Here is a 70061-nt window from a genome sequence, read left to right as displayed (position 1 = left end):
GGCTGAGAAGATTTCCCAGAAACCCCAGGGAGAAGAGGCACTGCCAAGCCCAGAGAAACTGTCAACAGACAAAGGAGAGAAACGGTGCAGGCTAAGGAGAGGGAAAGAGACCAGGAAACGTGGTTTGCAAGGAACTGAGCTACTGTCAGCCTTCAGATCCTGTGGTTAAAAGGCCACAGAGCGAAAGAAACATGGACACACACAGATGGACACGCACAGTCCTGCACTTAGAACGGAAGAATCCCATGCACCGCTACAGACTAGGGACCAAATGGCTCAGCAGCAGTTCTGAGAAAAGGACCTAGGGGTTACAGTGGACGAGAAGCTGGATATGAGTCAACAGTGTGCCCTTGTAGCCAAGAAGGCCAATGGCATTTTGGGATGTATAAGTAGGGGCATTGCCAGCAGATCGAGGGACGTGATCGTTCCCCTCTACTCGACATTGGTGAGGCCTCATCTGGAGTACTGTGTCCAGTTTTGGGCCCCACACTACAAGAAGGATGTGGAGAAATTGGAAAGAGTCCAGCGGAGGGCAACAAAAATTATTAGGGGACTGGAACACATGACTTATGAGGAGAGGCTGAGGGAACTGGGATTGTTTAGTCTGCAGAAGAGAAGAATGAGGGGGGATTTGATAGCTGCTTTCAACTACCTGAAAGGGGGTTCCAAAGAGGATGGATCTAGACTATTCTCAGTGGTAGCTGATGACAGAACAAGGAGTAATGGTTTCAAGTTGCAGTGGGGGAGGTTTAGGTTGGATATTAGGAAAAACTTTCTCACTAGGAGGGTGGTGAAACACTGGAATGGGTTACCTAGGGAGGTGGTCGAATCTCCTTCCTTAGATATTTTTAAGGTCAGGCTTAAATGATGATTTAGTTGGGATTGGTCCTGCTTTGAGCAGGGGGTTGGACTAGATGACCTCCAGAGGTCCCTTCCAACCCTGATATTCTATGATTCTATGGATGGACAGGCAGACAAAGATGGATAAATCGGTGGATAGCAGGGGTGCTGAAAGCCAGCTAAGGAAACTGTAAAGCAGTGGTCCCCAAACTTTTTACCTCATGCCCCCCCTTGCCCCTCTCCATGCCCCTCCTACCCCCCAGAGCTGTGGTTCTGGGAGGGGGTGACATGGACAGGGGGTAAGGGGGCTGAGGCTGGGGCCACAGCTGGGGGCAGGCATGGGGCCAACAGCCGGGACCCAGGGTGTGGGGCCAGGAGCCAGGGCCAGGAGCAGAGCCTCAGGCACAGGCTGAGGGTGCTGGAGCACCCCCCAAACCCCTAATTCCCACGCCTATGGTGGATAGATAGACAAATAGGACCACTGAGAGAGGGACAGATAGGGGCAATGAGTGGGAAGTATGTATGGGGCTAGACAGACAGATAGGTGCAGTAAGAGAGAGAGAGGTATGCCATGGGGACAGACAGACAGACTGGCACTAACCTATTCACCACATCCCCGCCCTGGGCTCCACCGTGCCACATGGTGATGTGAGCCTGAGCAAGTCTAGCTCTTCCCCGCTCCCCACCCTGGTATAATTCCATGAGCTCAGTCACAGAAAGAACCTGATCCCTGGCAGAGCAGGTGTCCCAGGCTTCCCCGCTGCCGGGGGTGTTTTACCGGGTGTAACTGGCAAGAACCCATCTGAGCAGAGCTGCAAAAGTAGGCCACCGTCCTTGTCCCCTGCGTCTCTCGCTCTGGCCTTGTGTTTGCTAGGAAAAAAGGGCCGGGCCGGCTAACACATGGTCAACACTTGGCATGGAAGCGTCCTGTGGCTCTGTGCAGTGACTAGCATCTAAGGCTGCTGCCAGAGCCAGGTGTATATGAACAGCTTCTTTGAAAGCACGGAGGCTACTCCCCTGCTTTGTCAGAGGCTTTTGTGGGGCTTGATTGCTTCGGATGAGTCACTAAAGGGACTGGAAGGCACATCTACAAACTAAGCCACTTGTGTTTGCCCATTGTGCCTGGCTGGATGTCATCAAAGACTGAGGCTGATAGGGGATATCCCAGCACAATGACCCTGCAGAACAATCTCATCTGCAAGACCTCGAGGGTCCTTTGATCTGGGAAACACATGCAAATAAGCTAACTGAAGCCAGATCCTCACCTGCCCTGTCAGCTTGCTGGATCTCGGAGATGGAAGCTGGGTGTGCAGCGGGAAGGGGCTTGAATACAAGAAAGATACCTGCATAGATGCCATGCCTTTCATCGGAGGAGCTCAGCACACGTCGGGTGCTTATTGTCAGCCCTATTTTACGTGCCAGTTCAATCATTTGACCCCGATCGCTACGGCCAGGGCTACCCTCGCACAGGCGAGCTTGGCGTAGTGAGATTGGTACAACGACGCTGGCAAGCCCGCCTAGGGGGGACGCAGCAAAAGTATAGCACCGACATAGTTTAGACAAGTTCCTGAGCAAAATAAGCTACCCCGGCCAAAGCACTTTTATGCCAGGATAACAGCGTCGATGCAGATATGGATAGGTCATAAAAAGTCACATTACTTTGGACTTCGTTAGCAGCTGTTTTTGTGGCTACACCCCGTGTGCTTTATTCTGCCTTCCCATCCACAGTGTAAATCAGGGTCGATGGAGATGTATCCATCAAAAACTGGGGTGAATAAAAGGAGAATCAGCCCCAATATTTCCATATATTATTGACTGCTCCAGCACCAAATCATTTTTAAAACTAAAAACAATCTGCACTTATTGTAGGTCCTACAGTAACAGAGCAGTGCCACTCATTGATTAAAACTTCCACACCCAGCTTCTTTTTATAAGTGCAGTAATATGTAATTACTGCACTATAATAAGTGCAGTAATATGCTGCAACAGTTGTAATCTCTCATTTGCTCAACTCCCATCTGTTTGTAGAACTTCCACCACTCTGCTTTCTGTCCACCGAAGGCTTTCATCCCTCCTCGCCCTTTTCTTTTTAATGATGTTTAATCAGGATCGGATCACACAAACACCTTCCTCGCCTCCCCATCCACCCTTTTCCCTTTCACCCAATCCAAGAATCAATATTTATCCATGCAGGCAGAAATCTAAACCCATTGTCATGAATGGTGACAGCCAACGGCCTGGTAAACTTACCCGGCCTCTCACTTCCTTCTGCCCCACACAGGCTGTGTTTGAACATGTTGTATTTACACTGGCCAAGATTTGCTCAGGGACAGAAAAGCTCTTTCAAACGCCTCTGGCCAATATACAACTTCACGCTTGTGCAGCAGGTATTTTTTAGCTCCTTCAGCTAGCTCTTCTTTAGAATCATAGGGTGGGAAGGGACTTCAAGAGGTCATCTAGTCCATCCCCCTACACTGAGGCAGGATGAAGTCCATCTAGACGAGCCCTGACAGGTGTTCATCTAACCTGTTCTTAAAAACCTCCAGTGGCGGAGATTCCACAACCTTGCCAGGTCACACGTTCCAGTGTTTGACTCTCCTTTCCTACTATCCAACCAGATTAAGCCAATTCCTTCTTGTCCTACCTTATGTGGACCAGGAGAACAGCTGGCCATCGTCTTCTTGCAACCATCCTTCATGCACATTAAGGAAAATACCGAATCATGGGCCAATATCGTATTTCCTATGGGGCCGATCCTACAGTCCTAATTCCCGCTGCAGGCAAGGGGGACTTTGTCCCAGCAAAGACTGCATGGTTTAGACCTCATCACGCTGGACCATGACTGTCACTATAGCCCAGAACAGCTGGGTCTGTGTTTAAGGCATTAGGCAAGAAATCAGAAGATCTGATCACAAGAGCTGCAGTGATTACCAAGTGCATGACTTGACGAAAATGGAGGAGAAGGCTTACGTCCAGAACAGAGCGGGGGTATTCAGACCTGTCTGAGTTAGCGGCCAAAGAAAGATTAGTTTAAGAACATAAGAACGGCCATACTGGGTCACACCAATGGCCTAGTTAGCCCAGTGTCCTGTCTTCCAACAGTGGCCAGATGCTTCAGAAGGAATGAACAGAACAGGGCAAATATCAAGTGATCCATCCCCTGTCGTCCAGCCCCAGCTTCTGGCAGTCAGAGATTTAGGAACACCCAGAGCATGGGGTTTTCTCCCTGACCATCTTGGCTAACAGCCATTAATGGACCTCTCCTCCATGAATTTATCTCATTCTTTTTTTAACCCAGTTATACTTTTGGGCTTCACAACATCCCCTGGCAATGCGTTCCACAGGTTGACTGTGCGCTGTGTGAAGAAATACTTCTTTCTGTTAGTTTTAAATCTGCTGCCTGTTAATTCCATTAGGCGACCCCTGGTTCTTGCATTATGTGAAGAGGTGAATAATCCCCAGTCCCTTTCTCCACACCATTCATGATTTTATAGATCTCTCTCATATCCCCCCCTTAGTCGTCTCTTTTCTAAGGTGAACAGTCCCAGTCTTTGTAATCTCTCCTCACATAAAAGCTGTTCCAAATCCTTAATCATGTTTGTTGCCCTTCTCTGCACCTTTTCCAATTCTAATATACCTTATTTGAGATGGAGCAACCAGAACTGCACGCAGTATTCAAAGTGTGGCCGTACCATGGATTTATATAGTGGCATCACATTATTTTATCGAGGTAGATCGCAATTATATGAATCTGAAGAAATTTGGACCCTGTTTCTTGGTTCATTTGGAAAAAGTATGCTGTGATAGCTCAGATAATGTCAGACTTCCACTCCATCTGACCTTACTGCTTTTTCCCGCCCTCTTCCCACCCCTTGATCTCTCCTTCCCTCTTTTGCCTATTTGGGCATGTCTTCTTTTTTTTTTACCCCCATCTTAACATGTTATGCTGGTGTAATATTGTTTGATTTTGTTTTGTCCAGTCTTGCAGCTTTGACAAGTTGTAAATCTGCATGATTGCATAATTTGATTGGCTCTCCTGTGAAATGTGTGGCATTTGGTCACGTATACAAGCTGAAAGTCGCTTACATTTTTGTACTTTGTAGTGTTTCTCTCTTTATGAAAATTAATAAAAAATTAAGAAAAGAAAACATCTGCATTCTATTCCTGGCTCTGAGCCTGGATAAGTCATTTATAACTATATTTTTCCAAGCACCCGAAGGTCCCATTGACATGGAGTAGATGTACACGTGCCTCAGTTTCCCCATCTGTAAGATGGGGGTAAAGATCCTGACCTCCTTGGTAAAGCTTTGAGATCTACTGATGAAAAGCGCTATAGAAAAGCTAAGGATTATTGTTATTCATAATGTGCTAAGTAGTATTGTTCCCACATAAAATAGTGCAAATGTGAGCTCACACGCTTGTGCAAAAATGCATGTGCTCAGACCCAGCTGCACATTAGTGGGCTTTGATGCCCAGCATTGCATTGTTAGGATTTAGCTGGATCTGTTACCTTTTACGTAAATTTCTTATTTAAGACAGATCAAGGTCTGCCATGCGGTAGCGCAAGGTTTTTGTAATACAGACTCCGTGTGACGGGATCCACTCGCTGCGAGGTCGCCTCCTCCTGGCTGCTCTGGGGATTAGCTCCTTCCATGGGTCCAACGCCACTCATGTACATATCCTGCCACCTCTCTCTCTCTCTCTCTCTGCAATTCAGGGTGCTCTCTTCATGACTCAGCCCTTTAGCCAGGTCACTGCATAGCCCTCCCCTTCTGGGGTAATAAAGTCCCTCCGGACCAGCTGTCCAGTTGGCATCTCCGATGCTCCTATGCCACTCACTGGTAGGGAAACCCAGCACCATCCTCTACACTGGGTTCCAGCCAAGGACCCTGTAACAAGCAGCCAAGGTCTACACAGTCCTACCCCTTGCTGTTGTTTCCCTGGACTTCTTCCTAAGCTTCCTTTCCCCCACAGCTCCTCTGGTATTGACACTTCTTCCAGGGCTAGAAGCCCAGGGCTTATTCTCCCTCTTGGGTTTTCCCATTTTTAATATAGGGGTGCTGAAAGCCAGCCCCCTTACCCCTATCCATCCCACCCCACCCCAGAGCTGAGGCCAGGACCACAGGCGCACGGGTTCGGCAGGCGGGACCCCGGGCATGCGGGGCCAAAATCCAGGACCAGTGGAGCTGGAACATTTTTAATATGGGGGTGCTAAAAGCCAGTCCCCTTAAAGAACTGAGGTCGGGACCCCAGGCACACAGGGCCGGTAGCTGGGACCCTGGGTGCACGGGGCCAGCAGCCAGGACCCTAGGGACGGGGCTGGCAGCCGGGAGCTCAGGGGTGCTGCAGCACCCCCGGCACCCCTAATTCCCACACCTATGGCTTTCCACTCCCCGTCTCTCTGCTCCCAGAGAGTGACTGCAGGCTCACTCCCGGCAGCCCTTTGCTGCTGCAACTTCTTGGCAGCCTCTTCCTGCCCAGCTGGGCTTCTTGTTCAATCAGGCCCGTTTCTCCTTCCAGGTGCAGCCAGGCACCCAACTGGCCCCTCAGCCAATTAACCCCTTCAGGGCCGGTGTGGGGTATGCACCCCATCACACTCTGAAAACCAGATTTCATTAAGTATGTAGGTTTTTATCGGTGTTAGGGGAAAGGAACCGTGGTAGAAAAGGGTGTCAAAAGCAGCATCCCCCTCGCCCGGATGTTCAGCACATTCCTGATGTGGGGAAGATCAGCTGAGTCCATCCTATGTTGTAACAAAGTGGTTGGGGATTTTTCAGCCTCCCATGTTTTTCAGTGGAAAATGCCGAGTTGTCAAACTGGAAACCGTTTGTGGGAAAAGATCACTTTGGATGAATTTCTTGTTTTGAAAAAACCGGGAACAGGAGATGGGGGTGGGGAGTTTCGAATATGGCAACGTTCCGCAATGTTCAAGATTTTGACGTTTTGTTCTGATTCCCTCTCCCGTGCAAAGCTGCAGTGTTACAACCTGGACCTACCAGAAGAAGCTTCTCTGAGGTATCCTACGGACAGCGCCATGTTGATCTAAATTTCCAGGGAAGTGATTAAATACTCCAGTGATGGAAGCAGTAGGTCACTCTACCATGGGCCAGATCCTCAGCTAATGTCAATCAGCAAAGCTCTATTAACTTTACAGCTGCACTGATTCGCACCAGCCAAGGATGTGGCCCGTAGTAACCAGCACCCTTTGCCTCACTCAGTGGATCCCGTTTGCACCAGCGGGGTAACTGTATTCAGCACCAGCTTAGGAAGAGCTCTGGTTGCCACTCTTCATTTTCCTAGCCCAGACCCAGTCTCAGACCTGAACCCCATCAAACCCTCAAGGACCCACCCACGTGCTTCCAGAGAGGTCTGCTTTTAATGGTACCCAAATGATGCTCCATCCTCCTGGCACATCAGCTCATAGAAAGCTGAGGCTCTCCGAGGGCAACGTGTTTATTTATTGAAACAAAGCGAATGCAAAGCAGGCAGGGAGCGTGAATGGATCAAACTGCAGCTTGGACAGAGAATAGGTACCCATCAGCCTCCCCTAGCTCACGTTTAGCTTTGCCCTTACATACCTGAAGCCGGATTTCAAAGGACGCCAGGGTTCAGAGACGACCCCTACCCACCAATAGTGGGGAGGCCGAGTGAGGGCAGAGGCTTCAGCAGATGTTACTGAGCATGCTCAGTCCACGTGAGCATGCTCAGTACAAGCCAAGCAGCAAATCTGGCAGGGCATGTGACCCCCCGTGTTCCTTCCAGGCATCACCTCTGCCATGGTTTGTACCACAAACACTGTGCAGGAGGGTGAAAAAACCTTTACTAAGCACCATCCCGTTAAACCACTCTAATTCCCTCCGTTTCGTTTCCAACGCAATTTCATTTAATTTTCTGTCAAAGACCCAGCTTCTGCTAGAAAATTAGGATGACCGGATAGCAAGTGTAAAAAATCGGGACGGAGGTGGGGGGCAATAGGTGCCTATATAAGAAAAAGCCCCCAAAATCGGGACTGTCCCTGTAAAATCAGGACATCTGGTCACCCTATAGGAAATCCATTTTTGCTGATTCCTTAGCTTCTCGTGACATGACTCTTTTGTATTGTGGTAGGCATCAGGAGACAGAGAATGCCGGCAGAAGATCTCAAGAGTTTATTACAACGTCAGAAGTTCTAAGTAGAGAACTTCATGCAACTTAAAGCATCAAACAGGCCAAGAAGAAGATGATGGACACGTTTAGGATCTGCTTGAAGGACAAAATCAACACAACTTCCGCTTCAAGCGAGAACATGGACACCAGTTGGGAAAAGAGGGCGACCTAGAGAAACATTACGTGGAGCGCTAGAGAAAGAAGCAAAAGTCACGAGCATGGCATTCCGAAGCCTGAACAGGCCAGCACAAGCCTGAAATAAACGGTGGAAACTTATGGACACCCGAGGGCGTGGGAGGGATCCTGACCAAGATGAGAGCCATGATTTTGAAACACCTGGGGTGGGCGCTATTGCTTCCATGGGCTTTGGATCCAGCTCTGTGTGATTGTCTCCTCGAATACTCGGGGGGTGTCTTCACCACAGTCAGCCTGGGTGATCGGCACCCAAGACGGACCACCCGAGTTAACCTAGCCTGGGTGTGAGCAGCCACACTGCAAAGCCCTACCCCCGCGGGTGCTGCGCTCACCCGTCTGTGTCACTGGGACGCTTGGGGGCACATCCCATGAATCTTTGAGTTGCAGTAAGCTGAGCTGCTCTACGATTCTTTCCCCGCGAATCGGGGGAGAGCTTGACTCTCCTCCTGGGCAGGCACTCCGTTGGGGGATCGTGGGAAGGCATTGGAGGACCAGCAGCCTTTGAGTGATTTAGCCTGTGTCCTCACTGCGTAATGGATAGGTTCCCAGCCCAAGTGAAAGGGGAACCCGGGTTCCATTCCAGCCCCCAGCCGGGCCAGTTCGAAAGCACCACTCAAGTCTTTGTGTGTGGACAGGAGGGGGGCCAGAGGCTACCCCTGGGTAAGAAACAAGGTTAACTCTGCAGTGAACTTAGATCCTCAGCTACTTGTAAGCTTCCTTGTTCAAGAAGCTAAGTCCCACCCGAGAGAGGAACTTCGCAAACTGGAAAAGCCGGGGCTGGAATCTTTCTCGGGGCCGCACAAATTCTGACCAGGAAAAACCAGTCTTGGGGCAAGCACCGGATTCCTGCAGAACAAATGCTCTGCCTGACAACAGCCCCCAGCTGCCCCTGGCCTCCCCCACTCATTCCAGCCCCACCTTGCTCTGCAGCACTTTATCCTCTGCACAGAGCTCTCTGCCCTGCTCCTCTTGTACCTCGTGTCCCTGCCGACCCGATCTTGGTGGGGAACCGAAGGCCAAGGGGCAGTCTGACAATCAACAGCCTCGCTCCGTGGCTGGCTGGGCTGGCCTGGCTGAAGGTGATCATCAGAGGCCAACCTGCCCTAATGGGTGGAACTGGAGAGAAAAGGTCAGGCGTGAGGAGGGACCTATGTGGCACCAAGGGCTCAGGAACGCAAGCCCCGGCCAGGCTCCAGAGCCCAGGGAAGGCCATGCCGGCCTCTCGGCTTGCTCAGTAAAGATCTCTCTCCTCCAGCTCTGCCGACCAGCTTCATCGCTTCTTGCTAATGGAACTCCTCATGTGCCAGCAGCGCGTACCAAGGTGCAAACAGTGCCAGCTCTTGTTTCCGTGGTGCCTTAAGCAAAGCCCAGCTGGCACCCATATGGCCAGTCTACACACGTGCAAGCAGGCTAGTCTCTCCCGAGGCCTCCAGCTGGGGTAACAAAGCCACCAGGGGAGTTTCAGGCAGTGGGAGAATTTCGAGCCCCTGGTAGGGGCTGGGTGATGTGGTAGGAAGTCAGTTAGGATTAGAGATGGCTCTAAGCTCCTTTGAAACACAGGGGGAGTTGGGGTCCTGCATTTCCTCCTATGGAGCTGGGGAACGATTCCTCTCTGCAGCCTTGGAGCAATTTCCAGAGCTCCCCGGCTTGACTCTTCCCCTGATTTCCAGCCCAAGGCGACCTCAGATGGTGCGATGCGGAGGCATGATTGTGGGAGCGGGGGCTCTTCTCTGAAACCAACGCTGCCGCCCCACCCTTTTCCTGGGAACGCGGCAATGCCTCCCGATCGCACTGCACTTCCAGGGGAAAACGCCCTGTCAAAGAGGCCAGAGATAAAGCACAACGATGCCTGTGCCCCTTGGACCTCAGGGACTAAGTGCGGGTTCCCTCGCCTTAACGCAGGAGGCTCCAGCGCCCAGCTGCTGTGGTGGGTGAAGTCCCGGGGGAGTGTCTTCGCTTGATCTAGGTTCTTGGGAACGGAAACATGCCACTGCCAGCCACGGCTGCTGAACAGCACGCCCCACCCACCCACGTCTGCTGCTGCTTTCCACCCCTGCAGGGCAAGGGAGTCCATGAGGCAGGAGGAGAGCCACACAGGGGCAGTATCATTCCTTGGACATTTTAACCGGCACGCACTCACACCACTGCCAGCAATGAAAGAACTGAGACTCTGACCAGCTTTGGCAGCTGAAGGTGCCGTCTACACTACAGCCGCAACCGTCTCGAGGGAGCTGGTTGCAGCGGCAGAGACTTCTGAAGCAGTGGGAAACAGATGCAAGCCGGGTGGGGCTGCTTTGAAACCCAGCCCGTCCGGGTTCCTTAAAACGCTGGTGGGTCCCGTCTACATTGCAAGGCACAACTGTGTCCCAGTCCAGATGTCAGCTGAAGTCTGGGCAAATCCAGACGTGAACGGAGTGGGCAGAATGCTACTGGATGATGGGGCCATGGAGCAGCTGTGGTGGCCTCCGCTCCAAAGACCTGGTCACCCAGCCTTCTGCTCTCGCCCAGTGAAACGGAAAAGCCGTGCCTTTAAAACTGGTTATTAGCAGCAATCCACCGCCTTCACCTGTGGAAGCCGTAGGAGCAATAGGCAATTTGACCGAGTGCACTGGGGCCTGGGTTGGGATCCAGGAGACCAAGGCTCTGTCCCCTACTCGGCCACCTGGCTGCGTGACCTCAGGAAGTCATTTCCCCTCTCTGTCCCTCAGTTGTTCCACCCATCCTCTGTGTCCTATCTGTTGGGAGGCAAATTCTGCCAGGCAGATGTCGTAAAATGGTCAGGATAGGGTTAACTGGGTTACCCAGCATATTATGGGATGGCGCCCTGCTCCACCCCTGCTTTACTTTGTGTTTAAGTCAGTGGGAGTTCCTGCCTCCCCGCCCATCCCCAGCCATGCAGAGGCAACGCGTGGGGGGGCATGCAGGGTCACGTGCCCCCCCCCCCGATTTGCTACTTTGCTTGTGCTGAGCATGCTCAGTAACACTGACCTCACGCTGCCCCCCCACTCCACTATCGGCAGGCTCAGGTCAGTTCTGCTGCCATGCACTCTAGTGTGAGGCCATTAAATAAGGGAGACCCGTCCCAGCCCGCAGCCCTGTGAATACACGTGTTTGCATTGCTCAGAACAGTCCCTTTGCCGAAGCAGAAAGTGTCTCTATTTGTACAGCCCCTTGCACCACACAGTCCCAATGGTGGCTGGTGGCTTTAGGTGCTACTGTAATACAAGGAACAATGCCAAGTTCATAGGGGGGTCTTATACTGTGCTCATCACCCTAATATCTGAGCTCCTTCCAGCTGTGCTTTAAGCAGAGTGACGAACATCTGTCTCATGTTTGTGCCCTGGCCGGGGGGGTGAGGGGGCAGGATGAGTGGAAGCAGTGGAGTGTCTTCTTGTGGAACACACACACACACACATCACTCTGCGCTTGTGTTACAGAAGGCAAGTCAAAGGAACCTGCCTTCCACTTGGAGCAGAAGGTGCGGCGATTTGGGAAGGTCCTTACTTCCTGGCGGAGCTCATGCCACAGCCTGGGCTGGCCGCAGAGAAAGCTCTGTCTCCTATTTAGTAGAAAAAACGAGGAGTACTTGTGGCACCCCAGAGACTAACAAATTTAACAAAATTCTCCTATTTACTGCAATTCAAAGTAGGGTCAGGCATTCACAGGGAAAATGCAAATGTCCTCCCATTGCAATAGCTAAGCTAGATCAGCAAGGCAGTGTGGTAAGGTAGCACTGGGTCGAGACTTGGGACATCTGGGGTCTAATCCTACCAGGGGCTCCTGTATGACTATAGACCAGTCACTTCCCCTCGCTGTGCCTCAGTTTCACCTCCTGCCATTTGTCTGTTTAGCATGTGAGATCTTCAGGGCAAAGTCTGTCTCTCACTCTGTGCCTGGGCCCAGCGGGATGGGGCCTTGATCTCAGTCAGGGCGGGTTGTTGTTACTGTCATTCTGACAGTAAACATTTATAAGGCTCATAAACGTTCATGATCCGGGGCATGGTCCAAGGCCTGGGGCTAGGAACAGATTTCCCCTCGAGATGACCGACGCTTTTTTTGCACCTTCCTCTGGCCACTCTGGGGGAAGGCGACTCCACTGGATTAGCCCCTGTTCTGAAGAGAGTTACGGAAAAGCAAAAATGGGAGAGTGAGAAAGAACAGCATGATGAAGAAAAGCAATGTCAATCTATCTCTCCATCCCCATACACATCTATCTATATCTCTCTATCATCTGTCTATCCGTGTATCATAGGGTTTTATCCTGCTGCCCATCACCGTAGTACATGGGTGCCTTAAAATCAATAGCAATAGTCAAGTGGATAGTTTGGCTCTTCTCCCTTTCGGGGGGGGTGGTCCAAACTTTGCTTGAAGAAGAGTTTTTTTCATTTATTTATTGGGGGGGAGCTTAGGGGGGCTTTAGGGGCAGAGGAGGGTGTGGTATTGTAAGTGTCATTCTTGGGGAGCGAAAGCTTTTTCGGAGGGTTCAATGCTTCCTACAGATTCTGGCTTTGCCTGATCTCTGGATTTCATTCCGTAGATGGATCCCCTCAACCAGGAATGTTTTGTTCCCAGCTCCCACCCACACAGACCAAAGATCAAAGGAAACTCAACAGAGATGCTTCTGAAACAGCTACTGTCTACAGTGAAGAAGCAGAAGTAGCTAAATCTTGGGCAGGGCAGAAGGAGCCACGCAAGAATGGAGATCAGAAGGATCGGGGCTGATTCAATGAGCAGGTGCTATGTTCAAAGCATGGGGGTGAAGCTGTATCTACAGACCACAGGACCACACTCCCAGTGTCTATGCTGCAGAAATCCCTTGCTGCCTCTGGCTCGGGCCTTGAATACACCAGAGTAAATCTGTAGTTCCCCTGGGATCGCTCTGGATTTGCACCAGTGTAACGGAGATCGGGGACTGGACTCTGCCTTGAGTTTTTGGGAGCAAAAGCGGCCAGCAGTGGTGTTTTCACTACACATCCACTGGAGGCTGCGTTTCTGGGAGAGAATAGAGCATCTTGGACCCATGCTATCCCCTCCTTGCTGCTTCTCACTTATTGCAACCTGTTTGGTAGCCTTGGGATGAGCTATTTAGCAGCTGGGTGGTAGCTGTCGAGGGTGGCTGCTCAGAGAGTGGGATTCATCTCTGGGCAATGTTAGAATGTCATCAAAATCCTTCAATTATTTGGCATGTCACAACCAGTAAGTGATGAATTCTCACAGCCTACCCTGAGAGGGAGGGGACTGTTATCATGACAACTAGGTGGGAAATGGTTTTCCCATCCCATGATAGTTTCTGAGATTTTTTTAAATGTTTCCCATCCCCAGTCAGGATGAAAAGTGGAAAATATCCGTAATTTTTGAGAACTGAAGATCAGAAGACAAAAAATCCAGTTGAAAACAAATGAAATGTTTTGATAACTTTGAAACAGTTCGTTTGGATTTTGACCCTTTTTTTTATAATTAAGACAGTTAGCTTAACTTTTGAAGTGAGAAGTCATTTCAGACCGGAAAAGTGGGATTTTTATCATATTTTCACCATTTCAAAAGGGTTTTTTTCCCCGTAAAACATCTTTTGAGTTGAGAAGTTCACTGAAAAAGACCCATTCCTACAAAAGGGTTCGGTTTCAATGAACCTGTATTTTTCAACGAAAAAACATTTCATTGAAAAATTCCTGACCAGGTCTAATTATCATCCTCTTCGTCAGAGGGAGAAACAGATGCACCGAGAGGTTAAGTAACTTCCCAAGGTCCTGCTGCCTTCAGTTGCAGAGCCAGGAATAGAGCCCAAAAGTCCTGATTCCCACCGGCCTGTCTAACCACTAGACAATACTCTCTTTGGTAAAACTGGGATTCGAACCCAGGAGAGCTGACTTGCCGCTCCACCCCTGAAGCTCTACTCCCAGAGCCAGGCATAGAGCCTGACTCTCAGCACCCCACCTTTTCTAGCCACTAGTCCCCAGACCAGGATCCTGATTCATCGCTCTATGACTGAACCAAATAGGCTTTGCGTGCCCAGGAAATGAGCCAGGATCCGTTCAATCACTTCTATGGAATTGTAGCCATAAACCGGAGCTATCCTCGCACATTCACTGGGCCTCGACTGCAGATTAGACACAGCCCCGCCTGTGTGGCATAATAAATTTGCATCCACATGCAAAACGCTTGTAGCTATATGCATTTGCACAGGTGCCCCAGAGGCTTTGCCATTTGAAAGCCGTGCGGTAACAAGCCCTGGCCCGGAGCCTGCCAACTGAGGGGAGGCTACCATGTTGGACGGCTACCATACCCTGTCATACAGACTTCCACCTCCCCAGCCTTTCTCCGCCTGATCCGGCACAAGCCAGGCAGGATGCAAACAGCCCCACCCTGGGTGGCCCCTGGGCTTAGCCAGCACATCTGTCCCAGCTGCAATGCTAGGCAGGGTTAGTTTTCCATCACACCTTGTTCAGAGAGCACCAGAAGCCCACTCGCCCCTCCGGCCTGGCTGCATTATGCTCAGCAGCAGCAAATTAGCCTGGGGAGATGAAATATACGTTAAAGTCAACAACTCCTCCCAGAATAAGGAGAATGGGGGGGAGAGGTGTCTCGTTCGGCTCACGTGACAGATGGCTGCCTGGAGCTGTAACCCAAGATGTCCCAGCGCCAGAGAGAGAGTGGGCTGTAAGCACCAGCCCTTATGCAGAAGCAAGCTCCTGCTTTCTATTCTAGAGGGGTCCCGGGTTCAGTCCCAGGTGTTAGCTGGCAGATAATCAGCTGGTTAAAGATTCAGGCTGTTAAAGGGACTGGCAGAGTTCAGGGGGGTGGAACAGGAGAAGCACCAGAGAGGTCAGTTTAATACGACTGGCAATGGAAGCAGGTGGCATGGGGGCGAATGGGGTCAGCATAGGCTGTGGGGGGCCTAAAAGTGGGGGGCCACCGGCATGTGAACCATGGCCCCGCCTCCACTCTGCCTGTTCCCCTGAGGCCCCGCCCCTGCTCGCTCCTCTCCGCCCCCCCCCGGTCGCTCGCCCTTAAGGCAGGTAAAAAGTGAAGGGGCCACGGCCCCCCGGGCTGTGGCTGCCATCCTGGGTAGGTTTGAAGCTTTTTCTGCTGCCAGAGGGTCTGGCGCTGCCCTCAGACAAGCCTGAGGTGACAGCAGGCACCAGCTGGGCCTGAAATTAAGTTAATGAATTAGAGAGAACAGGAGCCTGCAGGGAGAGGATGGGACGGGGCACGGTGCTCGGGTGCTGTGGTGATGGGCTGTGATAAAAACCTCCAGCCAGAGCACGTGGTTGGATGGATAGATGGTGGGCTGGGTGGGAGAGAGGCTGGTCACATGGTCAAGGCACTGGGCTGGGCCTCTGGAGGTCTAGGTCCAACTCCCACCTCTGCAACTGCCTCCCTGCATGAGCCTGGGCAAGTCACTGAATCTCTTGAGGTGGAATTTGCAACAAGACCAAAGTGATCGAGGAGCAGAGGTCCCTGTGATTGTGCTCCTAAATCACTTAGGAGCTTTTGAAACCCCCACCATTTCCACTTCAGTCCTGCAACCCGACAATAATTTCTCTTCCTTTCTCCCACCCTTTGTCTGTCTTGACTGTTTCGATCGTAAGCTCTTTGAAGCCAGGACTGTCTCTTCCTGATATGGACCAGGCCCCATTGTGCCAGGCGCTGTACATTTGGTAGGTGTTTTACAGTAGCACTTCGGAGCCCCAGTCATGGCCCATGACCTCGTTGTGCCAGGCACTGTACAAACACAGAACAAAAAGACAGTCCATGCCCCAAAAACCTTTCAATCCCATCTGGGCAGCACCCAGCACGATGGGGCTCTGAACTCAGGCCTTGCCGTGTCAGAAGAGCCAATCCTATTCTCCACGGACTAGGCCGATTCCGTCCCATGCATAGGCTCCTCACCCAGGACACAGGGCAATTCACAGCAGTGTTGTGTAGTCAGCAGCATGTTTCATGACTGTCTAGAAATGGCTGGAAAATGCATGTCGGGAAGGGGGCAATTCCGTGCGAAATTTTCAACGTAACTGGAAAAAAAACAAACCACCCCCCACATCACTTTTCGGCAGAAAAATTCGGACTTGTCAAAAAGGAACGCCCGAAATTTCAGCGGAAAATGAACATTTTCACCCGAAAATTGTTTTTTTTGCTGACAAAATCACTGAAAATGTTCCCAGGAAAGTAACCGCCTTCCACAAAAACTTTCGCTTTGTCGAAAACCCAGTTTTCCATTGAGAAGACGTTTCGATGGAAACTTTTCCATCTGCTTGGCGGCCGTCGGGAGACCCTGCGAGACAGGGGTAGGCAGCGCAGGTTGCGTGGACCAGAGAGGCTGCACAGATCAGCCTGGGAGCTAGAGGTCCAAAGGCCACCCCAGGGTCTCTGTGTGCATCCGAGAGCCTCCCTGAAGAACCCCCTTTCTACTCATAACTTCCATGCCCTGTCTCTTCTCCGCCATGCAATGCAAACACTGCAGCCTGCGTCTGACTGTCCATCCCAATGAGAACTGCAGGAGCTGAGTCCTGGGGCTTCCAGGGCGGAGAATTTGCTCTCAGGGCAGATCCCCTCAGTGATAATCCTCTGGAATGTGCCATTCCTTCAGGCCGCAATGAGAGAACGCAGAGCTTCAAAGCAGCTCATTCATCAGCCAGCGGCAGGCCAGCCAGTTGGGCAAGGCTGGGAGAGGCTGATGGGTTTCAGGCAGAGTCTCTCAGGCCATGGGGCACTGCTCGGTACAAAGGCAGGCAGGGTTTGCCTGTGTGCAATCAGACGACGGCCGTGCCAGGGACACACAGATTGCTTCGAATGGCCGGCCTGTCAGAGCACACAGAGCCCTGATCGCCTAAGGACTGTCCTGGGTTGGACCGTAGCACCTGGAGCCCCCAGACCCTATGTGCCAGGCGCTGCACAGCTGTGGAGTGAGACAGTCTCTGCCCCACAGAGCTCACAGTCTCATAGCGTAGATAATGGCAGGAGGGGAAGTGACTTACTGAAGGTTGCTCAGCACATCAAAGGAAGAGTTAGGGTTACAAGCCAGCTCTTCTGAGTCGCCCGCCAGGGCCCTACTCACTAGTCAACACTACCATGTGAGCGTCCCGCGGCTGCTGCAGCTGAGAAATGCTCCAGTTATCCCTGCAAATCACAGAAATGCAGGGTGGGACCTCGAGAAGTATTATCTGTATGGCAGAAGCACCCAGTGACTCCAGCCAACCACCAGCCGTACCCCCTTGTGCCAGGCCCCCTTTTACAGCTGGCTCCTGGATGGTTGCCTTTAATTCTGAGCACTCCTGAGTGCAACGGCTTGGTGCAAAAGAGAGGGGCTGGACCCGGGAAATTCTGGGCAACTCGGTGCCAGGGGATACGGACAAACTGGAGGGGGCTCAAAGAGATGCAGTGAAGGAAAACTGCTAAGGGAGGATTCACGTCAAAGATCAAGAGCTAAATCTGTCTAGTTTGGCTAAGAGACTGGCCCCTAGGAGACAGGAGAGCAGGCTGCAAATATGTGAGGAGTGTAAACAGAAGATGGGTGTGGGATTAGCGATGTATCCAAGCCTGTTCCATACCTAACGAGTCTTTATTGCTCTGTTTCGCATGACTAGACACCGCACCAAATTGCAAAGCCCCTATAGCCCAGCGGGTCTCAACCTTTCCAGACTACTGTACCCCTTTCAGGAGTCTGATTTGTCTTGCGAGCCCCCAAGTTTCATCTCACTTAAAAACGACTTCTTACAAAATCAGACATAAAACTGCAAAAGTGTCCCAGCCCCCCTAGTACTGACAAACGGCGTCTTTTCTCCTTTATACCATCTAATTAGAAAATAAATCGACTGGAATGTAAATCTCGTACTTACATTTCAGCGTATAGTATATAGAGCAATACAAAAAAGTCATTGTAATTGTAGGTTTCAGAGTAGCAGCCGTGTTAGTCTGTGTTTGCAAAAAGAAAAGGAGGACTTGTGGCACCTTGGAGACTAACAAATTTATTTGAGCATAAGCTTTCGTGAGCTACAGCTCACTTCATCGGATGCATGCAGTGGAAAATACAATGGGGAGATTTATATACACAGAGAACATGAAACAATGGGTGTTACCATATACATTGTAACGAGAGTGAGCACTTAAGATGAGCTATTACCAGCAGGGAGGGGGGCGGGGGGGGAAGGACCTTTTGTAGTGATAATCAAGGTGGGCCATTTCCAGCAGCTGACAAGAACCTCTGAGGAACAGTGGGGGGTGGAGGGGGGGAAATAAACATGGAGAAATAGTTTTACTTTGTGTAATGACCCATCCACTCCCAGTCTCTATTCAAGTCTAAATTAATTGTATCCAGTTTGCAAATTAATTCAGCAGTCTCTCCTTGGAGTCTGTTTTCGAAGTTTTTTTGTTGAAGAATTGGCACTTTTAGGTCTGTAATCAAGTGACCAGAGAGATTGAAGTGTTCTCCAACTGGTTTTTGAATGTTGAATGGTTTCAGAGTAGCAGCCGTGTTAGTCTGTATTCGCAAAAAGAACAGGAGGACTTGTGGCACCTTAGAGACTAACCAATTTATTTGAGCATAAACTTTCATGAGCTACAGCTCACTTCATCAGATGCATTCAGTGGAAAATACAGTGAGGAGATTTATATACACACACAGACCATGAAAAAATGGGTGTTTATCATGCACACTGTAAGGAGAGTGATCACTTAAGATGAGCTATTACCAGCAGCAGAGTGGTGGGGGGGCGGGGCGGGGGGGAGAGAAAGAAAACCCTTGGTAGTGATTCTACTTCTTTGTAGTGTAGTAGACCCTTCCCCGCCCCACCCCCACACTCTCCTGCTCCTAATAGCACATCTTAAGTGATCACTCTCCTTACAGTGTGCATGACAAACACCCGTTGTTTCATGTTCTCTGTGTATATAAATCTCCCCACTTTATTTTCCACTCCATCCGATGAAGTGAGCTGTAGCTCACGAAAGCTCATGCTCAAATAAATTGGTTAGTCTCTAAGGTGCCACAAGTCCTCCTGTTCTTTTTGTTATAATTCTTGACGTCTGATTTGTGTCCATTTATTCTTTTGCGTAGAGACTGTCCGGTTTGACCAATGTACATGGCAGAGGGGCATTGTTGGCACATGATGGCATAGATCACATTGGTAGATGTGCAGGTGAACGAGCCTCTGATAGTGTGGTGATTAGGCCCTATGATGGTGTCCCCTGAATAGATATGTGGACACAGTTGGCAACAGGCTTTGTTGCAAGGATAGGTTCCTGGGTTAGTGGTTCTGTGGTGTGGTGTGTGGTTGCTGGTGAGTATTTGCTTCAGGTTGGGATTGTAGTTTGTACTGACTTTGCCAGTGCTTTTTGTGTCACCTGTTGTAAAACGAGGCAAATATCTAGAGGAGTTGTTGTACCCCCGGAAGACCCCTGCATACCCTCAGGGGTACCCTCGTTGAGAACCACCGGGGCACGGGCGGGGCTGGATCCTGGGTTTCGGGTCATCCCATCTACAGGGGCAAAAAATCGGTGACATTCAGAAGTGAGCCGGCGTTTAAATTTCCGAACCCCACCGCTCCGCAAATGGAGCCGGGGGTGGGCCGGCGGGCTTGGTTCGGTCTACGGCAGGTATTTCTGTGGGCAACAAGCAAGCTAGATGATGATCCTGTGGTTTGGAGAATAGGGGGACCGGCCTGCGCTGGAGGAAGATGTGACAGGAGAGGAGATGTAAGGCTGCAGAGTGTGTGTGCGTGTTGCACAGGCGGGCCCACACCTCGCCCTAGCCCTGATAAGCCAGGAATGTGGCAGGGCTGAGAAGGGTAAAAGTTCTCCCTCTGCTATTAGATGGCGATCTTTATTGCTTGATTTAGGCTGGCTGGCTGGATGGAAACTGTTGTGTGTGCACAAGTCTCCCTCTTTGCTTGCACCAGGCTACAGCTCTCAGGTCAGGCCCCGTTGCCCCCGGCTCCGCTGCGCTGGCCTGGTGTCGCAACAGCTACACCCTTTGAATCCACAAGCTGAATCGCTGGCAGGCTCTGCTCAGCTACCCCTCTGCAAGGGCAGTGGAGTCTAGCAGTTAGAGCATGGGGGTGGCCCCAGGAGGGGAGGGTGGACTCCTGGGTTCTAGCCATGGCTCTGGCAGGGAGTGGGGTCTAGTGGTTAGAGGAGGCGGCTGGGAGTCAGGATTCCTGGGTTCTATCTGCAGCTCGGGGGGGCGGGGGCGGGTCTCGTCATTCAAGCAGGGGAAGTGGCAGTCAAGATTCCTGAATTCTATTCTCAGCTCTGGGAAGGAAGTGGTGTTTAGCGGTTAGAGCAGATTGCAGCTGGGAGTCGGGACTCCTGGGGTCTATTCCCAGCTGGGAGGAGCAATTCCCTACAGTGGGTGGCTCTTTGGATCTTACTATCCAACTCGCTGCTCTTCCTGCCTGGACATAAGAGCAAGGGCTTGGCCCAGGGTCCTCGGCCAGCATTTCCCGCAGCCTGCTGGTTTCCTTGTCTGTGTGAGCTCCTCGCTCCACCCCAGAGGAGGCTGCATTTCAGAGGCACAGTGGGGAGCACTTCCTGAATACATACACAAGCAAATCCTGGTTTGAGTTAAGTCCATGTCAATCTGGAGTCACTCCACTGACATCCCAGAGCAGAATTTAACCCACAACCTGTCTCCTGAGAAATGAGCAGAGCTGGGCTTTGCTGTACTGGCTCTGTGCAGAGATTTTAATGGGCTTGCTCAGCTTTCATTCTACCTGTAGCATGCTGGGATTAGCAAGCAAGGAGATCGAGGACAGCACACTTGAAGCAGCATGCACAAAGCACTGGGCTAGCATGCACTGCAGACAGAAATATGCCTCCACACTGGGATAATGAGTATACAAAATCCAGGAAAGTGTGTATAAAAATCAGGGCTTGCATGCCCAGAAATCTGGGTTTGCGTGCACAGAAATTGGGGTTTGCGGGTGGTGAAATCCGGACTTGCATGCATGGAGAACCATGTGAAGCATGAACGACGGACTGGATTAGCAAGCGTAGAGAACCCTGTTTGCATGCAATGTTAGCACATATTTGCATGCCGGGTTAGCATGCAGAGAGAACCACATTTGCATGCCGGGTTAGCATGCAGACAGGACCACATTTGCACGCCGGGTTAGCAAGCAGAGATCCCAGCTAAGCGAGCATGGAGATACTTGTTAGGGAGTGATTGCAGCCTGCTCTTTGCTGGCGCACCCCATCTACTTTGCCCCTACGCCCCACTCGGCTGGGGGCTGCTATGATCCCCCTGTCTCTGCACCTTCGGAATTTGGTGCAAGGGGACTCCGCTCAGCACCAGATCAGCCCTCCACCCGGGGGGTGCTGGGAAGCTAGAAGGAGGGGGCAAGCACTGTGGCAGCTAGAAGGAGGGGGCAAGCGCCGGATGCACTGATTGCAAAAGGCAAGCGAGGTTACCAAATGGCTCTCAACCCCCCCCCCCCCCCCCCGCCCCAGGAACTACGAGGGCAGGCTTCCCGGGCCAAGAGCCAGCGCAGGGGAGAAAGGCAGGTGGCTGCTGTGGCCAGCAATGGGCAACTCCATCCGTGCCACTTTCCCCTTTGCACTGACCAGACGCCTGGCCCCAGAATCACAGGCCCAAATCTCTTGCTTGACCCCCCCCCCCCCCCCCCCGCACCCCGCTGGCTTGACGACAGGCTTCGGCCCAGAGAGAGCCGGAACGGAAAGGCCCCAGCTCCCCCATGGCTGGCCAGATCTCTCCGCTAACTCTGCCCAGAACTCCCCCGTCCAGCCTCCTCAGCCAGGCACAGCTCAAGAACAGGCGTGGGTGGCTCTGGGTGGTATCCGGTTCCATGGAGCCGGGGCTGGGCCCTTGGCAAGGGTTCAAGTGACCCGGCTGTGCAAACAAAGGCCAGGACCAGGCCTTCGCCTAGCCCCACCTTCCTGGAGCAGAGGGAAGCTGGTAGAGGTGGGGGTGGCTAAGCCCTACCCGGCCCCTCCTCTGTTCCTGGCTATAAATTCCAGCCTGCATCCAGTCCAGCCCTGCACAGACGAAGACCTTACTAACTGCTGCAAACTCTTCTCTCTGTCCGTCCCCACCAGCACCATGAGTTTCTCCAGATCCACCTCCTACTCCAGCAGCCTGAGAAGTCCGAGCATCATGGGCAGGAGGTACGCCCCAAACACCAGTGCTGCCAGCGTCTACGCCGGGGCCGGGGGCTCTGGCTCGAGGATCTCCGTGGCCAGGACCACCAGCCTGGGCTCCAGCTTCCCGGGCAGCAGCTCTGGAGGCAGTTACGGCATCTCCCTGTCGGGCTCCGGGGTGGTGCAGAACGAGAAGGAAACCATGCAGGATCTGAACGATCGCCTGGCCTCCTACCTGGAGAGGGTGCGCAGCCTGGAAACCGACAACCACAAGCTGGAGCTCCAGATCCGGGAGTTCATGGACAAGAAGGGCCCCAGGTCCCAGGACTGGAGCCGCTACTTCCAGATCATCGAGGACCTGAGGAACCAGGTGAGATGCTCCCTGCTCCTGCCTCCCCCGCCTAGCCTTGGCCACCTGGATCACGCTCAGATCTGCAGCCCCCAAACCCACTGTATCAGGGAGGAGGTGGCACATGCAGGACCCCCCCCCCCGCCCAATTCTAGCACCACCTCTGCCTGGGACCAAGCAGGAACCCAATGAGAGAGGGGAGGATCATGCACCTGTCGGCATCCCCATATCTGGGATCAGCCCTCTGTCCCCCCCGCCTCCCCCCCCCCGAGGGGCAGGGCGTAGCGTGGGTTTGCTACCCTTGCAGGGGACCGTGCAGCAAGGGAAAGCCTAGGAACAAGCCTGCCCCCCTCTGGGGAGCGTTGCAGGGTTACTGACTTGCACCCATGTCCCAAGTGCAGCCCCATGCATTCACCCACCTGGGCTCCCCCCAAGCCTCCAGGAGGTCCCTCGGCCATCAGCTCGCTGTGGTGCTGCGTCTGGGCATGCCGGGTCCGGCTGGGCTGTAGGCCAAGGTGAGGAGCCCAACCCAGCCCCCTGTGCGGACTCAGCCAGGGTGAGGCCCAGAGAGGGCAGGCACTGTTGCTGCAGCCTGGGGCTCATGCCCCCCCTCCCCCCCGAGTTACTCATTAACCTCCCCTGCACAGTGGCCTGACCTTCAGCCAAGGCGCAAAAGCAGGGTGTGGCAGGCCGAAATCCCAGCTTTCCCCTGCTGCTCCAGCTACAGCCCCTTGGGGCAGCAGGGGGGTTAATTCCCCCCCACTCGGCGGGGTGCTGAGGGGGTCTCGGTCCCTCCCTCAAAGCAGATGATTATTCTACTAGCCGCCCCATTGCGCCAGGCGCTGCACACCCACCGGGGGGAAAGCAGCCCCTGCCCTGACACACGCTCCCCTTCTAAATAGGCAGAGGGGAAACTGAGGCACAGAGCAGCAAAGTGACTTGCCCGAGGTCAGTGGTAGAGCGAGGGCCTGACCCCAGGTCTCACAAGTCCTGGTTCAGCGCTCTAGCCACTAGGCCACGCTGCCGCTGTTAGGGCTGGTTTACTCTCCTTAATGTTTGTTGCGTGCCTGTTTCCTGAACCAGCCCCCCAGGGCGATCTCAGGGCCATTTGCTTGTTTGCTCCGAGCATCCTGCCTTGACTGAAAACTCTCTCCCCGTGCAGGGTGGGATGGGTCAGGGTAAAACGGGCGCAGTGGGGTGTAGCTGGGGTGGGCGGGGAACAAAGTGGATGTTTGTTCTCTCTCTGGGCTGAGTCACCGTTGCAAACGGAACAAAGACACAGTGAGACTGGTTGGAAAGCTGCGGTGGGAACAGGTGTGCAGGGCAACAGGAGAAAGCCCCATCTGGAAGTGGGCAGAGCACTGGACTGGAAATGTGGGCTCTATTCCCAGTTCTCCCACTGGCTGGTTGGGTGACCTTGGGCAAGTCACGTCACTGCACCATGCCTCAGTTTCCCCATCTCTGAGACGGGGATCTCACAGATTTTCAAAGTGCTCGGCACCCCCCGCGCCAGTGCTGGGTTTTCAGCAAGAGCTTAGTACTTGGGGAGCAGGCCTAGAAAACTGGCTGTTATTTAGGGGAGTAGCCTGAGCTGAGCTCACGGCGAAATCCAGCCACCGTGGCCTGCTTTTCGGAGGGGCTGAGCAAACATGGAGGCTTCTGTTGGCACTGTGGATTGCTCTCAAACCAGTCTCCAGTCGGGCTCCCCAAAAGTGGGGTACCCCAAATTTTAGGCCACTTTGGGCCTAACTGTTGCCCAAGGTCACCGAGCGACGGGACTGGGAATGGGAGCCAGGACGCCTGGGTTTTATTCACCGGTAGGATCGCCTGTAGGACCCAGGCGTCCTGGCTCTCCTGTGCTAGTCACCTGTAGTAATTCGGGGGTTAGTCCCATTTTTAGGGCTCAGATCTCAGGGTGACGGGCCCCCGCGAATAGACCGGGCGGTGTCTCTTTAAGTGCCTTCGTCTCCCGTTGCTGTGGGAACCGCACCTGCCTTGCACCTGTGCTGAGCTAGACAAACAATGCCGTGGGTTGGCAGGAGCCCAGGGGATTCAGGTTCCCGGCGGAGGCTGGCACAGGAGAGCGATTCCCGGATCAGTGGCTGGGGGGGCGTCCTTTGGCTCTTGTGGGGCATCGCCGGGCCGCGGGGGCCACGCCAAGGGAGGTGGGACCCTGCTGCCATCCCGGGGGCATGCACACCCCGCTGGGAGAGCTCAGAACTCAGCCCCTTGTCCGTGCCCCCCCTACCCAGCCAGCCCCAGCGCTGCTCTCTGCACCCACTGACCCGCCCGCCATGCATCTTCCCCCTGCCCAGATCTTCGAGAGCGCCGTGGGAAATGCCCGCATCGTCCTGCAGATTGACAACGCCCGCCTGGCCGCCGATGACTTCCGGGTCAAGTGAGCGTCCCACCGAGCAGTCACTGTCCTCTCGCCCTGACCCCCGTTGCCCTGGCCGGGGTGGAGATTCCCTGGTGGGGTGGGAAGCCAGGAGGGAGGGGCACGACCCAGAGGGGAAGCTCCCCCGCCCAGGGTATATGGGAGGGGTGCAGCAGCTCTGCTGAGCTGGCTGCACCCCGGATGTTGAGGGGACTCTGGCACGCGGAGGGTGGAGAGGTCTGGCACTCAGGCTGCTCCCCCCGCCCCCAAGCACACAGACTCATGGTGCAGGAGTCTCAACCCCCAAACATACACCCCCGCCCTACTCACACACGTGGCGGGGGGGCCGTGTCCCTCAAATGCACCCCCTGCAGCACCCAACAAATGGGGGAGGGGCTCTTCCCCCCCCAAATGCACTCCCCCAAATGGTGGAGGGGCTCTGCCCCCCAAATGCACCCCCTGCAGCACCCCACACATGGGGGAGGGGCTGTTCCCCCCCAAGTGCACTCCCACAAATGGTGGAGGGGCTCTGCCCCCCAAATGCACCCCCTGCAGAACCCCACACATGGGGGAGGGGCTCTGCCCCCCCAAATGCCCCCTCTTCACCCCCACAGATGGCAGAGGGGCTCCATCCCCCCTGCAGAGCTGGAGCTCCGTCCCCAAGCACTGAGCCCCTCCTGCTCCTCCCCCCGCCACCCGGCGCAGGTTCGAGTCAGAGCTGGCCATCCGCCAGTCGGTGGAGAGCGACATCAACGGGCTGCGGAAGGTCCTCGACGACACCAACATGAGCCGGCTGCAGCTGGAGGGCGAAATTGAGTCCCTCAGGGAGGAGCTGATCTTCATGAAGAAGAACCACCAGGATGTAAGCTGGGGAGGGGGGACTGTGCCCACATGGGGCAGGACTATCCGGCGTGGCTCACCATTGGGGGGTGGGAGGTAGCCCCCAGAAGGGCCCAGGATGGGGTGGGGTGGGGGTTCCTTCTCCCAAAGAGTGGACGTCTCATGGGTCTGGGATTGTCCCCGCAGGAGGTGGACAGCTTGCAGGCCCAGATCGCCAACTCGGGGCTGACGGTGGAAGTGGATGCCGCTCAGCCTCAGGACCTGGGCAAGGTCATGGCGGAGATCCGGGCTCAGTATGACACGCTGGCGCAGAAGAACATGGCGGACCTGGACCAGCAATGGAACCAGATGGTGAGCTGGGGGGAGGGGTTACGGCCTGTCCCCGGGGGGGGTCCCCCACTTCCTGCCACTCTCAAGAACTAGGCCACTTAAGTAGACTTCTTTGGGCACGTTCAGGACGAGTTCATGCTGCCAAGCCCAGAATCAGGGGCGGTTCTGATCTGGGGCTCTGGTTTGGCCCATGATGGAGACAGGGCTGCTGGAGCTCCATCCCCTGGGGTGTCGGGGTCTGGGAGGTGTGGACCAGGCTAGCTCTGGCTGGCAAGGAAGAGACTCCCTCCCCCACCCTCAAGTAACTGGCCTGCCCCATCCCTGCTCCCTGTCCCCCTCCAGATCACCCAGAGCACCGCGGAGATCACCGAGAACACAAAGGAGATCGAGGTGGCCCGCAGCAGTGTCTCCGAGCTGCGCCGCACCTGCCAGACGCTGGAGATCGAGCTGGAGTCCCTGCGCAACCTGGTACGCTTCTCCTCCTGGGCCAGAGCTGGGGTCCCCCTGCTCCCCCCCACCGCCAGGGCCGGGGTCCCCCTGCTCCACCCCACCCCCCCCACTGCAGCTGGGCTCCTCCTTCACTCCCCCATCCCGAGCGCCGCTTTCCCCCTCCCCAGCACCAGGTCGGGTTCTCCCTGTCCCACTCCTCCCGCAGTACCACAGCTGGGCTCTCCCGCATCACGTCCAGGGTCTCCTGCACCCCATTGAGCCTCTCCCCAACCGTGCGCAGGGAGGGAGCTTTCTCCTTGTCCTCCCCCAGAGCCCTGATCCATCCCTGGCGCTCAGGCTGGCAACCACATTAGAGGTGGACAGCATCCCAGTGTGCCAGGGATACCCTCCGTGGGCGGCGAGGGAGCTAAGGTTGGCCCTGCCGGGGATACCCTCCGTGGGCGGCGGGGGAGCTAAGGTTGGCCCTGCCGGGGATACCCTCCGTGGGCGGCGGGGGAGCTAACGTTGGCCCTGCCGGGGATACCCTCCGTGGGCGGCGGGGGAGCTAACGTTGGCCTATCACCCTCAGCCAGGTCACATCCTGGTTTCTCCTTGTCCAATGCTGCCCCCCAAAGGGGAGGAACTAGTGCCTCTGGGGCATGGCATCCTCCCCAGAGGTATGGCTGGTGCCCACTGAGGCTTGGCATTGACCTCTCCTCCCCTTGCAGAAAGCCAGCCTGGAAGCAAACCTGCGGGACGTGGAGCAGCACTACGTCGTGCAGATGGAGCATCTGAATGGGCAGCTCCTGCGGGCCGAGGCGGAGCTGGCTCAGGTACGCAACGACATCCAGCGCCAGTCTGAGGACTACCAGGCCCTGCTGAACATCAAGGACAAGCTGGAGGCAGAAATCGCTACCTACAGGCAGCTGTTGGAGGGCGGAGAGGAGTTCAAGTGAGTGCCTCGGGTCGGGGCGTCGGCTCCTCCCACAGCCCTGCTTCTTTCCAACTCCAATAGGGAGGATTTAACCCTGGGGCCCCTGGACTTCGTCGTTTGTTCTGCTAGGGAAACCTGGCTCCAAGATAACCCATCTTGCCCCCCACTCCCTGTTATAGTAATTCCTAGCTGGGTTAGCTGAGGGTCCGGGAAGCTACTGTGATTTGACCCAGGCCAGAGAGGGTCAGTAATGCACCCAATATCCTTCCCAGTGTTTGGCCCCATTTGCTGGGTCACGGGGCCCCTGAGGTTCCCCCAGGGATGGGAAGGGGCAGTCAGGCCCAGATCCCCACCAGAAATGGGCTCTGTCCCTCTGAGGGGCAGTGCGGGACCAACCACACATATGGGGCTGTCTCCCAGAGGAGCCTCATCACTAGACCCCCACGTTCCCTGGATTCGTGGCCCTGGCAGGGAGCCGGTGGCGGGGAAAGTGGGTGCCCATTGAGTGGGGGCAGGGAGGAGCTAATGCTTACCCGGGCATAATGCCACCCCGGGCTACTGATCCCGCGTGGGCTGCTCCCTGATGACCTCCCTCCCAAGGGGTGTGCGGCCCAGCCCTCAGGTCTCCATCTCTGGGAAAGGCCCTTGAGTGTTCACGCTCCCTCTCTCCCACTCTGCAGCCTTCGCGACGCTCTGGTGGACAGCAGCAGTGTCACGCAGACCACGCACCAGGTCGTCACCACGACCAAGAAGTTGGTGGACGGCAAAGTGGTGTCGGAGACCAGCGAGTCCCAAGTGATCAAGAACTGAGAAGACGCAGCCCGTGGTCCCTGCTCCCTTCCCTTAGCATCTGGCGTTGCAGTGCCCTGAGAGGGCCGCAGGCAACCTGCTTTGCCTCCCTCCGCCCACTTGCTTGGTCAGCGGAGCTCAATAAAATACGCAGTTGGCCTCAGATCGGGCTGCTTCTCTTGGGCTTCTGGGGGGGGCCTTTGGGGGAGGGGTGGGGGATCCTGGCTGAGCCCTGAGTTCCCTGCTAATGCGGGTGTAAAGTGGCCCCCTGCCCAAGGTGCTCAGAGCGCTTTCCATGCTGCCGCATGGCACCCTGGTCATGTAGGGTCATAGCCCTATGTCTCCGATATACAGATGGGAAAACCGAGGCACGTGGCAGATAAAACTGACTTGCCCAAAGTCACAGAGCCAGTCACTGGCAGAGCTGGGATAGATGTCCAGTCCCTGGTCTAACCACTCCCCCAAACTTTCCCTAGCAAGGAGGAGGACCCAGGAGTCCTGAATCCCAGCCACTCCCCATCCCTGTTCTAATCATCAGACTGCACTCCCCACCCAGAACCCAGGAGTCCTGATTCCCAGCCCCCACCCCGCCCACTCTAATTATTAGACAGCACTCCCTCCCAGGGCCAGGGAGAGAACCCAGGAGTCCTGACTCCACCCCTCCTCCCCCAACCATTAGACTGCACTTCCCTCCCAGAGTCAGGAATAGAACCCAGGAGTCCTGATTCCCAGCCCCACCCCGCCCTAACCATTAGACCACATTCCTTCCCAGAGCCAGAGATAGAATCCAGAAGTCCTGACTCCCACTCCCACCGCCCCACCCCCCTAATCACTAGCCTGCACTCCCCTTAGTCAGGAAAAGAACCCAGAAGTCCTGATTCCCAGCAACACCCTCCCTCCCCCCACTCTAACCATTAGACCGCATTCCCTCCCATAGTCAGGAATAGGACCTAGGGGGTCCTGATCCCCAATCTCGTGCTTTAACTAGCCTCCCCAATTGTAAGCTGTCACCCTTCCATTTCCCTCCTTTGGGGTTCCCGTCCTGCCTCCCTCCCCCGATCGCACAGACCCCGGCTGTGTCTCTCTGAATGGCCCATTGCCGTGGTGGGGCTCGGTCCGCAGAGGGGCTCATGGATTTAACTCCTCTTCCGCTAGTCCTGGGGCCATCCCAGGATGCCTTATTCCATGGAGGGGGGCTGCCCACATCCAGCCCCCTAATGGCGCCGTGGCGCTAAACTCAATAACCCCACTCCCCAGGCCTGTTGCAACTGGAGCGAACAAGTCGGGGCCCCAGGCATCCTACACTTCACCCTTAGCGCTAGATTGGGGGGCGGAGCTGTTCTGCCCAGTGCAGTAGTCCATGGCTCTCCAAGGCTGGGCTGGCTAGTAAGTGGCCCCAGTAGCCTTCCATAAGGCAGAGCGCTGGTCGTATCCCTTCTGCTCTCTAAAGGCAGCTGGACCTAAAAAGACCCTCAGATTCCTGCCAGGAATCTGAGGGTCTTTCTAGGGCTTTCCCCTGACCTGTCTCCTTCAACTATCAGCCTCTTCCCCCGAAAGGGGATTGAATCGGTCACACCCATTTTGGCTCCTTAGATCCACGGTGTCATGGCCACAGATGGGTCCCTGGGTTGCAGGGCCCCTGGGTGCTATGGGGGCACAGTCAGGGCAGTGGCAGAATGATGGACCCCCCAGGCAGGCTGGCGGATGGGTGCCAGCCATGGAAGGAATCCCAAAATTTAGCACTTGGGGATGTAGAAGGGGTGGGGTGTTCTTCCAAGCTCCGCCCACGACATAAGCTCTGCCCACAACTTAAGCTCCGCCCATTCCTATTGCCTAGTATGAGACGCTGCTCAGATGATGTTCAGTCCTGGCCTCTCCCACTAGGGGGCGCTGTAGGGAGCAGGGCAGGAGTGCTGGCCCTGGCGGTGAGCTCCCAGCTACTCCAGCCCCAGCCTCTCCCAGTGTAAAGTAGGCACAAGTGTCAGCTACTCCCTTTCCCGCTCCTAATGAGCAGAGTTGGGCAGACCCCAGCCTCGGGAGCAGGGAGGAGCAGCTGATTACTGAGGACGGTTCAGAGGGAAGGGAATTTGGCAGGTGCTGCTCCACTCCCTTCTGCTGGGGCCAAGCAACCCCGCTGCTCTCAGCCACATCCATGTAAACACCAAGGAACCCCGCTGATTTCGGTGCCGTTCCTCCCAATTTGCCCCGCTAAGGGTAACCGGTAGGAGCCGGCGCTCCAGGTAACCTTGTGGTAACCCTTGCAGCAGCTCCCGCCCCTGCAGGTTGGGGCCCAGGCTTCCCACTCGCAGGGAGAGGAGCCGGGTTTGCATCCAGCACCCGTCTGCACTGAAACCAGATCAACTGATTAGAGCAACCAGAACCCCACATCCTTAAACGCCCACTGATTTCAATGGGAGTCAGGCACCTCAGTACCTCTGAGGACCTGGGCCTTTGTCCTCTCTGGGCATGCGCTTCAAACCGGGGGCTTTGGAGTAGCAGTGGCGTAGGTGTGGCTGTGTGTGTGTGTGTGTGTGTGCAGACTCAGGGGGTGTGGGGGTGTATTTGTGTGTGTTCAGCCTCAGGGGGGGTGTGGGTGTGTCCGTGGGTGGGTGTGCAGGCTAAGGGGTGTGCGCGTGTATTTGTGTGCGTGCACAGGCTGGGCTGGGCATTGCCTGTGTGTGTTCAGCCTCGGGGTGTGGGTGTGCGGGTGTGTGCGCACACGCAGGTTTTTGTCATCGCTTCTTGGGCCGTGAAATTGACGTTCACCAGCATTTACCGATCAAAACCAAATCCTTCCAAGCCACCGTAGGTAGGCGCATTTCTGTGGCCTTCTGGTGCTACAGTGGAGGGAGGGAGGGGCAGGTCAGTACTAGACAGGTAGACATGGGGGGCATGGACGTTGCAGACTCACATGTATGTGGTGGGGGTGCAACCGTTTGTGTTAGGGCACCTTATTTCTCTCCACTACCCTTGCAGCCTCTTGTGCTGCCGGTCATCGCACGCCGTGCCCAGAGCTGCTCCATCCCAGCCAGATGCCCCATCTCTCATGCCAGCCAGACCTTGCCTGTTCCCCTAGCCCTCGATCACCCTGTTTCCCTCTGGCTCAGCTGGAGCAGCCAAGGTCTCTGGTGGAGCTCAGATAACTCACTGGCCCTGGGATGGCAGCTAGAATAGCTCTGGCTGGGCAGAGCTGATAGATGGGTACAACACCCTCGAAGACAAATATTTGTTTCTGGGGAGAGACAGCCTTTTCCTGTGGGAACTTGTGCTAAGAAGGGGCCCTGTGGGCTAATGATCTTGTGCCAACCAGGGCAAACAGGGAATTCTCACTGATACCGCCCCCCTGTGCTTGGGAACCAGGGTGTTTGCAGAGAGGCGACCTAGGCTTCCCCTCCTGCTAGGCACAGCAGGGCCAAGTCTCGTGCTAGCTGGTGCTTCAAAGCCCCAGCTTCTGGAGTCCCGGCGTGCAGAGACATTGGAAACGGGACTCTCGCAGGCTCAAAACACAGATGGACAAGAAAAAGATCACAGGATGATTTTTTTAATGGCACGACTGTTGAGCCAATCATGATTTTGGGGGGGAGTTGACTCATGATTTGTGATCCCATGGAACCCCTCCAAGTGGGAGGCAGCATCTAGTGATTAGAGCACAGGGTTGGGCACCAGGACACCGGGGTTCTGGTCCTGGCCCTCGGCAAGGAGCAGGCAGGGGCACCTGCCTAGGGGAGAATTCCCTATTTAGCCAAGGAGCAGATGGTAGAGGCAGGAAGCTCTGATAGATCCTTCCACCTGTGTGGGGTTCAGACCCTGGATCCCCCGCTCTGGGGTCAGAGAGTGCTGGACGAGTCAGTTATCCAGAACTCCCCACCATGCCCGACGGCTGCCTGAGTCATTCTCAAGGACACCCACTTCCCACGCTGCTCTGGCATGACTCACCAGCAGGGACCCTGCTCCACCACTGAAACGGAGGACTTTGCTCACCCATTCTGTCAGGACAGGGTGAGGGGGGCTGCCTGCCCCAAACGGGGTGCCTAGCTACAGCAGGATATGCAAAGCCCTGGCAGACTCTCCCCAAATACAGACTGTGAAAGGAGAGGCGCACCCGTGCAAACCCAGAGACCATGCAACTGGCTTGGCAGGGGAGAGCTCAGGAGCTGTGCGGGTGAGTGTGTGTTTGCGTGTGTGTTTGTGTGTGTGACGGCACAAGGGTGAGTCACTGCTGAGATAACCTTGATCAGTAACTCCGTTGCCTTGGGGAAAACATACAAACAAAAGCCCCTTGTGTTACCACCTTATCTCCAGACACTAAACCCTTTGATGCAGTTAGCCTGGGCCGCTTGACATGAGGATCAGACACCCCACACAGAAATAAGAGGAAGGCAAGTGGAGAAATGCATTCACCCCAGCCAGGGAGCCCTGCGCAACCTCCTCTGGGCTTGTCTAGTGCAGACTGTGCCCTGCAGGGACCCGCAGCGTTGGGAGCTTCCCCGCAGCAGTGCCCAGGTGGGACTCCAGTGCCGGAGCTTCCCCACAGCAACTCAGTTCTGGTGGCACTGCCCAGAAAGCGAAAGTTGGCACAAGCTCCCACCCCAAACGTTCGTTCCCCTGCTAGCAGGCATTCAGGAGAATAATCCGCAGTTAAACTTTAAACAACTTCCTCTCTCATATGGGCAGCTCATTGAGACGGACTCTGGTGGCCTGACCTCCCCCACGGCAATGCGGCTGCGTGGTGGCAAGGCCTCTCCGAGTTGCAAGCGTGGCAGGGGCTTTCACGGGCCCCTCTGCATGTACCCCCCACCGCCGTGTTAATGACAGCTCAGCCAGCAAAGCCTCAAGAGGTTGAACCGGAGCCCTGGCGGGTGGGAACAAGGCTCACGGATGGATTGAAACTTCCAGGGTGCAGAGGGCCCCCGGTTCCCAACAAACTTCAGCTGTTGCCTGGATATCCTAGGGGTCTCAGACTGGGTGCCCCAAAACGAGGCATCCAGAATTAGGGGTTACTTTGGAAAATTTGGTTGCACGTGACTAGATAGATAGATAGATAGATAGATAGATAGATAGATAGATGTTACTGGGTATTTATCTATCTGTTCAGGGCCCTGTACTCATTTAGCTTTGGTTGGGGTCTGTTGTGCTCATGGGAGGATTGTATATTGGCCGGGGGGTTGTCTCTAGTGGCACCGGATTCCAGGGGAACCCTTTGCCCCCCTGCCAGGCCGGTCTGTATTCCAGGAGGTGGGCAGTGCCCCATCACAGCCGGGCAGGCAGTGTGTTCTTGCTGGAGGGGTGAGCCTTTGCTGCGTGGCTGGAGTGGCCCCATCAGAGGAGTGGGGGGACGGGACGTCCCGTGCAGGCTCTGTCCGGGCAGAATCTCCTGCAGCCCTGGAATTTCTGCTCCAGACGGGAATGGGGCTGTCAGGCATTCTAGGGATTGTCAGAGCAGGCCGCAGCCCCTCCCCAAGGCTGGAAAGTCCCACTCTTAATGAGCATGATACCAGCACAATGCCAGGCTCTGGGAGCAATTACAGGAACTAGCTCTAATCTCTCTTCTTGATGGCCTCCCACTGCTGCTCATTTCACCTGCCAGCCCTGCATGCTGAGAACAGCCTCTGGGCAGGGTAGAGCTCCTAACGACCTTGCCTGCAGGCAGGAGAATCCCCTGGGATTATCATCCTGCTCAGCCTATAGTGATAACCTACAGCAGAGGGAGATCCTGCCTAGAGGGGTTGGGGGTGCATCAGTGTCAGCCTTTTGCCCCAGTGGAGAAGTACGAGATGGTGCTTTGCACCAGGACAGCTCACCCCATTGTGAATTGCACGCAGACAGCCCCATTGTGTTGTATCTCTACACCAGTAGTGGTTTTGCACCGGTGCAGTTGCGAATTTCACTGGTCTAGACCATCCCAGGGAAAGATGAGGAACCTGGGAGGAGATTAAGGCACCAAGGGGAGCTGGGCACTCACACCTCCTCGGTGCCTTTGATCACTGCACCCCCAGGCTTCTAGGGGCTGAGCCTTCCTCCCACGGCCTGGTCACACAACACCCACCATCCCTTCTCTCTCCTTTAAAATCTGTCCCGCTTGGACACCTCTATGTGCGATCCAGCCACACTGAGAGCCACGCTGGGGTAGTCTGGCCCCCCATAGTCCTTCAACAGGGTCCCACGCCCAGTGCGGACACACCAGCATGGCAGGGATCAAAACAAGCCACGCCCACGAGAAGGGCCCTGGGCTCCAGGCTTGGGGGCTGTGATGAGCTGGAGCCCAGGGCCCTTCCTCCCTCCTGGCCCGGCACAGAGGGAAGCCTGGGGCTTTCCAGGCCGCAGCTGGGAACACTCCACATCACCGGCTACCTGGGTGTGCTGCTCCAGCCTGGCAGAGAAACCAGGGGGGCCTTCCTCCAGCCCCGGGGTGCAGCTACACGACAGAATTGCCCCTCCCCTCCTCATTGTCTTTCCACTGCCCTGTCACGCGCTAAGGAGAATCCAGGGCACCTGGCACAGGTGGACTGGCAGAGGCTCCAAATCCTCCATTTATCCCCACACCACCAGCAGCAGGGCAAGTGTCTGTGTCCACACCTTTTCCCTGACCCCCACATTCCCCTCCACACTGACTGGTGACTGCAGAAGGATCACCCGACCCGAGGCCATGATGCTACAGTGAAGAAGCTAGCTTCTAGCCTCCCACAGGCCTCCCTAGCCAGAGCCTGCGTGTTGTTCTCATAGGGAAGCGTCTGGGTATTTTGATTCCTCTGGAATTTCAGGGCTGGGCTGGGGTCAGTTGTTTTTGGCACTTTCTCCTCATTGTTTCAACAGCTCACGTTCAGCCAAGCAGGAATGTCTACCCAGCTGCCAGGAATGACAGGATTCCCAGCGGGTGTGGGGTCCACGCGTGTTTATTGTGCAAATGTCTCTGCCGGCCCACTGGGGTCCCTGGGCTCCAGCCCCTGGAGAGGCAGGGTTCAAGTTAAGCTCTCCCCGCTGCATGGCTCCGTGTTGTGCACTGATCAAGCAGAGGAGGCAGCTGCAGCGTGGAGTGAGTGCCAGGGACAGAGCTAGCGTCCCAACAAAGCTAGCTTTGCAGAGAAACAAATTTAATAGTTTTATTAAGGTAATGTTGAAGTAAAAAGGAAACGGTACAGAGTTTAAGCATAGAAGTTTCTGGTTATCAGGGAATAAGGTACAGATTATCAAGGGGTGCGAAATTAGGTTTAGGAAAGGGTGGCGTAAGGAATACATAATCTGCAATCTCCCCGATTAGGGGTAAAAGTTTAACCGGTCAAAGTAAAGACATTGAGATATGGGGGAATGTTGTCCATAATACACCAGTGTTAGGTTTCGCTTCTCTGCACCCAACCCAGGAAGCGTTCCCCGCTCCTGCAGCAAACACTCTGGGCTCTGTCTCACCTCCGCTGGGGTCTGTCCCCAGGCAGAGGATGGTAAAACCAGCGTGCACAGGCCAGAGTGCAAGAACAACCCTACCATAACAAACCGGCATGTGCAGCCAAGCACTCACAAGCAATCCTACAATAACGAACCCGTGTGTACTGCCCGGTCCGCACAGGCAACCCTACAATAACAAACCAGGCTGCACAGCCCAGAACTCAGGAGTGACTATATCAAAACAAATCACTGAATGCACACATTTCCCTTGTGGAGCTGCAGGCAGGATCTCAGCTTGCCACACAAGCTTTGCACTGATGGGGGCGGATCTTACCGGAGAATTTGGTCCTAGAAGAACCCAGTCCAGCTAACCCAGTGGTACTCAAACTTGTGTACAGGTGACCTCTTTCACATAGCAAGCCGCTGAGTGCAACCCCCCTTATAAATTAAAAACACTTTTAAATATATTTAACATCATTATAAATGCTGGAGGCAAAGCGGGGTTTGGGGTGGAGGCGGACAGCTCGTGACCTCCCATGTAATAACCTCACTACCCCCTGAGGTTTCCCAACCCCCAGTTTAAGAACCCCTGAGCTAACCCCTTTCATCCACATTCTGTGTGAAATGGGCAAGCGGGACGGGAAGTTAGGAAACTGACCAAGAGTGGCTCATTGCTTCCTTTCGGGTCAGGCAAGGCATGTTCTGCCCCACAGTCTGCTGACATATCCATGTCAGGCAATCTAGGGATGAGCTCAGCACTCGATCTGTTCACACTCCAATTCACACTCTGGACTCTGCTTTGGTATGAATCCATGTCCACGTGGGAGCCGGGATCACTCCGCATCCCTGGAAAACACGGTGCCGTGCAAAGGTGATGGCGTCGCGCAGCTCACGCTTCAGGGGGCAGACTCCACACCAGGGCAGGGGCAGAGGGGATGCATCTTGCCTTCCTCCTATCCAGGGGCTGTGGAGGCAGGTGCAGCCCCCCAGCTCAGGCTGGTGCAGCCCTGAGCACCACAATGGCCCCTTGTGGGCGCTCAGAATTGCTGGGGCACACATCTGCACCGGCCCAAACTCCTCGGGGCCCCTTCCCACCAGGGCCGCTGCAGAGGCAGTCTGCAGCTCTATCCACCAGCTCTGGGCATGGTGTAGGGGCTCTCTGTGCCACTCCCCAAGGGAGCATTATACCCGCCCTAAGGCCCCTTTTTGCAGCCATAGCACCAGGCTGAACCTGGCTGCAGGTCCTGGGGGCATTAAAGTCAATGGGAGTTTCTTACATCCCACAAGGTGGGACTATAGGCCCCTGGCTGGAAAAGGGTGGAGTCCATGCGTGGGTATGCAGGTATTTGGGGAGAGGTTCCTAGCCTGGTCCATGCTGGCCCTGTAGTTGTGGATGCTAGAAATACCCTGTCTGGTCTGGGTGAAAGGAGATATCAGGGGGTGAGTCACCCGGGAGCAGGGGCCAGCAGGAGGCCTATGCAGCACTGAAAACTCACTCAGGCTTTGTGCTATGACTCTGCACCAGGCTGCATTTCAACTGGGCGGGGGGGTTAACAGGGAAGCCCTCTTTCCTGTTACTGAGGTTGCAGCGCCATCATGCGGCCGTTCTGTTTTACTCCTTGAGAACACCCAAAAGTTTTGTTTGCTGCGTTGGTGCAGCCATGCTGGCCCCAGGCTATGAGAGAGACAAGGTGGGTGAGGTCATCGCGTTATTTGGAGCAGCTTCTGTTGGGGAAAGAGACAAGAGGAGCTCTGTGGAGCTCGGAAGCATGTCTCTTTCCCAACAGAAGTCGGTCCAATAAAAGATATGACCTCGCCCACCTTGTCTCTCCCCACTCCATTGATAAAACTGGGTTTATAGCCCCCTCTGTTTATTTGACATCTTGCTGAGCTCTGCTTTGATTGGTCAGAGCCTATGAGCAACCCTCCAGTAACAATCCAGTGTGGGGAGCCCCAGCCTTTGAGGGGGGCCTCTGATAACAAACCAGCATGTGCAAACTAGCCCTCATAAGCAACCCTGCACAAACAAAGGAGTTCGCACAGTCACTCCAGCACTCAGGAGCAACCCTACGATAACAAACTAGTGTGTTTAACCCAGCACTCAGGAGAAACCCCACAATACTAGCCTGCATAGCCCCACACTCAGGAGTGACCCTACAATAATAAACCAGTTTGCAGAGCCCAGCACTGAGACGTGACTCTACAATAACAAGCCAGTATGCATAGTCCCTCACTCAGGAACGACCCTACAATAACAAACCAGTGTGCAGGCCCCTCACTCAAGTGACCCTACAGTAACAAACTGGTGTGCACCACCCTGCAACTCACATGTTGAAAACCCTGCCAGTGCCATCTCACAGAAGTCCCAGAGCCCTTTGGCAGAGTAGTAGCCACATGAATAATGTTAAGGACCATTTCACACCAGCCAGGGAAACTGTGTTACCACCCTTCTAGCAAGAACCAGCTCACTAGGGACTTGCTAGGCCATTGTAAAGGCATCAGCTAAGTCTCTGGGTAAGCGATGGAGCTGGTGAGTCCACAGCAGCTTCACACGATCGATCGGGGCAGCAGATTAAAGGAAGGAGCCATTAGCCCATCCTGCAGGTCCATGGATTCTCTTGGCTCTGCACTAAAGGGTTTGGATCTGCCCTGTGGTTCTCCCTTCCACGACCTCGCCTCATCTCATGTGCAGAATACACAGCAGAGCCCTCCAGTGTGGACAGGGGAGGAGAGATCCGCAAATGTTACACAGGAGGGGAGAATGGGGAACACGAAGACAAACATTCCAAGCAATAGAATCAAATTCCTTCCAGCCAAGGCGGCAGGTCAGTGACTGAGAGTTGATGAATCATGGGTTTGTAGCAGCTGGTTTGTAAAAGATATTAGTATATCATACACATATATACACCTGATGTGATCAGTAAGAAAGAAAGAAAGAAAGGTATGTATCAATAGATAGATATGTATCAATAAAGAAAGATATTATGGAGAGAGAGCTATGTATGCAGATAGATCAAATTCAGAGTAGCTGTCAGCTTTACAGATTCATGCCCAACTTTGATCTGAATCTTCTGAACTCCATATGCCAATAGCATTCTCTAGCAGTGGCTGGGCAGGACATATATGCTGTCATCCACTACTGGCTGGAACACAGAGGAGGTAACGGACCTATTACTGCTCACCATTAGAGGATGTCTGTGTTAGCTCAAGTGGCTGAGGTCTGTGGTCTTGGAGCTAAAGGAGCAGGGCCCTAGGCTAGGGTCATCAGCTCTGGGGTTCTGGCGTTTGGTTGCAAGAAGCTCCAGGTGTGATTCTCCCTTGTACACACCTAAAGTCGGTATGAAATCATCACAGATCGGCACCTGGGGGTGCAGTCATTATGTCTAGCTCAGGTGCTTCCCTGCCCCCATTACTGGGGTACCTGAGCACCTCACTCTTTAATGGATTCATCCTCCCATCCTTCCCATGCAGCAAGGCCATGCTGCTTCCCTATTCCCCCACTCTAGCTCCAGGTGGCTGCTTTATCCATTAGTTCCCATATCCATAGGAAGGAGCATTGATGATCTTGTCTGAGTTGTGGAGCGTTCAGGGTGTGATTGAGCTGTGCAAGCTTCCTCTGGTGACACTTTGCTCCATTGAGTAGGGCATCCTTGGACATGTTGCCCCCCTCTGCTGCTGATCCTGCTCTGGATGTACGTCTTGCAGAGGCAGTATGGGAGATTCTCCCAGAATGCACTGAGACAAACCCAGTCAGGCAGCATGATCAGAGCTTCTTGTTATTATTCATCTTCTAACAGCAGGGTATCATGGTGCCAGGTGCTGTACGAACACAGTGAGAGACAGCTCCTGCCCTGAAGAGTTTGCCCTCTAGACAACACAAACAATTATTTGGGAGGGGAAACTGAGGCATGAAGCAGGGAAGTGACTTACTCAAGGCCATGGAACAGAGTCAGGAATAGAACCCAGGTCTCCTGACACCCACTTCAGTACCCTAACCATTGTCTTAATAACACTGCAGCTCGGCAGTGTGCTTAGGCAGTGTGACCTAGTGGATAATGGACTGTACTGGGATTTAAGAGACCTGAACCCTGCCACCTGGCCTGCTGAGTGACCTTGGGCAGGTCACTTCCCTGCTCCATGCCTCAGTTTCCCTATATATACAATGGGGTAATGATACTGACTTCCTTTGTAAAGCATTTTGAGACCTACTGATGACCAGCACTCAATCAGACCTAGGTATTTGTTATTTAATGAATATTTTCTGTCAGATCTCACTGGGATGGGTCTTGTTTTGTAAATGCCTTTTCTGGGCAATTTCCCCCCTTCCTCACCCCCAGCTTTTGACCCTGCCTGAAGTGAAATACAGTGAAGTACCCTGGTTAATGCAGCCACAATGGGCAATCATCTGCGTAGTGAATAATATTCTTACTTTCCCTACTGATGATGGGGGTTGGGACACAAAGCAACATTCCTTTATTAATAGTTTACATGTACCTAACTCCTTTCATCTGAGGATTTCAAAGCACCTTACGTGTGTGAATTAAACCAGTGTATTTATTATAATCATTAGTTATTATGATGATTATTAACTTCCCTCTCAGGTAGGCCAGCATTATTAACCCGGGCATTTTACAGGGCTGTGCAGTGAGTTGACCACGGGCACACAAGGAGTTACTAATAGGATTAGGAAGAGAACCAAGGAGCCCTATGTCCCAGTCCCCTACTTTGACCAATATGCCACATTGTCACTATTGTATCACAATCTTTCCTGGAGCCAGACTGGATAAAACTACAGTCCAGGAATGGATTACAGTCTTTTAAAGTGATGGCCCCTTTAAGAGAGACAGAGAGAACTTTGAGCATACCAAGTTCTGAGTCGGTTGGGCAGAGAAGTGGAGGAACAAGCTGCAAAATGGGGCTTTCTCTTAGCAAGACCCAAAAGGTGTCCATAAATCGGGGACCTGACCAGAAACTGGGGACCAGAGAACCAACGATCCTGTGGTTTTCCCATCACCTTCGCAAAGGTATGGGGATTTAGGTATAGGGGCTAATTTGAACAAGGGACATGATTTGGGGTGGTTGCTTCACTTGAGGACTCCTGGGTTCTAACCCCAGCCCTGGCAACTACCTTGCTGTGCGGACTCAAGCAAGTCACTATGCTGCTCTGTGACTCAGTTTCCCCATCTACAATACTCACCTATGCCACAGGAGTGTGTGGAGGAATCATCAGCTCATGTTTCCAGCAGCATTAATAATGCAGAGAGTTGGTTTGATAGAGAGAAATGGGAATTAGAGATTATTTTTGTTTCCTTTTTTCAAACAATAAATTGGAGGATTTTGTGGGGTGAAAGAAAGGTGTTGCAATAGCAGTCTGGGGACCTTAGGCCTGTCTAAGGAGTTGGAACCAATCATCTCTCGGAGTGAAAGGGCCTTCACCCTCTCTGTTAGCTGGGATTATGAGCCTACCACAGATCATAGGCTAAGCAGAGGTGTCCCGGGTCAGTACTAGGGTACTGCAGTAAGTGGTGCTAAGGACGCACTAAGGGGTGCTCTTTCTTCCAAGTCTGCTGGGATACCCCAGTATTGCCCTTGTGGGTGTGGCGCTGCAGGGAGTGGTGTGGCTCTCCCCTCAAGTCAGTACAGACTCCAGCATGGTGAAGGGAGGAAGGAATTATGCTGCAGCAGTAGCCGTATTTCAGATGAGCTGCAAAAACCAAGATGTTGACCATTTGGGCTCCCTTCAAACCCTACGGCAGGGTGCCAATAGCTGGGGTGAACCCCTTTCATCACTGTAGTAGGCATCTGCCCTGCAGCTGTGCTACTGTAGGATTTCTAGTGTAGATATATCCTCAAAATGTGTATCGGCATAGCTACCTAGGTCCGGAGCATGAAAAAAACAGACACCTGAGCCATGTAGCTATGCTGTCATGACCCCCAGTGTAGACGCAGCTATATTGACAGAAGAGGGCTTCCATGGATGTAACTTCGTGGTGTTCCTACACTGACAGAAAAAACCCTTCTGTTGGACAGGCTGCAGCAACACCGTGGGGCTATGCCGGCACCAACTCCATAGCCTAGATGTCTCTTATCCTGATGTAAGTGTGGCTTTCTTTAGTTTATCTTAAATCCTATCCCAAGTGACATAAGTTAAACCGAAAAGGCCATTCATACCGGAATAAGAGTGTCCACATAGGAGGAGGTGGTGCCAGAGCAGTATGATAACACCGGTATAAGGGGTAAAACTTTCCTGTGTACGCAAAAGCCCGCGGGGCTGTGGGTTGGTTACACAGCACTGGTGTACAGCTGGAAATAAACCTGTTCCTTGCTGCTCATGGTCAGCCCGGACCACACTGCCTCCATAAACTGCCACGACCCCAGAGGTAGCTGCCTTGCAGTGTCAGGGAGATGTTGATTATCATCCTGCTGTGGTCTTTCGAGTGGGCCCAACACCCTGAACAAAGTGCCCCTCACAGACATGCTCTCACCTCCGCCAGCTGCCCCTCACACCCCACTAACCGCCCCCTGAGACATTCCCAACCCCACCAACTGTCCCTCTGAACTATCCCAACCCCACTAACTGCCCCCTGAGACATTCCCAACCCCACTAATTGCCCCTCTGAACTATCCCAACCCCACTAACTGCCCCCTGAGACATTCCCAACCCCACTAATTGCCCCTCTGAACTATCCCAACCCCACTAATTGCCCCCTGAGACATTCCCAACCCCACCAACTGCCCCTCTGAACTATCCCAACCCCTCCAACTGCCCCCTGAGACATTCCCAACCCCACCAATTGCCCCTCTGAACTATCCCAACCCCACTAACTGCCCCTCTGAACTATCCCAACCCCACTAACCGCCCCCTGAGACATTCCCAACCCCACCAACTGTCCCTCTGAACTACCCCAACCCCACCAACTGCCCCCTGAGACATTTCCAACCCCACTAATTGCCCCTCTGAACTATCCCAACCCCACTAACTGCCCCCTGAGACATTCCCAACCCCACTAATTGCCCCTCTGAACTATCCCAACCCCAGCAACTGCCCCCTGAGACATTCCCAACCCCACTAATTGCCCCTCTCAACTATCCCAACCCCACTAATTGCCCCCTGAGACATTCCCAACCCCACCAACTGCCCCTCTGAACTATCCCAACCCCTCCAACTGCCCCCTGAGACATTTCCAACCCCATCAACTGTCCCTCTGAACTATCCCAACCCCACCAACTGCCCCCTGAGACATTCCCAACCCCACTAATTGCCCCTCTGAACTATCCCAACCCCACTAACTGCCCCTCTGAACTATCCCAACCCCACTAACCGCCCCCTGAGACATTCCCAACCCCACCAACTGTCCCTCTGAACTATCCCAACCCCACCAACTGCCCCCTGAGACATTTCCAACCCCACTAATTGCCCCTCTGAACTATCCCAACCCCACTAATTGCCCCCTGAGACATTCCCAACCCCACCAACTGCCCCTCTGAACTATCCCAACCCCTCCAACTGCCCCCTGAGACATTCCCAACCCCACCAATTGCCCCTCTGAACTATCCCAACCCCACTAACTGCCCCTCTGAACTATCCCAACCCCACTAACCGCCCCCTGAGACATTCCCAACCCCACTAACTGCCCCCTGAGACATTCCCAACCCCTCCAACTGTCCCTCTGAACCATCCCAACCCCACTAACTGCCCCTCTGAACCATCCCAACCCCACCAACTGCCCCCTGAGACATTCCCAACCCCACTAATTGCCCCTCTGAACTATCCCAACCCCACTAATTGCCCCCTGAGACATTCCCAACCCCACCAACTGCCCCTCTGAACTATCCCAACCCCTCCAACTGCCCCCCAAAACATTCCCAGCCCCCTCACGGCCCCCTACAGCCAACCAGAGACATCCCCAACGGGAGGGTGGGACCCCCCGCGGGAGCTGCCCTGGGGGTCTGCGGCTGGCCCTGACAGCCCCACAACTGTGGCAATTCCAGTTCCCCATCTGGCGTCAGAAAATCGAGAGCGTGCGGCGATGCTAAACGAAGAACCCCTTTCTCCCTCCCACCCTCGTTATTTTCGTATCTTCGCCCGCCCGCTGCGCTACTCTTGGATTTTATCTACATCGCCCGGAACCGCAGAATCAACCGCGCTCCCTCCCCCTTCCCCCTGGAGCCCCGCCCCTTCGGGAGGAGGGCTTTTGCCTCGCTATAGTCACGTGACGGCACCATCCGGGTCCTTTGCCTTCTCTCCTTCTGCCCAACATGGCGGCTTCAGGTGAGTGGTGCTCGGCGGCCTCCGGGCCCTTGAGACCTGAGCCAGGCCCGGGTCCTTTCTCCGGGCCGAGGACTCTAGCCGCTTCCTCACCCCGGCCCGACCCTCGCCCTCCCCGGCCCGAGCGAGGCGAATCGTGTCTGTCTTCTCCTCCACGCAGGGATCGCCCGCGCGCGCGCACCTCCCCTCCCCTCCCCTCCCCTCAGGCCTCGCCGGCGTGCGCGCGCACCGTCCCCTTCCCCAGGCAGCCGGGGCGCGCGCGCCGCGGCTCGGAACGTTCCATCCTGGAACGTTCTGAGTCGCGGCGCGCGCCATCCTACCGTGAGGGGGGGCAGCTGGGGGAGGGGCGGCTCGCGCCGCCGGTGATTAGCGGGGGAGCCAGATGGAACCTTCGGTCGCGTGATTGCGCAAGCGCAGGGATTGGCTGGCTGGGGGGCGGGCGCGGACACGGAGAGAGGAAGAAGGAGACTGGGCGGCACCCACGTGGGTGCGCTGGTGACCGGGGGGGCGGGGGGCGTGGTGGAACAGCCGCTGGCCGCGGGCGGTGCCCAGCCTGGGTGCGTGCGCGGGCCCATCTCTCCGGGGAGAGGGCGGTGTGCAGGGCCCTGTCCGCGCGCACCCGCTGCCCCGTTCCTCCCACCCCCGACAGACCAGGAGTTCCCCAGCGCCACGTGGGGCGCCCCCGAGTTCCCGCAGTGCTGCATCATCTCCCCCAGAACGGGGGGGGGGCAGGGTGCCCCGATTTCTCCCCCCACCCCAAAGCTAAGGGGTGTGGCCTGACCGCTCCACATAGAACCCTGTGGGGGGGGTCTGCGGCCTGCCCCCAGGGCTGGGTATCGCTCCTGCCACTCCGCCCCCCTGCCCTGAGGGGGGTGTGAAGCTCCCGACGCACCCCAGGACCAGAGGGTGCAGTGTTCCCACGTGGTCTCTCTGTCACGGGAGGAAGGGACAGCCCAGCCTGCGCACTCACCACTGATCAGATCATCGCTAGTTTGGGTCTCTTATCTCTGTCCTCAGGGAGCTGGGTAGACCCCTCTCCTGGGAGGTTGAGCCCACCCCCCAACACATCTTTGCCCCGTGCCATTTTGCCTGGGCCTGCTGCAACACCCTTCCTCTTGCTCTGTAGAGTTCTCCCTCCCACAAGTAGGATCGGCTGCTGTCCCAGCCCTCTTGCCTACCCTGTATCCTGGGTGGCAGCGGTGCAATGCCCCTTCTACTGAAGGAAATGGGGTTTGTGCCCTGCTCTGTACAGCCCCTCTGTCCCTTCCAGGACTTGCTGTCTGCCTTGTATTTCTAATATGGTGTATAGGGCCAGGATGGAATCCAGGAGGGGTGGGAAATGGTACTGCAGCAGTTTCCTTCCCTTCAGAATAAAAGGTGAAAGATTTGGCTGTCCTAAACGGAAAGGGCTTTCTCTGCTGTTGAGATTCATTTACTTCTCTGGATGATGTTGAACTTGAATTTCTATTACTGTCTTAGTCTGAAGAGTGACTTTTATATGCCTTTGAAATGCACCAGACTGCACCATTATCTGCAGGTATTATCCAAAATAAGCCGGAAGGTACGTACCCTTGAATCTCCTAGCAGGGCTCTTCTTCTTTCTAACCCCCTGAACCCAAGACCCCATGCTGAAGAGTTTAATCACACACCCCTTATTGCAAGTTATCCCTTTGGAACATTCCTTCAACAAATGCTGTTAATTTAGAAAATCTCTGTGGAGTTAAGGTCTGTTTGTTTTGGGGTGGGGGAAGCTCCATTATTTAAATATAGTCTTACCCTGTCTGGAGCAATGGGTTTCCCATTAATTTACATGAAAGACTTTACTCTGGACTCTTCCTGGCACCCAGCCAGTATTGCTTGATTAAGAACTGAGGGGTCTGTAGCTATTGAGTCAGGTTGACTTTGTTTTAGGGTTATACTGAGGTTCTGCAGTTAACTAGGCTGACTTCTGTCTCTTATCTCACTGGTTACACTTCTGATTACAGTAACCACAAAAGCCCTAGCTGTATGAGAGTCTGTTGGTACTAATTCAGTCGGCTGTGTCCCATTCAGTTCCCTAGAGAAAAGGCAGCAGAATTTGTGCGTTTTGTTGCTTTTTTTTTTCCATAAGATGGTAAGTGCTTATGCATTTGTGCAGCCCAAAAAGCAAAATACTGCTTTGAGCTTAGGGATAAGGGAAAATGATGAAACACACAAAATCGCTTAAGTCACTCATTTAGAGCTACATTAAATATAATACTTACAATATACTAATTCTGCCTTGAATTTTTATTTTCACAATTCCCTAGGGTAACATTTTTAATGGGGTAAGTTAAATAAATAAATCACTAGGCATGTTCAACATTGTATCAAAGGGTAAGCAAATAGGCTTTGTGCCTAGGCTGATCAGATTTCCCAACAGTTTTACAAAGCTGCATTAATAAAACATAGATCTCTGTACAAGTGCCTGTACATCTCTTAATAATGGTAATGTTTCAATAAGCTAAGTTTGAATAGAGCAGTAGCGTATGCTTTTTGTTTGTATATAGCAGCTGGGAATTGGAATCGGAATTTACCAACAAGAAAAGGAGGACTTGTGACACCTTAGACTAACCAGTTTATTTGAGCATAAGCTTTCGTGAGCTACAGCTCACTTCATCGGATGCATAAAGTGGAAAATACAGTGAGGAGATTTATATACACACAGACCATGAAAAAATACACATTGTAAGGAGAGTGATCACTTAAGATGAGCTATTACCAGCAGGAGAGTGGGGTGGGGGGAGAGAGAACCTTCTGAAGTGATAATCAAGGTGGGCCATTTCCAGGAGTTAACAAGAACGTCTGAGGAACAGTGGGGGGGAGGGAAATAAACAAGGGGAAATAGTTTTACTTAATATAATGACTCAACCATTCCCAGTCTCTATTCAAGCCTAAGTTAATTGTATCCAATTTGCAAATTAATTCCAATTCAGCAGTCTCTCGTTGGAGTCTGTTTTTGAAGGTTTTTTGTTGAAGGATAGTCACTTTGAGATCAGAAATCGAGTGACCAGAGAGATTGAAGTGTTCTCCGACTGGTAATAGCTCATCTTAAGTGATCACTCTCCTTACAATGTGTATTTTTTCATGGTCTGTGTGTATATAAATCTCCTCACTGTATTTTCCACTCCATGCATCCAATGAAGTGAGCTGTAGCTCACGAAAGCTCATGCTCAAATAAATTGGTTAGTCTCTAAGGTGCCACAAGTCCTCCTTTTCTTTTTGCGAATACAGACTAACACGGCTCCTACTCTGAAACCAAATTTACCAACAGTAGATGTTAAGAAAACTCTTGAAGGGCTTGGTGCTCCCAGGTATAACTGGTGCCTAGTTTGGAGATAGCTTCTGCTCATATCAGGGAGGAAGCTGATACTGGCCTTATTGGAAACCCATAACTGGCAAGAAAGGGCTTCTTTTGTCCAGGGGGCTTTCCCTGCATTGTTCTTCCTGAGCCATATGAGGTTTTGACGGGTTCGGTGACGCATAAGTAGCACTGCATTCAGCAACAGGAGTTGCTTCATACTGTTCGCTCCTGCCTGTGACTTGTCAGCCATTTGATGCAAATTGAGTAAACAGCCAGCCTGCAGGTTTTATGAATGCAGCGGCTGTTCTCGTTAGCAGTGCCTTTGCTGTCATTTAGCAACCAATCATTGACACCCAAGTAGACGTCCTTGTGGGTGGGAACCTACATGAAACACCTTCAGCTACTTTCTTTCTGAGCAACACTTGCCTACAGCAGGAGGGCACTTAAGCCTCATTTTCTGCAGTATGTTGCTGCTGCTGAGCTGCCAGTTCTTTTATCCTTGGCTGATGTCATAATTCCATGAGTTTACCCCCGCAAACTGAACTTTAACCATCCTAGAAGACTAACCCAATTTTAATTCTCAGTCCTTGTAGACTCCAGTGCTTTAACAATTGATAGTTCTTAAAGGTTAGCTAGATTCCCCTATCATCCCCATTTGCAAGAGCTCTTGCAACCCCTGCTTGCCATGCTTAGCAATAGCATTCCCAGTGTATACGGTAAAAACATCAGACCAGAGCGTTTTGCAGGAAGGGGGGGGGAGGCACTTTGGAGTCTTTTCAATTTTTTCTGCTGCATCAAGAGGGTCACCTTAAATGTCATGGGACCTTTACCCCGGGGGTTTTCTGGAAGACTCCAAAGCTGCACAGGTAGCAGCATGTGTGACCACCTTTTAAATAACTACGTTTTGTAAACTGAGCGGCTGATACGGTGGCTATGAACTTCTAAAGCTCACCCCAGGGTAGACATTTCTCATTTAGATCTAATTATCCATAGTGCTGTTTTAGTCGCTGGTGAGGCCATGTTCTGCATAGTGTATGGAAGTCTGGTCACTGAATTAGGTGTGTGACAGGAATTGAGAAGGTAGAGCAGAAGGCAACCTGAAAGAAAAGAGATGTTTGCAGTGAAGTAGGGGGATGCTGGCGATATCACTTGAGTGATGGGGAGGGAAGAAGCAATAAACCTGTGCCTCTGTACTCAAATAATTCCAATAAATTATACGGACTCTACATTAATCACTTACTTCTGACAGATTTTGGGTATAGGGCATTATTCCTGAAACTGCTGTTCTAGGTAGAGTGCAAAGTGTGGTGGCCCTGTGGTCAAATATTAATCATTGCTGCTATGTAAGAGGCCTAGCTGCAAGTCTTGTTCTTACTTTTATAGTCAGCATGGGCTCAGTGTAGATGCCTGTGACTCTAGGGTACATCTACACTAGAAATGCTACAGCAGTGAGGCTGCAATGCTGTAAAGCAGACCCTTAACTACAGCAATGGAAAAACCCTATTCATTGCAGTAGTAAATCCTCCTCTCCCAGAGGAAGAATTCCTCTATCAACCTAGCGGTATCTACACTGCGACTGAGGCTGGCTTAATTACATCGCACAAGGAATGAAACTTTTCACAACCATGAGCAGTATAGTGAAGCCAACCTAAGTTTGTCGTGTAGACCAGCCCTGAGTGCTGTTGAGGGGCTCTGGAAAAGGCAGTATGGCTTAGTGGATAGCGCACTGGACTGGGATTTTGGGCCTGAGTTTCTTTGCTGGCTGTGGCCTTGGGTAGGTAGCTTTCTCTTGCTCTGCCTCAGTTTCCTCACCTGTAAAATTTGGATAACGATACTGACTTCCTTTGTAAAGTGCTTTGAAATCTACTGATAAGAAAGCACGGGGTAAGATCTCTGCTAGGACAATAGTAACTGCAGGGCAGGCATCATGGGTGATGGAATAAAATAGGAACTAGCAAAATGGGATAGGAGAATCTACCATATATGTTTATCGCCCTGGCACCTCGAAATTCCTCCTGGCCATAGGAACTGAGTGTCTTAACTGGAGCTCACTGTTACTCCCTGGAACTCAACCTGCAAGGCTGGAGGATTTTTAAGGCTCCAAGCTGTTACTTTCCATTCCCATCTTGCTTAAGGTCAAACCTGCCTGTGCTTCAGGGTTTTTTCCCCTCCTCCTCTTAGCCTAGCCATGAAGTCACAATGCTGAATCTGTGATTTCACAGTTGCTTCCATGGCAACAAAATGAGGTGGCTTAATAAAAAAAGGACCATGAGGCTTTGCTGCAAGATTTAGACTCCAGGGTGGGCTGCGGGGGAGGAAAGTGAGAAGGACGAGCAGTTCAAGCAAATGCCATGTATCTTTGTTCAGGATCTGTCCAGTTACCATGCAGGCAGCAGAGGAAAGTAAGTAAACTTAATTGAAGTTGCTGCTTCTGAACCAATTTATTTCATATACTGAGCTGCCCGGAAGGGCATGGGAAGTGCCCTGTAGTCAAACTTACTTCCAAAGATTATATGCTGCTGTAAGCAATGTAGTCTTTTAATGTTGGGGGCAACCATGAGCAAGCCACTGCTTGAGGAAGGGAAGAAACGCTGGGTGGTGCTGGACTCCCTCGGTATGCTGGTAGCGAAAGCTGGGCAGGTTGCAGAGAAATAGATTTCTTGGGAGCTGCTGGAGGAGAAATAGTCATGCAAAGACCCCTTCCCAATAGAAAATATTAAGCAGTCTCCAACCCGGGGCAGAACAGAGGCTGGAGGAGGTAGGGAGGTGGGAGCAGAAAGAAGGGGAAGGAATAGAAACACAGCAAGTACCCCTAAAGGTGTCCTTTATGTAATGCTGAATGCAATAGTCTGCCCTTGATTTTCTGCAAAAGTCCCATTGATATCCCTGGGACCAGATGGCCCTAGCTTAGCGGTCTCATTTCCCCTCTCATCAATTTTATATTATTCTGGCTTCAATGGCGTTCCTTCCTATTATTTGTGTGGAGGAATAATCTGGCCCAGCTAATGAAAATACTTTGATGTGAGCCTGCCTGTGAAGACAGGCACAGTGGAATCCTCGGGGCCCAGGCTCCGCAAGGCATGCAGAGGGGGCACTAAAGGCTGAAGATCAAAGCCAGAACATCCTCAAGGAGCTAGTGGAAGCCAAAAGAGAGAGCAGACCTGCATCCCACAGTCCCAATACGTGTTCTGTATCATTCCATTTTGCTAAGCTTATTAATGCTGAACACATCCTCTGCCTAGTGTGTAGGTTTAAACCAACCCGTGTTACGGAAACTCCATTTTAAAGACACTGAACGCTGGTGATGGGTGAGCTTGCTCATACGACTTCTGTACCACCCTCATGAAAGCCATTGGTGATTTGGAAAGCTTTGCATTAGTGTAGGAAGTGCTACAGGTAATACCTGCTCTGCCCAGGCTAAGGGGAATTCTAAAGAGCCTCCTAGGATGTGGCTAATCTTATCAAACAGTATTTCACTGGGTGATTCATTGACTGGGTGAATGAGAGAAGCCTGATGGTCTGGGCCCTGGAGTGCCCTGTTATGTGGCAGTAATCTGTGGAACCTGTCCATGTTCCGAGTCTGCATTCTTGTGCACAGTTGGCAGCGTGGTGGATGGGAGGCTGTGAAATTGGTTGGTGCCAGGTTATTGGCCTGTAGGAGCTAAAATATTGATATCTCTCTACTTATGATGGTAGCATTTCACTGCAGACTGGCAGGCTTTCCAAGCTTGTCTTTTTTTTGTTTGTTTGTTTTCCTCAGGTGGTTAAAGAGAAGTAGCTGATAAGTCTCATTTGGAGGCCTGTGGTTATGTTGCTCTGACAGCCCATAGCAGAAAGTCTTCCAGGTTGTTTGCTGAAGCTTAAAATAAAGGGAAGGTTTCCAGGAACGTCAAAGTAGATTCAGAGCAAACAACAAAACGGCTGAGCAAGAAGAGTTGGCCTGTTCTGTGCCCCTCCCTGGATGCTGATAGACGACATGGCTTAACATTTCTGTGGTAGTTCTGGGCAGTGACTTTTCTGTAGATATTAGAATCATAGAATAACAGAGTTGGAAGGGACCTCTGGAGGCCATCTAGTCCAACCCCCTACCCAGAGCAGGACCAATCCCAACTAAATCATCCCAGCCAGGGCTTTGTCAAGCCTGACCTTAAAAACTTCTAAGGAAGGGGATTCCACCACCTCCCTAGGTAACGCATTCCAGTGTTTCACCACCCTCCTAGTGAAAAAGTTTTTCCTAATATCCAACCTAAACCTCCCCCACTGCAACTTGAGACCATTACTCCTTGTCCTGTCATCTGCTATCACTGAGAATAGTCTAGATCCATCCTCTTTGGATCCACCTTTCAGGTAGTTAAAAGCAGCTATCAAATCCCCCCTCATTCTTCTCTTCCGTAGACTAAACAATCCCAGTTCCCTCAACCTCTCCTCATAACTCATGTGTTCCAGTCCCCTAATCATTTTTGTTGCCCTTCGCTGGACTCTCTCCAATTTCTCCACATCCTTCTTGTAGTGTGGGGCGCAAAACTGGACACAGTACTCCAGATGAGGCCTCACCAATGTCGAATAGAGGGGAACGATCACGTCCCTCGATCTGCTGGCAGTGCCCCTACTTATACACCCCAAAATGCCATTGGCCTTCTTGGCTACAAGGGCACACTGTTGACTCATATCCAGCTTCTCATCCACTGTCACCCCTAGGTCCTTCTCTGCAGAACTGCTGCCTAGCCATTCGGTCCCTAGTCTGTAGCGGTGCATGGGATTCTTCCGTCCTAAGTGCAGGACTCTGCACTTGTCCTTGTTGAACCTCATCAGATTTCTTTTGGCCCAATCCTCCAATTTGTCTAGGTCCCTCTGTATCCTATCCCTACCCTCCAGCGTATCTACCACTCCTCCCAGTTTAGTGTCATCCGCAAACTTGCTGAGGGTGCAATCCACACCATCCTCCAGATCATTAACGAAGATATTGAACAAAACTGGCCCGAGGACCGACCCTTGGGGCACTCCGCTAGATACCGGCTGCCAACTAGACATGGAGCCATTGATCACTACCCGTTGAGCCCGACAATCTAGCCAACTTTCTACCCACCTTGTAGTGCATCATTCCAGCCCATACTTCTTTAACTTGCTGACAAGAATACTGTGGGAGACCGTCTCAAAAGCGTTGCTAAAGTCGAGGAATAACACGTCCACTGCTTTCCCTTCAGCCACAGAACCACTTATCTCATCATAGAAGGCAATTAGATTAGTCAGGCATTATTCTTGGATGCCCAGAGAGTTTATGTTCTGTAAGGCACAATGTCCCAAGTGTTGCAGCAGAAGGCTAAAATAGCAGGGGTGAGGCTTCTTGATATGCTACAATCTGGATTGAGACCAAAGGGGAATATGGGGATACAAAGTAAATCAGATGTGCTGAAAGATGGGGAATAGGGTTGGGTGACAGGGAAGGTATTATCGGATATTCAATGTACAGCCAGAATCGATGTTACTCTTAGTGCCAGGGGCTATACAGCTACATGCTTGTAGCCAATTTGCAATCATAATACTGATCCTTATCCACCTGAAGAAGAAACATTTTATGTGCTGTCAGCAGTTCCCTGCTTGTACTGAAGAGAATGGTAGACAAGGGCTGGTTTACTGTCAGCTGCGGATCATATTTGAAAGCTAGTAAGATCTATTTTTCATAAAATGCATTTATTGAAAGGTACTAATTGTGACAATACAGAGATCAGTTCTTCATTTCCCTGCCAGAAAGTTGGTAAGAGATCTGTATGAAATGCAGCAAAGCTTCTACTGTAGTTTACTGTAGCAACCACTAAAGATAAGGGCATAAATTTATCAGTGGTTTTGGATGCTCAATTTGAGATATTTTGGAAGGGCCTGACTCTCAGAAGTGTTGAGCCATCTGTCCACTGAAAATTGAGCACCTGTAAAATGTCTCAAGTTGAGAACCCAAAATTATTCATTTCTGAAAGCTCAAGCCAAGTTTACTAGAATTCCATCAACTTCCCTGTTTTAAAATGTCCAGTTTCCATTAACTCTCTTCTGTGCTTGTTTTTGGCCTTATGGTGGCATTTTCAAAGTTTAAGGAAATTGCTTCCTAGTTTTGAGTTATAGGAAGGTGAAAGTCTTTTTTGTTTTGGTCTTTTGCCACCACAGAAAACCATATTGAGTTGTCTTGTACATACATAATTCACATGCTGCAGTTGAAAAGCTGAATCTTTCAAGGTGGGTTATTTTGTGAGTGTGTGTTTAGGGGACCAGTAAGGAATTATGCTCTTGCTTTGCACATGCACAGCACAAATATCCACTAAATGTGTGATGCTGTGCTGGTTACAGAATAACACAAACGTGATCTCAGTGTTACCACGGGGTGGGTTTGTGCTGTCATTTCATTATGCATGTGCAAGTACCTGGTAAGTGTGTTAGTCTTTTTTGTTCATGTAAACAAAATAGAAGTTGCCCAGGTGTACAATTAAAGTTAGTTTTAAAACACAAGAAGTGTAGCTGTTAGGCTTTCAGAATAGCTAATCTCCCTCTTTGCATGTATAGAATACCAGACTTATTGCATATTTGAGTGCACTTAAACCTATCTAAGGAACTTTTCTTGCCATTGTCACTATAGTGTCTGAGCATCATAGTATCTGAGCATCTCAGTCTTAAATGCATTTCTCCTCACAACCCCTGTGCGAGGCAGAGCATTGCTGTTATCCTGTTTTACAGATGGCCTGAATCTCTGTGCTTCGGGTCCCATGTCGGCACTGCAAGCTATGGCACTGTAGCACAGACACGTTCTACATCAACGGAGAGGGTTTTTCTGTCGATGTACTACTGCCTCTTGGAAAAATTGTTTAGCAAGGTCAATGGAAGAATTCTCCAGTTGACCTAGCCATATTTACACTGACATTTTTCACAGCCCTGAGTGATGTAGCTAGGTTGATCTAATTTTTAAGTGTAGATCAGACCTCAGTAACTTGTCACGTGAAGCCTGTAGCAGATCAGGGAATTAGTTAGTGCTGACCACTGGACTATCCTTCCTCTGTAAAATAGACCATGAAAGGGTTCAAATGGGATACAGTCCAGTCGCTATAATAGTTCAGGTGACCTGCATGCTTCAGTCACAGTAGCGTTTCAGCCACCTTGTTGGCAATAGTATATTCTTCACTTAGAAGCCAGGAACTTCCAGCACAAGTAGAATGAGTGGGGCTGTAGACTTTTCACAGGAGGGTCCCAGAGGCTTTCGAATAATTGTCCATTGTAAGTAGAAGTGGTGGGTGCTTTGCCCAATGGGCCATTATCCTTGTGGGGCAGCTGTGGGTGGCGCTGTAATTCAGGTAGCTAAGGGATGCTCTGCGACAAAGGAATGGAAATAGAGAGGTCCATCTGAACTAACAAGGGCTAGGAAAAAAGTGGGGAAGGTTCAAAGTGAGATTTTTAATTTAAATCCAGTCCATCAGAAGGGCCCTGAAGAAAACAGCAAAACAAGTCTGCCCCATTCCCACTGACTATAGGCCTGAATCCTTAGGCCGCAAGCCACAGCCAGAGATTCTAAATGCTAGTGAGAATTCCTCTGGTGTGGGTTCATAGAGATGCCAATTAAAATAGCAGGAGTCAAATGCACAACAAAAGTTATGGTGGAGACCCATGAATAAAAAGTCTTTCAACTCCATAGACTACCCTGGCAGTCTAATGCTATATAACAAATGGATGGCTTTTGTTCTCCCAGTCTGTGGGAATGGTGGGGTGTGGTTTTGTGCTGGTGAGATTTGGCCTAGAGGTGATATGTATCGTCCTGAGCATGTAGGATACTTGCCTCCATAGGCATTGTGATGAGCAGTAACTCCTCCATTCCCTGTCGACTTTAATGGAATTAATTGTGCCCAGATGTTACTCATGTCTGTCCCCTTCTCCCCTTTAACAGCTAAGAAGAAGAACAAGAAGGGGAAAACCCTTACTCTGACGGACTTTCTGGCAGAGGATGGTGGCAGCGGTGGTGGCGGTGGAACCACCTTTATTCCAAAACCAGTCAGCTGGGCCGATGAGACAGACGACCTGGAAGGAGATGGTACGTTCATTCCCAAGTTTCCATACTATTAGCATTCTGTCTCTAGGTACTGTCCCTGAATAGCTTGTGTGTCAGTGAAAGCTACTGATGTTAAGACATCTTGAAGCTAAAAGATTACAGGAAAAGTGCCTTTATTTTTTTTAGCTTGTTCATGATGCACTTGAAAGCACTTTGGTCAATTTCACTGTCATGTTCTGTATATAGTTTCCCTGCATTTGTGAGAGTCTTATACATCAACGGGGAAAGAAGGAACATTTTCAGTACTTGTAACACCTAACTCCTTTGAGAGACCAACTGAGTTCTCTGCTTTATCTGAGGCTTGGTCTGGGGCTCGCAGCAGAGATGTCCTGATTCAGGGATTCCGTCCAAGTTGCTCATTCCCTGATTCTGCCCCTTAGTGGCTGTACTCGGAGCTCACTGAAAACTTTTCTGTCTGCTGTATTTGACCGTTTTGTCTCCATTTTATCACCGGCTTGGTCTCTTGGGGTTTTTTTGTTCTTCCAATTTTGTTCATTCCCTGGATCTCATGTTTTTGTGCAGCGTTTGTGCTATGATCTGTTGGGGCGGAAAGTGCCCTAAAATACAGAGCACAGTTGAATCTAATTGTGGGATTGTTTATAATACTGCTAAATATTTTTCTTGACCATCTTCAATGCCTTTATTTTACAGCTGAAGGGGCTGCAAGTAAATTCAAACATTAATCCCAATGAGGAGGGGATCTGAGAGGCATCAACTTCTATAAAGGCTAGGGGACTTGCTCAGTGTGTCTTGACCATGTGCAAAATTTCTCTTCTAGTTTCCACCACTTGGCATAGTAATGATGATGATATGTACCGAGCCGCACCTATTGACCGGTCCATCCTGCCCACTGCACCTCGGGCTGCTCGGGAACCCAATATAGACAGAAGCCGTCTCCCAAAGTCGCCCCCGTACACTGCCTTTCTGGGAAACTTGCCCTATGATGTGTCAGAAGAGTCCATCAAGGACTTCTTCAGAGGACTCAACGTGAGTATCTGTTATGCATAATTTTGTTTGTTGTGACACATACAGCAGGGAATGTGAAATATTTCTTGATGTGCCATTGGGTGTTGAACTGAACGTTGCTCATGTGGTGATGAGCTCCGCTGCTCACAGCAGATTATGATCAAAATGACATTGCTTGCATTTCTTGTCCATTTCAGCCTGCATCTATAACTCATTTGTTCTGCCTACTGATGCAGCATCCCCTCCTTCTTGGAAGTAATAGCTTGCCTATAACAGTACAACAGGGGATCCATCACAGTGTCCTAGCCATTGTAATAGACTTCATAGCACTTGCTGCATATAGCAGCCTAGGGCTGTGCCGAAGACATAGAATACTTAGCATGCAGTGAAGAAGCCATTTCTCATCTCGTGCTCTTAAGTTCCACATATCTGAAAAATGGGAAGAATAAGTGAGAGATGAGGTCTAGTAAGTTGCTAAGAGTGGATGGAGGCTTAATCTGTGGCAAAGCTGGGAGTAGAACCCAGGAGTTCCAGGCCCAGTTCTGCCACTGTCTTCCTGGGCAGTCTTTGCTGAGCTCCAGTGTCGCCATCTAGAGAGGCCGCGCTGGCTTTAGGTGGATGGCAATGGTGAATGTCCCTCTGAGAGGTACCGATGTACTGTATTGGGCTTTGTCTACTCTACCACTTTTGTCGGTGAAACGTGTCAGTTGACATAAGTTTAATTGGCAAAAGTGGTGATGTGGACAGCTCTGTGTCAGGAGAGGCTCTCCTGCCAACATAGCCAATGCCGCTTGTTGGGGGTGGGTTGTTTATGCCAGCAGGAGAGCGCTCTCCTGCCGGCAAAGAGTGTCTACACGGAAGACCATACAGCGGCACAGCTATAGTGGTACAGGTGTGCCTCTGTAAGGTCCATAGTATAGACATAGCCTTACGTAACCAGTTGGTGAACTCATTGGTATCTTCAGAGTAAGGGACTGCCTTGTTAATTTCCTGCCAACCAGTCTCCATGGCATTCTGTTGCTTATAATCATCCAATACCTGCCCCATCCTCTACTTACACCCTAGGTGCATTAGGAAGTGACTAGGTACTTTTGGAGGTGGTGGTCCATGCTTCCGAAAGACAACACTGAGCTGCCCTTGCTGGCTAGCTGATGTTTTGCTTCCAGCAGCAAAAACCTCTTGTTCAGGTGGAGTCAAACTGAGCAAATTTGATAAGGAAATATTAATTGGGGGGGTGCGCGTAATAAATATGGGATGTCAGTTTAATGACCATCACTAGAATTTTCCCTTCCTCACTTGCTGAGCTGCAGCTTTGCCCATATCATTCACTCTTAACCACTGCCCAGCTGCTTCTGTAATTCTTTATCAAGCCCATAGCTTGTCACATGTAGCTTATCTGAACACAATTTGAGCTCCTTGTTTGAGGGTAACCTCCAGAAACCACTGTGGTGATATGCTGTGGCTTTGAGCTGTGTGCTGTGCTTCTCTAAGCAGGAAGCGCAGCTGGGAGCATCTGTGCTTATGAAGTGGTTAATCAAGTGGAAATCATTAATGTGATAGAATTTAGTTTAGCCTTTGAAGTGACATTTAATACTTTAAGCAAACTATACTGTAAGAGTGATGTTAGTTTTAAGTTCTGCATCCCAAACCTAATCGTAAGCATTGTGTTAGCTGCCCTTCCTGGCAGTGGGGTGTTATCTGTAGTTGTGCAGCTGGGAATAAAACTGCTGTTCCTGTTTTCCATAATCTAGCTTGAAGGGTCTTTCCATTGAAGCAGGTCAGAAATTGGCCTTACATGACGACTTTATCGAGTAATATTAAGTAAGCTGTGGAAATGGGTGGGGTTCATAGGGCGCTTTCATTGCGGGGTGGGGAGAGTGCATATGTCATGTGCAAAGATCCTTTTGCAAATTGTGTAAGTGTGAAGCGTTCTGACCTGTACTGCCAGTTCCAATTCCAGTCTAGGTCAATCCTGACCAGTGCCCTCTAACAGCTCCTCTTTGACCTATGCGAAATGGGGAGGAAGGGGCAGCAGTTGGCTCTGCTGTTGGTAGTTGTCAGCAGAGGTTAAAGAGTGAGAGACTCACAGACCTTGTTTTCACCAGGAATATACCAAGGAAGCTTGCTCTGCCAATGCCTGTATTTTCCCTGTTCTGTGGATAAAGACCTTCAGTCTCCTGGACTGAAAGTCGGGCACTGTTTACCAGTGCCAAATTCTTCATTCCAAACTACTATCTGGGTTCTCAGACAGTAGCACTTTAAACAGGAACCAGGTCCATGGGTTTCTGATATACTAATCCTCTTATTTGCCTGCAAGCGAACTATGCTGTCTGGCTTGCTTAATTCAAATAAATCTTATTTGAGTCACATGACTTTGGGAAACTCAACATCTCCTGTTTGGAGACCACATGCCTTCTCCAATGGATTTGATCTGCCAGATGAATGTGTAGTTAAACCCAGTCCTATTGAGTCTTCCTCTACATTGCTCATCAAGGGATCCTGACCCTTCTAATGAGAATCTTCTTTCTGTTCCCAATTGACTGCAGATAAGTGCTGTGCGTTTGCCCCGGGAACCTACTAACCCAGAAAGGTTGAAAGGTTTTGGTTATGCCGAGTTTGAAGACCTGGACTCCTTGCTCCGGGCTCTGAGCCTCAATGAAGAGGTGAGTTGAAACCTGCAAAGAAATGGGGTCAAAGCAATTCCCAAAACTCTTGCTTCCAGACCCCAGGTGGCTTCACGGGGTGTTCTGGGGCCCAGTTAACAGACACTGTGCCTCAAAGTGTTCTAAGATCTCCTTAGAACAAACTGTCTAGAATCCCCACATCCTCAGGCTGAAAGGCTAATGAATTTGGTGTTGTGTGTTCAGTCTCTAGGGAACAGAAGGATACGAGTGGATGTTGCTGATCAAGCTCAGGATAAAGGTGAGAACTGCCTGAAATAGGTAGCAATTTTCTTCTCTGATCAGATACACTGAATGCTGACAAATTAGGTACCACACTGCAAGGCAACTGTCCTCATGACTGAATCTGCCTTAGCGCTGGAGCTCCTGAAGAGCTGGTGACTGGCTGGCAGCCTTCTCTCTCTCTGACCTAAATAGTTCAAAGGCAGCGTATAAGTCCTCCTTGTCTATGCGTTCCGTTCTCACTTGCTGTAGGGCCAAGGCTTCTGCACATCTGCACGCCTTGCCAAAGGGGTAGCTGGAATGTTCAGTGGCTGCTGGGTACCCATCAGCAACACTAGGGCAGCCCTCTGCCCCACCGCCCATGTACTGTCCTTGAATCTGGCTAGGCCCGTCATCCTTCTAAAGCATCAGTCAGAGGTTCTTGTTGCCATTGATGTATTAACTGCAAGACAACATGCCGAACTGCAGAGATGCCGTATCCGTCTCAGTGCATTTCAAATCCATGGATTTCCCCTTCAGTGCTCAGCCCTTGGGCATTTGCACCAGCCCTTAAAGACTTGACCTTCCAAGCCTGATTCTGCTGTCTGGTTCCCTCCCTCCTGCAGACAGGGACGATCGCTCCTTTGGCAGAGATCGTGATCGCAACCGGGACTCGGAGAGATTCGAGACTGACTGGAGGGCTCGTCCTGCTACTGATAGCTTTGATGATTACCCTCCACGCAGGAGCGAGGATAGCTTTGGAGACCGTGAGTTGGCTGAGAGCCCTCGCTCTATGCCCATCATAGTATCTAGTCATTAAACATTACCTGTGAAATGTTAGTTCCACACCTCCTCTCGGGTTTCTTCTGGGATCTGCTGAGGGTGGATCTGCAGATCCCCAGATATGAGGAGCCAGATCCTGCGTATCCCTCATACTCCAGCAATATCCTTCCTTTTTGGATGGTGTCTCCTGGGAAACGACATCACCGTGGTATCCTAGCATGCTTATTTTCAGCTCTGCACATGGTGACCAGTTGAGTTACTGGGTGGAGAGTCTGTGTAGGTAGCCTCAGGTATTTGACTGGGACCAGGAGATCTGAGGTCTGCTCCCGGCTCTCTGCAACAGGTTCGTGTTATGACCTCAGGCAAGTTCATCTTGGTGCCTCCGTTTCCCATCTGCAGAACGAGTAATAATGCTTTGCTGCCATACAGGGGTGTTGAGGGTAATGTATGTGACATTTCAGTACCGTAGTGACAAGTGCCATCAACAGTCTGATGAAATATGTAATTCAACAAGTGATCAAAGGTGGGAGGAATGAACTGAATCATGCAGAGTCTTTGCCAACTGAGCTCCTTGGGACAGTGTGTCAATTTAGTGCGTCTACACTACAAAATTAAGTCAACATACAGCCACCGCAGTAGTTCAATTTGATTTTTAATGTCTGCACTATGCTCCTTCTGTCAGCAGTGCACATTCTCACCAGGCGCACTTTCACTGATTTAACTGACGTGGGGCACTGACAGCTGGAGCCCTGCTGCACCCTCTCCACATCCCCTTACCAGGAGGCGACCACAGCTCAAGCTCTCCTCTCCCCAACCCCCTCAATTCCTCATCAGCTGTCAGCCCTGGGCTTGGACTCCGGCTGTCAGCCCCGTGAGGCAACAGATGATGTAAGCCTCACATTATCTACATGGACACCTCAGTGACCCAGCTGCATTGGCTTAAGCGTTACACCACTCGCAGACGTGGAATTAAATTGGTGTGGTGGGCGACTTACATCGGCAGGAGCCTGATTATGTCAATGTAAACTGCCTTTCATCAACCTAACTCTGTAGTGTAGACTAAGCCACAGTGTTTTGGGAATAGTGCATAGTCACCCAATACTGCCTGCCTTGTACTGTAACCTTTCTTTCTCTTTAGGGTATCGGGACCGCGATCGTTACAACGATTCGGACCGGTATCGCGATGGCCCTCGCAGGGATATGGATCGCTTTGGGGGCAGAGATCGTTATGATGACCGCAGTAGAGACTACGATAGAGGAGGTAGTATGGCTTCAGAGGCTTTCCTGTGATCTGATGGATCAGGGTATCAAACTGCATGTCAGTTGGAGTCTGTTTCTGTCCAGAGCTTGCACTAACCATTGACAAACTACTTCAATTGTGCAGCTCCCAGGTCTATTGTTGTTCCCCATTCTAGAAGTGGGGGATGGAAGGCAGGCCACTCATTGTATGCCTTTGAGTTGCAGTCCACTTACTCCTGTGTGTGGCAGATGGTGTGCACAGACCTGCCCTGGTACTTACATTTGATTGAGCAGATCCAGAGAGGCTGGGTTGGCTGCAGCTTGAACAGGTCACTGTTGCCCCTTTCTTGCCTTCCTGTATAAGGAATATTGCCTAAACCTAGAGGAGCCTCCCTCTCCTGCACTTAGTCAGCCATCCTCTGGTGTAATGCTCCATTGCTCAGGAGTAACCTGTGCTGCTTTCCCTCTCCTCCTCCTGTAGGCTACGATTCCAGGGTGGGCAGTGGCCGGAGAGCCTTTGGCACTGGGTACCGTCGGGACGATGACTTCAGAGGGGGGGGTGACCGTTACGAAGATCGATATGAAAGGAGGGACGACAGGATGGACAGGTGGAGCTCCCGGGATGACTACGCCCGGGATGACGTTCGTCGCGATGATAGAGGTAAAGGCTCTGCTCGTTCTCAGGGGGTGGGCTCAACAGCTGGAAGGAAGCTGAGCTTGGAGGGTTGGTAGCCAGTGCAACCAGTGCACCTCCTCTCCTCCCTGGGTGTTCCTGGGGTCCTGTTCTGAGCAGATCACATGGCGTTTGCCCTCAAGTTGCTGTCCACTTCATCCAATGTAGGTCCCACTCAGAGGCCAAAACTGAACCTGAAACCACGCAGCGCCCCTAAGGAGGAAGACTCCTCGGTGGCCCCTGCCACTCAGTCCAGCCGCGCAGCCTCGATCTTCGGGGGTGCCAAGCCTGTGGACACGGCCGCAAGGGAGCGTGAAGTGGAAGAGCGGCTACAGAAGGAGCAGGAGAAGCTGCAGCGTCAACTGGAGGATGATAAACCAAGGCTAGAAAGGCGGCCCCGAGAGAGGTAGGTGGCGGGAGGGGGCTGGAACGCCCTTGGGAGCAGCTCTCTACATGAGCTGCCTGACTGCACGTGGTGGTTGTGTGGTGTGCACGCTGGTGTCCCCGCTCCCCACATCCTTCTTCTAAATTGTGCATACTGGGGTGCTGAGGCTTAGCATGCCTGCAAAGCTGTGCACCCCTCTCATGAAGGGTGCTGGAGATGTGACCGCTCCCCTCTGTAATATTGCACCGTCTGGTTGTTTGCATCCTTTGGAATAATGTTGTCAAAGGCTGAACGTTCGTTAGAATTCCAGGCAGCTCCGTAAACCTAAAAGAAGTGGCCGGCCTTAGTATGGGCTCCTGGTGGGTCCTATTCACCAGGGCAGCTGTACATTCCTGACTTACGTTGTCAGAAGACTCTGGGCTTGATTCTCTCCTGGATGACTTCTGAAGAGAGGCAGCCTTGTCCAGTGGGTAGGGCCTGGGCCTGGGAGTTGAGATGCGAGTTCTCGTGTCACCTTGGGCAAATCTTTTAATCTCTGTGCTTCATGTTGCGCATCTGTCAAAGCAGCAGGGTAGTGATGATAGCCCTCCTTTGCTGTCCCTTTTGAGATCAGCAGATGGGAAGCGCCAAGCACTTGTACTGCTTTGCCCACTCTCTCCTCCAGCCCCGCACCCAGTTTTTACTGGATATTACGGTTTGATCAGACTTTCTTCCCCCTTTCTGTTATAGGCACCCCAGCTGGCGTAGTGAAGAGAACCAGGAGCGATCACGGACAGGGAGCGAGTCCTCACAGACTGGGAGCACAGGCCCGTCCGTGGGAACTGGCCCAACGGGAAGAAGTAAGTCGGGGACAAGATGAGTCGGCCTGGACCAAGCCTGCCATTGTCCACTCTTGTTTCCCAAGTTGGCTGCTTAGCCCTGCTTCTGTTGAAAGCCCCCTCACGTGTGTAGGCTGCGTGTGGGGAAGGATCCCTAGTACGACTCAGTGGATGGTTGCATGGGACCAAGAACGTCAGCGATGCTCAAACACTTGTTCACCAGACTCCTTTGGTGCAGCCTCCACCATCAATGTACCCTCATCCTGTCCCACGACAGAACAGGTGCTATGTGAGGCCTAGCTTCCTGGCTGCTGTAGCAATCAGGTTTTAGTGGTCACTTGCTACACGAGAGCCACTCGTCAGGTTACTCGTGGGCAATGTTAGGTCAAACCTGCTGGCCTCAGGCAGGCAAGAGCCCTAAAGTGATAGTTAAGGGGCCATCGAGGTCGATGGCCCAGGCTACTCAGATTGGAATAACTGGGGACCTGTCCAGACCTCCTCCCTTGGGCTAGATACATTTTGGGGGAAGTCTTGCCTTCCCACGTCCCTTGTGTTCACTGCCATCTCCTGTTCTTACAGCCACCCGAAGGAGGGAGAGTGAGAAGTCCTTGGAAAATGAAACCTTCAGCAAAGAGGATGATGCTCCGTCTCCAACCTCCAAGACCCCCAAGGAAGAGAAGCTCCCTCTGAAAGTGATGCCAGCACCACCGCCGAAGGAGAACGCCTGGGTTAAACGCAGCAGCAACCCCCCTGCCCGCTCCCTGAGCTCTGACATGGAGCAGCACTCTCCCACAAGGTGAGTGTCTGTACCGAGCGCCTGCTCAGGGTCTGATCTGTCGTCCCTAGATACATGAAAGGAACTTCGGTTACAGAAGGGAGGCTAAAACTCTAGTGGAGATGAGCGGCTGCTCTGTTCTCCACTGAAAAATGGTGAATGCAGCATGCACCTTGTAGAGCTTAGCTTCAGGCAGTGGCCTCAGGTTTGAGTCTGGTTTGGGGGCTTCTGGTTTGGTTCTTGTATGACCCACATGTGGCTGCTGAAGTCTTAGACCCAAGGCTGAGCTTCATCAAGAAGTAAATAGCTCTCAAAGTCAGCAGTATCCCAAGCACCTGTCAGAGGATGCAGCGTCCCTGATGTTCACATGTTTTCGTTTTGGTTTTTTTTCTTCCTAGCAGCAGCCAGGCAGCACCAGCCCAGCTGTCGGAGGATAGAGCACCACCTAAGAGTGCTTCCAGGAAAGGTACGGGTAGGGCGAGAAGGGTCGAGAATCACTCTGCCTTGTGCAGGTGGACTAATCCTGCTGTTCCCTGGTTTGATGCCCTGAGTTACATGGCATTAGCACTGTGGAGTTAAGGGGTGGTTCCAGGTTTGGGAATTGTTGTTGTTCGTATGGCTTATTAATCTCAGCAGGACCAAGGGATAAACAACTCTATTCAAGTTCTGGTGACCTTAAGTTGTTCCTCTGCCGGACAGTAGAGGGCAGCAGTCTCCTCTCTGTATTGATGGGAGCAGAAATGGACAGTTCCTTCAGACTAAATTCAGACACTCATCTTTGTCCGCATAGATGTCTGACCAGCCGCAAAGGGAAAACTACCTCCCTCCCGGATAGACTGCCATGGGGCTGCAAGTGTCACAAGTCTGCATTTCTGTTGGAGTTTCTGTGATTGGGGAAATCTCACTCTCCGTGCAGTTGTCACTGCAAAGCTTCCTGCCTCAGCGCTGGCTTAACTGGTTTTGGGGGTGGATTAACCTGAAGACTGCTGAACTAACAACCCAGGAGAAGAGAGATTCAAGTCCTCTACCTGCCACAGAGACAGTAATAGTGCCATTGGCCATGGCCTGTTGAGGAGACTTGTTGGAAAACAGCACGTTTTGGAGCAAGCATAAGGAGGCCTTAGTCTGAAGGAGCATGTGGGAGATGGTTCAGGAAGCATCTCCCAAGTAATATAATTGACCTCAGATCCTCTTGGGTAGGGCCCTACCAAATTCACAACCACGGAAAACACGTCCCGGACCGTGAAATCTGGTCTTGTGTGCTTTTACCCTATACTCTACAGATTTCGTGGGAGAGACCAGTGTTTCTCAAATTAGGGTCCAGACCCTAAAGGGAGTTGTGGGGGGGGGTCACAAGGTTATTTTAGGAGGGTCATGGTATTGCCACCCTTCTGTGCTGCCTTCAGAGCTGGGCAGCCAGAGAGTGGCCGTTGTTGGCCAGGCGCTGTGCTGTGAAGGCAGCACCGCCAGCAGCAGTGCAGAAGGAAGGGTGGCAATCCCATACCACGCCATCCTTCCTTCTGCGCTGCTGCTGCTGGCCGCGGCTCTGCCTTCAGAGCTGGGCTCCCAGCCATCAGCATCATGAAATTTGCGATTTTTAAAATCCTGTGACACTGAAATCGACTAAAATGGACCATGACTTCGATATTGCCCTTTGATATCAGGGAAGGGGTACTCAAAGCTGCCTTTGGGATCCCTAAGTTCTAGAAAGAGGATTTCATAAAAGGGAGAAGCAAGTCATGGATGAACCCACAACATGGAGACTGCTTAAGTAACAGAAGGTCACAGAAGACAGGCTAAACAAAAGAGGAAGCAGGAAGGCAAGGAAAAACTAGAAGAGTGAAATGCCAAAGGGGCCAGTTGAGCTGAATAGGTATCCCTCAGAACATGGACATCCAGCCCTTGTGGAGCCAATAGGGAGGAGCCTGTAACAGGCAAGCTGGAACTTAGGAGGGCCCAGATGGATTTTGGGCCTTGACTGTAAGCTGTTTGGGGTAGTGTTTGTGCCATGTGTATCACAGGCTGTCTAAGGGCTTGCTGAAAATGCACGACAGAATTTTTGAGTGTGCGGGAGTAGGGTCCACCTGATCTCTCGCGCACAGCAGGCTAGTACGCCCCAGCTTGCTGTACTAGAACTGTTCAGATGCACAGGCCTTAAGTGGTTGGTTGAGACTTTGCTATGTCAGTGAGAGGGAACGTTTCATCAGCCCTTTTTTCTTCAGGAGATGAGAACAAACCAGATGAGGGGAAGGAGAGTGTTCCAAAAGCTCGAGGTGGCCCAGGAGACGGAGGCAGCAGAGATCATTGGCAAGATTCAGATAGGTACGTCTGTCTGTCTTGGGATGTCTCATCTTCCCCTTCTCCTCCCACCAGGCCTATTTCAGCGACCGTTTCAGATGTGAGCAGCATTCCAGTGTCATGCATCAGCCCCTTCTGACCTAACCAGCGGCAGGTGTGGAGTGTCTGACCTTCTGCAGCGATGGGGCAGGTCTTAAATAGCCGCAGACTTCTATGTACTGAGCTGTTACTGCCTCGTTGGTAATGCTGATGCTTCCATGCTAGGAGCCGGCTTTGCCTGGTTCAGTATCCACTGCCAACCGAAGCACAAAGCACTCGCTGGTGTAATGGTCTCATGACTCCTCATTCTCTAGTTGGGCATCAGAACAACTAGGCATGAGGCAGGGATGGTCTGTTACAATAGACTGTGCCAGGTATTTTAAAAACAATGCACCACCTGAGCTGACCTCGGTTTTAGTTCTCACTAACTTCAGAATGCTTATTTTGGGCCTTTACTAAGATCCAGCCCTTCAGGTCTCCCCCTGCATTCCCTAGACACCTTGCCAAGGTCTCCCCCATTGCCCTGCCCCTAATAATGCTGCTACCACCAAGGCCAGTTACCCCTCTCTTCTCATTTAAGTCCCTAGGTTTTTGCTAGAGCTTTCATGCAGGTGGCTTTTATGTGTAAGGTCTGACGTCAGGGAGCTGAGCAGGTTACTAGCCATGCCCTTGGGGACGGGCCAGGACTCCCTCCTTCGTCCACCTACCGAGCTCCTGTCTAGCAGTAGTCAGTAAAATAGCTACATAGCCTCCCTCGCCACCAGAAGTAGGCATGTGCAGACTTAATTAGAGGATCTATAAAGCCAGTGTCCCTCCTTAACTGGAGGATGCATGCTGTGTCCAGTCAGCGCTGGTCTGAGAACCAGGCTGTGTAAAACACCAACGGCTAGCCTGCACGTTCGATGTGAAATTGGCCATTTTCTCTTCTCCTTGATTAGCAGCCCTTTCAAATCCAGTGGGCACAGCTGTAGCCTGGTAGCAGCACACTGACTCCATTGGCAGCTCCTCCAGCTGAATGAACTCTTGTTCAACTGAAACTCTGACTCTTGCAGGAAAGAAAGCAAGAACGATCATGACTCGCAATCTGCATCTGAGCCAAAGAAACCCGAAGAGAATACAGCCTCTGTAAGCATTTAATCTACTAGCTGCTGCTTGAAGCACAGCGGCGTGTGGGGAGAGGAGGGCTGGACTGAGACTTCAGAAACCTCAGTTCAATTCCTAGCTGTTCTGTGGACTTCCTGAGTGCCATCTACTTCTCCTGTTCTCTGTTTCCCCCTATACGTCTCATCTGGGAAGATAAAATTCATTGTTTGGGAAGTACTCGGATACTATGGTGCGGGGTGTGGGGAAAAAATACCTTGATTAAAAACTACAGTGAAAACCCTTTGGTAGGTAGTGGGAGCTGCATGTGATTCTCCTATGAAATGCTGTATCCAGGCTCTTGAACTCTCAATCACAGAGGCTGCAGAGTCACTGACCCGGTGTTTCATTCCCCGTTTAACCTGCTGTATTTCTTGCAGAAGTTCAGCTATGTTAGCAAGTACGCTGCTCTGTCAGTGGATGGTGAAGATGAAGTGGAGGAAGACAATTACACTGATTAAAGTCTCCAGACCCTGTGCTGTCTCCTAGCCGATCACCACCCAGGAACATAGGAAAAGCAAACCAAACCAGATGAGACAGAAATAAAATGTAAAACTCAACATCTCCTGGAGACCTTTCTTAAACTTTTTTTAAAAAACAAAAGGAAACCATTTCTCTTGCATGCTGCTGCAGCCTTTAAAGTATTGAACTAACTGGAGAATCTCTGCAAAGTGTAGCGAGAGAGAGAAGTGCACGTTTTAAAAGGAAAAGGGCGACTCAGCGTGGTTTCCAGTGTGACTTGAGCATAGGCCCTGTCACTTAGAGTGGACGTTTAACATGTTAGCCAGCCAGGTGTCTTGGAGAAGCCGGAGCAGATTGGGCAGTAGGACAGTTAATTAAGGAAGAACTGGCTTTTCTCCCTCATCTTGCTAGCCTAAATGGATGAATTCTGCGATGTTACCTTAATAAATGATCACTTTGAAGGTTAGGGTATCTAGTCTATGAGGTTATTCTAGCTTTCTTCCTTAAGCGGCCAGCTCTTCCTTTCCAAAATCCAGTGCAATACAAAGCATTACCCAGTGCACTAGGGAAGGAGAAAACAGTCTTGCTGTCCCAACGGTGGAGGATGGGATGAGACTTTGAGGTAGAGAGGGGGTGTTGAACTGTGCCCGTCTCTAAAATGAGCTTCGAATCCGGACTCTCCTGGATCAACTGGCCTGACCTGGTGCATCACTTTCAGAGATGAAAGAGCAGGCAGGCTGTCCAGTGAACATGAGTGGCAGCCCCCTGGGGAGTGGAGAGCCTCAGACAGCAGTCAGTTGGGAAAGTGCTAAGCATGCTAACAAGGTAGTGAAAGTCCTCCCTTTTGGAGGCACAAACGCTCAACTCCCCTCCTCCGAGCCCTGCTGGGATGGACAAACCTTTCAGGATCTGACATCTTCCCATGGGTTGGTATCTGTCTCTTGGAATCTCTTCTCCTTAGCCACCTTCTACCCACTTCTTTAATCACCTGGTGTCACCCCCTTCACGCACATTTTAAATAGCACCCCCCCCCCCTTGAGTGAGAGCTCCCTCTTCCGGCTGGGCATGTACAGCTATCGAGATGCACGGGAGGGCAGACTAGAGGGCCTCACGGCTGTCTCTGGGTGCAGGGAGCAGGCTGCACGTCTGTGCCTCTAGAAGATGTTCCTGCCCCCTCTGCATCTGCTTGTCCAACTCCCTCCCTCCACTTGGACAAGCAGGCAGACAGCATTGGTGGCACAGGCCCTTGTACAGGGAATACCTGCCTCAATCTTCCACTGAGGAGAGATTCTCCAGTCCCTAAATATTCACTGGCCTAAAACTGGCAAGGTATTAAAAGTAAAATTCTAAATTTTTAGCCGTTTTAATTCACCCTCATAGGTTTCCTAAACTGACGGCAGAGTTGTGGTAATCTCATGGCATAGTCAAGCCAGCATGAGGGTTTCACCGCCTAAAGAATAGGGTTCTCAGAAAGAACCCATTAGTGGTGTAGCATATCTGGATTGCAAGACTACAGGTAATACTCACTTGATTGACAAGGTGTGCACCCATTCAGCAATTGTCGCCTTTTTACCTTAGCTGGGGGGAGGAGAATTGCAGAAATGTTCGTGGCTTAGGACTGTCTCTCTCTTCTGGGCAAACTCAGCAGAGCACAGCTCTCTACCAGGTGCTGGATTTGATGCATTGTAAAGCTGCAGTTGGTTGGTTATTTCAGTGACTTTTTAGCTAGTTTAAAAAAAACTTAAACCTGATGTGTCGGCACATACCATGGGGGGCTACTGCCAGGACAGCAGAGCTGAATTTCAAACATTGTATTGCCTAGGTCTAGATAACGCAGGGGCTGTATTTGAGGTGACTGTCACTAAATTGCATCTGAAAAAAGCCTTCTCTCTCCCCACCCCCTCCTCTGCTGTCGGGGACAGGGTCACACTGATTGAGTTGCGTTTTACACATTCTGAAGACATGTAAAATTTGTACAAAAATATCTTCTATGAAAATGATTTGTAATCTGTAGTGGACTTCCTGGGAGATGTCTTTTATTATGTAAAATCCCCCTCCCCCCTTTTTTTTGGTTTTTTTTTTTTTTGTTTCCTCCAAATAAATAAAGCTAATCTTTAAAATACCCGCTAAGGCCAAATCATTTGCAAGTCTCACTCCCACCATTGGCAGTCAGAGGCTGTGGTCCTGAACTCTACTTGGTACCACGCCAGCTTTCCAAAGCCGACTGGACAGT

The 70061-nt window shown here is 52.0% G+C and overlaps 2 protein-coding genes across 4 annotated transcripts; both read left to right on the top strand.

Moving 5' to 3' along the window:
* The first annotated feature begins 22153 nt into the window (after positions 1-22153).
* KRT18 (keratin 18) lies at positions 22154-28480 on the top strand. Its single transcript, XM_074934954.1, has 7 exons — positions 22154-22639; positions 24934-25016; positions 25701-25857; positions 26022-26186; positions 26508-26633; positions 27323-27546; positions 28209-28480. The coding sequence occupies exons 1-7, from the start codon at positions 22232-22234 to the stop codon at positions 28336-28338; spliced, it is 1293 nt and encodes a 430-aa protein (XP_074791055.1). The 5' UTR covers positions 22154-22231; the 3' UTR covers positions 28339-28480.
* A 15406-nt stretch (positions 28481-43886) lies between these two features.
* On the top strand, positions 43887-68328 carry EIF4B (eukaryotic translation initiation factor 4B). Of its 3 annotated transcripts, none has more exons than XM_074935380.1 (15): positions 43887-43969; positions 55207-55350; positions 56147-56355; positions 58881-58997; positions 59202-59256; positions 59843-59983; positions 61138-61260; positions 61720-61899; positions 62080-62317; positions 63026-63135; positions 63694-63910; positions 64288-64355; positions 66112-66211; positions 67279-67351; positions 67747-68328. In XM_074935380.1, exons 1-15 carry the CDS (start codon positions 43957-43959, stop codon positions 67825-67827), a joined length of 1869 nt encoding a protein of 622 aa, XP_074791481.1. In that variant the 5' UTR covers positions 43887-43956; the 3' UTR covers positions 67828-68328. The 3 variants fall into 3 exon arrangements, with proteins under 3 accessions (XP_074791481.1, XP_074791479.1, XP_074791478.1); XM_074935378.1 differs by lacking the exon at positions 43887-43969 and adding an exon at positions 45461-45527 and having other exon boundaries at positions 64291-64355; XM_074935377.1 differs by lacking the exon at positions 43887-43969 and adding an exon at positions 45461-45527.
* Positions 68329-70061: the final 1733 nt, after the last annotated feature.

Source organism: Natator depressus, chromosome 20, assembly GCF_965152275.1.
Source record: "Natator depressus isolate rNatDep1 chromosome 20, rNatDep2.hap1, whole genome shotgun sequence".
Lineage (NCBI taxonomy): Eukaryota > Metazoa > Chordata > Testudines > Cheloniidae > Natator > Natator depressus.
Note: the sequence above shows the minus strand (reverse complement) of the source record. Positions and strands in the feature narration are given on the sequence as shown.

Bases quoted from the DNA above. Each gene is read 5' to 3' on its own strand.
- KRT18 (XM_074934954.1), top strand. From the start codon at position 22,232: ATGAGTTTCTCCAGATCCACCTCCTACTCCAGCAGCCTGAGAAGTCCG. The intron at 25,017-25,700 runs GTGAGCGTCCCA...CACCCGGCGCAG, and splicing joins GCCGATGACTTCCGGGTCAA to GTTCGAGTCAGAGCTGGCCA. The intron at 27,547-28,208 runs GTGAGTGCCTCG...CCCACTCTGCAG, and splicing joins GAGGGCGGAGAGGAGTTCAA to CCTTCGCGACGCTCTGGTGG.
- EIF4B (XM_074935377.1), top strand. From the start codon at position 45,476: ATGCACCAGACTGCACCATTATCTGCAGGTATTATCCAAAATAAGCCG. The intron at 58,998-59,201 runs GTGAGTTGAAAC...TTGTGTGTTCAG, and splicing joins CTCTGAGCCTCAATGAAGAG to TCTCTAGGGAACAGAAGGAT. The intron at 67,352-67,746 runs GTAAGCATTTAA...TATTTCTTGCAG, and splicing joins CCGAAGAGAATACAGCCTCT to AAGTTCAGCTATGTTAGCAA.